We start from the raw sequence: 72,089 nt of genomic DNA on the forward strand, positions 1-72,089 counted from the left end.
TGTGACAGGCGATCTAGTCCTGCGTTCAATCGTCTAGGTTTCACAACAACTTCAAAATCATATACTTGGAATAATAAAATCCATATGCATATGTGCCCCCCCAACACAGGCTTATTAACCAAGTATTTCAGTGCAGAATTATCTGTATACATTTTGAAGTGTCCCCCTAGCAAGTATTGTCAATATTTATGGAGTGCATAAACCATAGCCTGTTCCTCGTGTTCAGTGGTGGATAATTCTTTTCTGCTTTAGATAATCTGTGACTTGCGAATGCTATAGGGTGATCCAAGACTTCTCCACCATCTTGTGTTAATACTACCCCCAGCGCTATACTCGATGCGTTAACATGCACATGAAACTCTTCCTCCCAGTTCAGGAAGACCAGGATTGGCGCAGTGACCATCTTTTCTTTCAATACATCCAGGCTTTTCTTACAGTCATCATTCTAGTAGAACATGACATCTTTTTTCAACAACTTTTCCATCGGCGTGGTGACCTGGGCATAGCTTTTGATGAACTTCCTATAGTACCCTGTATGTCCCAAAGTAGCGCGCAACTGTTTCACACTTCACGACGCTTCCAAATTCAGAATCACCGCAATCTTCGTGGGATCTACCATCAGTCCCTGTCTGCAAACCACATGTCCCAACAGGTTCCCAAAAGGAACGAGGAACATACACTTCTTGAGGTTAAGCGCGATTTGGTATCTTCAGCAAGTATCCAACATCAAGCATAAGCTCGCTACATGGTGCTTAACCAACCCAAATACAATCCAATCATCAAAATAAACCTCCAAGAACTTGTGAATATATTCCTTGGATCCCGTAAGAACCATGCACGAAAATATGGTTGATGCGTTCTTCAACCCAAATGGCATGACAGTGTATTGAAAGCAACCCCACTCAGTCGTGAAGGTTGTCTTGGTCCTATCTTTTGGCACAATTTTAATCTGGTGGTACTCTAAGAACCTGTCAGTGAAATAATATGCTTCCCGCCCACCAACATTGTCCAACACCTCATTTGTGAACGAACTTGGGAATGGATCATGTACACAAGCGTTATTCAATTTTATGAGATCCACGCATATTATTATTTTTTCCTTCTGCTTCTTTTCCTGCACCACCATTGGACTTACCCAATCGGATTCTTCCACTGGCTCAATAATTCCTGCTTCGAGCATTTTGTCTAGTTCTGTGCGTAACTTCTCCTTGTATTTCAGATTTAAGCGGTAATGCCTCTATTTAATTGGCTTCGCATTTGGTTTTAACGTGATCCTCATGATTCCTAAATCTCTGATGGTTCCCTTTAACTCTGTAAACTTGGTCGAGAATAAGTCCTGGTACTCGCGGAGTAACTCAGCAACCTTATCGACCGTCATGTCATCCCAGTTTTCACTGAGCATTGCAAACTTAGGTTCAACATCCATACCAATGTTCACCTACTTCGTTTTCACCGACACGGCTATGTCAGGGTTCTCAATATGTGGTCCTTGAACCTCACGATGGCCTTCTGTTTCTAGAATATTAATTTTCCTTAGATCTTCGTCTTCTTCTTTAGTAAGTACATTATAACATTCTAGCACGGAGCTCAGCTAAGTAGCCCATTCAGGCTGAATCGATTCTACCAGATCCTGTGGTACCCTAAAGATAGCTACTTTTACCTCTTGTAGCACTTCATCAGTGTTGTCCCACCATATATCCTCAAAACTGAAGGTCATCATGAACCCTTCGCACAGGATATCCCATTCACTTGTCCCATGGCGGAGCTCCATCTTTATATACCAATTCCTAGGTATAACATCTAGGGTATGACATAACAGATGCACCCACTAAGGTTGGGGTTTTTCTCCATAGACCTTCGTCCACTTGTCTAGGTGTGCACGCGGATCATCCTGTCCGTCATACTTGTCTATTAGTTGCATCCTAGGCTTCCCAAACTATGTGTGCATCAAAGATCCCTTTGTCCATACCACACCACCTCGCAGGCATAGTGCACAGTACCCAATTCAAGGCCTAGAAATGTTGCGTTTTCGGCACCTCCCTTTCAAGCTTATCTAGGAAAGTATCTACCTCACTTAACCCATCATAAGTAGGCAGATCCCTCACTTTTGTCGATACACAGTGCAGTGATCTTGTCATCATATTATAGTTCAACATGGTTACTTCGTGTAACTGGTTCTGCCATCGCTCTATCTCCTCATCAGAATCTAATGTGCATGAGCTTTCATGCTCCCATGGGATCCATTTGTCCACAATGGGATTTACACAATCTTGCTCTCGCATGGCTATTTTATAGATGCAGTCCAAATCATCGTCACTTTCATAGTCATGCATTGGCTCTGTATAACACAATCCTTCAGCAGGGTCCAAGGGTATGACTATGTGGAGAGACTTCTTCTCAAAAATCATCTTGTGCTTATTCAAATTAATCATCTCGTTCATGTCAGTGGCCCAATCAATTCCTAAGAGCGTGGGGTAGGGATTGTTGTCATCAACAATCTCTATTACTTCAAAGTCTGCTAGCGCACTCGCTCCTTCAATATCCACAGTGATTCCCTGCAATCGCCCCATGGGTATTATTTTCTGTTGGTTCGCCATTCGCAGCTGAATAGGAGACTATTACAGTGTAGGCCTCCCCATGCACTCCCATGTCTGCTTCGGTAGAAGGTTCACGTCCGATCCTAAATACAGAATTACTTGGTCCATCTCATATTATCCAATCTGCACAGTTAACCTCATTTCTCTTCTCATCCTCATCTTATGCTTTCCAATCTTCCGGACTACGTGTGGTTCTCCTAGCATAGTACCAGTGCATCTATTAATGAGTTCTTGTAGTCCCTTTACAACCTTACTATCATGTAGTAGCTTCATGCATGTTTCCAGGAAAGTCGTAAGCCTAGATGGGTCCATTTCCAGATCCAGTCTATCTTTGCTTCCTCAAGTGGAGGCAGTAGTGAAGCTCTTTTTAGCTTCCATGAAGGTTTCCTTAGCGTGCTTCAAATCAAACTCTGATTCTTTCATTGGAGCCTTGCAATCCCAAGTACTATCTTCAGGTTGTTTTCCTTTATCATCTCCCATTGTGATTCCACTTCAGAGCACAATGCTCACAATTGGATCTTCCTCACATAGCTCAAACCTCATCATCTGCAGGTTCTGAGTCAGGGGAGGTGGTAGCACTCCCTTGTCGTGTATCCTAGCTATCAACGTTAGACAATATTCCATCTCATGATCAACAAGGTATAATATAGACATGATGGACACATTGGGTTCATACAATCATGGGCATAATGTCATGGCCCTCCGCAATTGTAGCATATCAGCTGTCCATGACCTCTTCTAGGTCCTCCTCCACCTCGGCCTCATCTGCACCTCTGAAATCTTGTTCACGCCACTCCTGCATTCTAGTCTAGGGGCCGCATTTCGGCCTGAACTCTATAGGTGGGAGCTCTATCCATCATCAACTCATAGCTTCTACAAGTGTGCTCATCATTTCCAACCGATCTACAAAAATTACAGAACAATTGTTGTGAATTTTGAGTATACTTTGTAACAAATGGGAGTTGTCTGTAGTTTGTTTCCCTCCTATTTAATAAATAGCACACCACAAAGTATCCATTGCGCTAGGTCCTGCTTGTGCCTCCGGTCTTAACGACATTGGTCCTCCTCCCGTGAGGTAATTTGTGAACATTGAGCAGTGGTCCTTATCATGACCCTGACCCTTGCATTTTATGCACCACACCTCTTCATGCACTTCTGGTCGGGTTGTCTTGTCCTGTTTCAGACTCTGCATCTCAAGGCATAAGTTTTTCAACTGGGCATGGATCTGCTGAACTCCTAAGTTAGGATCCTACATCGGTGTCTCATGCAGCCTCATCATGATCTCTAAGGCCTCTAGCTAAGTCAACTTTTGTTGCAATAGCGCATTGATTAATTGTGGAGTTAACGATGCTACAAACCATTCACAATGTTGTCCATTTGTCGGATTCATATTAGCTTCGTGAATCGTACACTTCAACCTCTAATCGAACTCCCAAGGAGTTTCTCCTGGTAAATTCTTTGTTTAGCGCTACTTGGATATCCACAATCGCTGCATTTGGATTAGCATTGGAGTGCTTAATATACCAGGTCAGCACGCGATCCTGCAGAGCGCTGACCAGCATCGCTTTCTTTATCTTATCATCTATAACTCCCTGCGCTTCCCATATGTCCGTTTTCATGAACCAAAACTGGTTCGGATCTTCATTTCCTACTCCCTTGAACACAGGCAACTTTATTGTGCTTGCCATATTGACCTGCGGTAGCGGCGGAGGTGGTATGGGTGAAGATGGAGGTGAAGGTGGTGAAGCTGGTGGTGGTGTTCATTAGGGTGCTATGCACAGAATTCTCTCCCTTATCAAATGGATCCTACTTCGCGTAGAGACCTTCATGAGCTCTTCTTCATCCCCTTGCAGAGGTGAAATCAAAGGGCTATTCTCTAGTCCCTTACTTCCTTCATTTTCTGTAGGTGTTTTTGCTTGGCGTAGCTATGAACATCAAGGTAATTGCATAATCATCTTTTCACACAATAGCATTTCAATCCAAGTATTCAAAGACTTTACATACATATCTCGTGGTCCTTTCAGAAAGTGTCGCTCTGCCTCACTATAGCTGACTGAAGTATCTACCGCGAACTTAGTAATGAATCCTCCTATAATCTAATCGAGCCAGTGATCAACAGCACATGTGATCTTATCATCCGATACTTCCATTCTACGCACCAACTCTGGGGTCTGCACAATAGGATTGTCGAGTTTCCACCTTCCTTGGCTATCTGCTAGCTTCACAATCCACTCGTACGGTTTAGTAGGGAAATATGCGAAGAAGATTTTATGGATCTCTGTGTACAAGTAGCAGTCTAACCATTCTTATTTTGTCAGTTGTGGATTCCTATTCTCCTGTGCCACGGACTCGTGAATCCTCCTGTCCAACCAACCTTCAATTTCCTTCTTAGTTGGATTCCAATGAGACGACATCAAACATCTCTATGCAGATTTTGGTCCCGACAACAAAATCATTTATTAGCTTGATGGGGCCTGACCTAAGTTCGGAGTTAATCAGCCATACAAATCCCTACACTACTGGCCCTTTCGGCAACAACCCGCAAAGTGCTGACTGAGGTCTCACCCGAGGCAGTATGGGGGGATGCTGGAACCAAGTTTCCACACTCTTGAGATGTCTGAGGGGTCAATTTAGTCCAACTGTGAATGGCTTCGCGCAGGCCACTTCACGCACTTCCCTCACCTGCGAGGTCTTTGTGATCTGTTATAATCACCTTCGCGCATCCCCAACCAGGGTCTGAGGTGCTTTCACGCTGCTAAGGTAGCAATCTTCACTATTTCCCCATGTTACACCATTGATCTTACGTATCTTCTTATAACTATTAGTTAACTTTGCGTAAACAGATAATTTATCTTACATTCACTTAATCAACGCAATCATATATGTTTGTGCATCATATTTAAAGAACATAAATGTAATTTATAACCAATACATTTAATGTAGAAAACAGTAAATAAATAGACAGGAATGGTATAAAACTTCTCTTTATTAATTCTTCAATCAGTTACAGACTCCACCTACCCTGTGCACTCAGCTACAGGCGTTTGCACACTCAGCTGCGGACTACTAGGCCTCTACACAGTGAGTTGCAGAGCCTTCTCCTACCCTACAACCCAAGACTCAACTCTACACTTAGATAAGACCCAATTCTTCATCCTTCATTCATGACTTCCTTCTATCTTTTTTACAGCTTAGAGTGTCTCTCTATTTATACAATCCCATGGTCTGCGGACCATGGGTAGATCTCTAAAGCTGATATTACATTACAAAAATGAGGACCGACAACCCTATGAATCATTTAAAAGCTCACGCTCTGCGCCCACAAAATGCAAAGTCTTTACATCGGATTTAGTCAAAATCTAGGTTTTAAGCCCCAAAACTTCCCTTGGGGGATCCCACACCCAACATGGATAATCTTTCATGAGGATGAAAAGAAAAATATCATAAAAGATTGAAGTCATGTAAGAGCTAGTGTCCATCCACCCAAAAATAATTGAGCCTTGCAAAGATTCTCATTAGTGAGAGATGGATCCATTGGAAGAAATATAAAGAAGTTTGCAAGAAAGGGTTTAATAAGGAGTAGTGGGGGCATGTTCTAGAGTGGTTGGAAATGTTTCCAATAGCCATTAAAAATTACGTCCAGAGGAAATTACATCCTATAAATATCACCTTTGGTAGATGTTATTTTCAACTAAGCTACATTCATCTAATTTGGGAACAATAATATCAATTTCTAGTTGTCAACCTTCAATCTAAAATCTATAACAATGTAAAGGAGACTTAAGGAAGTCTACAAAATCTTGGGTCTAAGCCTTATTCCCTTCACATGTTTCTTCTTGCCACTAGATTTCTAGACATTGGACGATGAAGGATTTCAATTCCCTAGAAAATCAACCTCCATGTATCAAATGAAAATGACTAAGGGGAGATATTTGGATGCCTACTACTAAATTCCTAACCAAGCTACAATGTTTTTTTGTGACCTCTCAATGGAGGATATTAGTATGTTGATCTAGAGTTGTTTTAAATAGCCATTGAGTTAGGACGACGACCCAACTCATTTCAACTTAGTGAGTGATTGATAGATGTTTATTAAAGATAGTTACTAAATTTTCTATTTCCTAAAATGAACCATGAGCACAATAAAAAGAACCCTAAAAAAACATCCTCTTGTAAAATCTTATAGTGTTTGGAGTTGAGTGTGTGCATGTGAATTTTTCCAATCACATGTTTGACTTACAAGATGTGGATATTGTTGTATTGTTATTGATTTGTTAATTAAAATAGGTGAGATTGTATCCTTTCATGAAAGAAAGAGGTACACATGCATAGGTGCATTAATTCCTTGCTAAATTATTATGTGAGCTTTCCATCTAATTGATGGAGTTTGAACCTATCACTAAATTTGTGTTACTTCATCCATATTGCTTGAGAGGCACAAGATGACGAGCATGTTGGTACTCAAAACTTCTCTTCTAATTCAATTTGAAAATGATGTAAGCTAACTAATTAGCTCTAATTCTTTTTCAAATTTAAAATCACCCATTTGGGAAAGGAGAGAAATAAAGAATTCCTTTTCATCCCTTTATCCACTATCCGACCTAATCAAACTTGTAGGAATGAATAACTAGCCAAACCACATAATTGTGGAGGTGCATAAAATTAATAACTATAAACTCACTCAAAAAATTAAATATATTAATTAGAAAAATGCATATTCTTATTGGTTCCTTTAAGAAGGTTGCATCAATCTTATAGAATGTAAAAATGAGTAGTGCACAAACTACGAAACTATCCTTTTAATAGTCATCTGAATCAAATGCATATGAAAAATTTAACAAAATTATACGTTAGAAAATCAAAGACAATAGTGTAGAGGCATTGTTGATTCCATGTTGTTACCTTCAACATCATTTATACTCAATAAGGTTTTCTAGTTAACCAGTATATTATGAAATGGAGTATAGGTCCTAATGTGTGATCACTAATCTGTTTGTTTATTTTGAACAAGAGAGGTGACCAAAACAACTTTGTTATAATAATTAGCTACTGACCTACAACATAACAACAAATGATTATTTTTTATTCCAAAGGTAAATAGGTTTTATTGAGTAGGAATAAGAAAGAACCATGCAAAAGAAGAAATACCTTTTATTTTCAATGGACAAGGAAAATGTGGCCTTCATTGAGTCACGAAGGAATGATGAAATGGTGATAATGACTCTTATCCAAGCCTTCTAAGGGAAAGTCCTTTGCTATTTTTTTTTTCTCTTTGTCACTATTCGAAGGTTGCAAGCTTCCATAATTGTTTAAAAAATCTTTGAAGGAAAACTATGCTACCGCAATAAAAGTTCAAAAATATTGTCAATTCCCTTGAAAATTAGGCAATGTAACTTTTCGTTCAACTTCTCATATCAAATGGTTACCCATGTCTCTTACTGATAAGATTTTCTCGAGCTTAATAAAAATTGCTTCGAGTTATGAGTGATTGCTCAAGTCCATTATGGGTTTTCTAGAGGAATGTGTCGAGGGTCTTGAAATATGAAAGTTCTTATTATTAAATTTCCTACAACTATGAACCTAACCCAAACTCGCAATTTTCCATTAGATTCAATCTTCATCCATTCTTGCATCATTAATTATTATAGATGGTGGCTTTCAACATAAACATGTGGCTATCAAAGGGACTATGCAAATCACACAAAATCGAAAGGTTGACTTTATATAGTGGAAGAAGACCCACTTTATGATTACTTTTGGGAGACTAATTATTTGTCATAGGTAGCCTTTATCATGGTGATCCAGTGAATTTTTTTCATGTGAACACTTATAAAGTTGTGCGAGTGATTTTCGGTTCATATCCTATACAATATTTTCTACACGAAAAACAAATTAAAAAATAGTTTTGAAGGGAGTTATAAGTGATTTCATCGATAATTCTTGTAGGGTATTGAGAAAAAAACATTTAACACGTAAAATAATTGATGTAGTCTTTATTTAAGTTTGTATTTATTGTTTAATATTGAGAAGCTACATTTAAATCATAATAGGAATGGTCTTCACTTGAATTTAGTTAGCCTACATAAAATGATATAAGTTGTGCTTAGTAGGTGTGTTTCCGGAGTTAAATTTTCTTAAACTCTAAAAAAAAATTACTTTCTTATATATAGTTGTATTTGGGTATAGTTGAATATGATTGTTTCATTGATATCATGGATTATTCGTTTTAGAGAAACTTGCATCCATTAGAGGCCGGATCATAAGTGGATCATAATGGATGATGTAAATGACTTATTAATTAGAAAACATGGACATCTCGTTGAACATGACATTATGCTCCATAAATATTAATGATAAGGGTACTAACCATATTTCATATTCTTTATTTTGTGACGTGTGTGGAAAAGGGATCATTGTTTAAAATATTTAAATATTAACGCGAATACGGGGTTTTCGGTTAATTATTGCATAATTAATAACTTTATAGATTAGATTGAGCAATATATAAACTAATATTGACGTAGAAAATATAGCTGTTGGATTCTACGTTGCCCCGAAGGTTGGATTGTTTTATGATTCCTTTTTAGTTAGGCTATTATAGAACAGATGTTGGTTTACCATTGGAATAGATTGTTGTTTAAGTATGGAAATGAAATTATTTACCTATGCCGTAAGGATTTTTTTTAGAATAATTCTCTTGTGTACCATTTTGCATCATCAAATGAAATGTTAGATAATTGAAGATTTATACGCGGCGAGATTAATAGTTAGTAGTTAAGTTAAAAACTAATAGTTGGAGCACTTAAAAATAATAATAATTAGGATGTCAATAATAATCGTTAGGGCAAAAACTATATATAATATTTTTTTCCTTTTTCTCTCGATTTCATTTTTTTTTTGCGGGATTTGGCTTCTACGACACAATGTCGCCTTTCATTTTTAACTGCAAATCGTGGGATTCTCCGGGAACTGAGTATATTTTTCAATGCGTCTTGCCCGCATAATCCTCTTTAAATAGTAGGGAAGCCCCTTGGTAATCGGAAACATTCATCTTGTTTTGTCTTTCATAATCTTTGTATACCATTTTCAGATTTTTTTGGTTGTGGAATCCATTCTTTAATTGTATAGACCAAACGTTTCATTTGTCGCAATCGAATCATACGAACTTTGTGGAATGCATGAATGTCATACATCCAATGGATGATTTTGCATTCATAGAGGGAAACCTGCCAAATGAATTTGATATTGTTCTGCACTCCTTGGTGTTGAATTGTGTTCACGTTGCGTAAACAAATCCTTTGAAAATCACGTCTCTCCAAGGCACCATGACGAACAATGTCTTTCACTATAATTGGAAGAAAAGGGAGGGGAAAAATCTCAGGAAGGCCTTGGTTTGAATCTATGGAGATGGTGTGGATTTGTTCAATAGGGGAGATGAGATCCAAAAATTCTCGAGCACATGTGTATAATTTTTTTTTTGGGAAGAGAACTGAATTTATTTCATGTTACGTACATACCTATAGGATAATTTTGCATCATCCCACAGAGCCAAACACAAGGTTAGTCTTGAAGTGATATTGTAGATCCAATTTTTCCATTTATAAGCCCAACCTATAAATATGCAACACATTGAGTATAATGCCATGTAAGGAAAAACAAAAGTCATGAATGTTTTTGGGTATGTATTCTTGATCTACATTCATTGCCAAGGCTTCAAAATTTGTATTCTTGCTCTATATTCATTTCCCAGGAAAATTTGGCCATAAGGGACTTATTAAATATTTTCTCAATGGGAACATTTACACCATGAAACTGAAATTCTTGGGTCCATGTAATTGATTTTTGTTTTTCCCAATGCCACAGTATTCACATCATCTCTTATTTTCATGTTTGCCTTCATTTTCTCAATCTTCAACTTGGTATTAGCAATTCCTTTCACCAATGTTTTGTAAATTGGTTTCTCTTAGAAGGCTTCCCTTCTGGATAACTGAAGTGTGGTGTATTCCCTTTTGTATCCTTATCAAGATCAATTTCTAGCTCTAGCTATGTATTTTTTCCTATAATTCTTTCCATTTGGTTGGTTACCATGTTCCTTTGAAGCAAAGTTTTGATGGTTACATAGAATTGCAACCTCCTTGTTTGCACGTTGATATTTGACAATGTTCTCTAAGCAACTGACGCTAGTTATGTCCTCAATAAGTGTTTCCAATGTAATGGATGCATTGTATGTTATGAAGACTTTTGTTGTCATGCATGGCATAATTTCCTTGAGATGGGCATTCAATTTACTCATGTCAAGCTTATCAAACAATTCATCCCCTTCTCTTTCACTAATATTAAAGTCACCAATGGTTGTGAAGACCGTTCATCTACCTCAACTGTATAGAAGTAGAAAATAGAATGCATAACTAAGAATTCAAATTATAGAGAGTTTGGAGGAATTAAAGTCACATTTTCTAATTTCAATGTTAAACAACCCACTGCATCATCCTCGTCATCATCCTTCTCCTCACCAGCCCTCAGAGCAAACCTATCAATCAGGTACATTTCCACTCCAATCTATCATTGTTTCCATGCTCCCTCAACACACTCTCTAACTTTGTATTTTTTCTTTGTTGGAAATATTAATCTCAGCCAGTGCTTTAAACACACTAAAAACCACCATTCTTCCCAAGTAAACTACTGTAGGATTGCGATTTTGTTTGCAGGCAGAAGGACTGCAGTCAAAACAATAGTACATCGCAGACTATTCCACAACACATCACAGAAGTTCAGGCATTTAATGAAGTTTAGTAAATAATTATGGGCAAGCATTCACTCAGCGACTGTTTCCCACACTCCACAACACCTACAAGATCCAAAAACCAATTACTATGTAAAATCGCTCATGTTGTGTATTAGTTATTTGCTTTATCATGTATTAATGTCAAGCTCGTATGTTGAGATAAATATGGATGAAAATCTCATTTGTAATGTTGGGCAAGTTAGAGAGCGAAAGAGGGTAAAAGCCTGTGAGGTAGTGAGGAGAAAATCATGGAGGAAATATTGGTGGGTGCATGAAAACAAGTTTTACAGAGTTTTATGCACACTTACTCCACAACCTTAGTGAAGTGTAAATCACAGTAAGTTTTTTTGTTTTTCAGTTGGAGTTGGAGCCTCCATTTATCACGCGAATGTATTTTCCTATGTTTTAAATACAATAAAAAGTATGTTATGTTGTGATGTGGTCTTAAACATTCATGAGTAAATTATCGAACCCCTTTTTGCTTTTACCCTGTTTTGTCGTGAGTTATTTCCTGTGTTTTTGTTAAGCCTGTGTAGTTATGATTTTCTTACCACAATCGAATTATCAGGTACACTCCTCTCCTCTTCCGTTGCAAAATTTATTTTTTTTAAACGGTATCAGAGTGACTTAAACTCTGTTAGTGTAAAAACAAGTGTTTCTACTAGCAGTTAAAATTTTTGTGAGGGAAGATTGTTTTTTAGCATATTTACCAGTAGGTAGAAAGTTTTTTTTTCACTGAGAAATGGAAACATCAAGAACAAGCTTGACTAATTCTCAGATACCTCAGTTTAATCGGAAAAATTATGATTATTGGGCTATTACAATGAATATGTTTTCCTCTCGAGACATTTGGGATTTGGTGGAGAATGGTTTTCAAGAACCAGCGGATGCAACATAATACAGTGACTTGTCTCAAGTATAAAGGGATTTGTTAAGGGACAACAGGAAGAAGGATTCAAAAGCACTTTCATATATTTTCCAAGCAGCTCATGAATGTATTTTCCCCAGGGTTGCAGTAGCAACAAAGTCCAAGAAATCATGGGACACCCTCAAGACAGCCTACCAAGGCATGGCAAAAGTCAAGACAACAAAACTCCAAATGTTGAGAAGAGACTTTGAAACACTTTGTATGAAAGAGTATGAGAATGTAGACTCATTTTTCACACATGTAATTTAGTTGGTTACTCAAATTAGGTCCCATGGTGAGACACTTGAAGAAAGGAGAATAGTTGAAAAAGTTTTGAGAAGTTTGCCAGCAAGGTTTGATGCCATTGTTGTGGCCATAGAAGAGACAAAGGATCTCTCACAGTTCTCAATGGATGAGCTTCATGCATCACTGATTTCTCATGAACATAGATTGAATAGAGCAACAAGCTCCTCATTGGAGCATGCCTTCAAGACACAAGTTTCATTTGGTCAAGGTAAAGGTAGAGGAAGATCATATGCTAGAGGAAGAGGAAGAAGCCCACACATAGGTGGAAGAAGCAACCCTTCAAGCTCAAGTGGAAGGGGTAGCAATCAAAATCCAAGTCAATGCCCAAGCCAAAACCAAGCACAAGGTCATAGGTATGATAAATCTCAAGTTCATTGTCATTACTGTAATAAATATGGTCATTATGCAAATGAATGTAGAAAGAAGCATTATGACATTAGTAAAAAACCAAGTGTAAATCTCACAGAAGAAAATCAGAACCATGATAGCATAGTTTTAGCTTGTAATGTAGCACAAGAAAAGCATAGTGATGTATGGTATCTAGATTTAGTATATAACAACCACATGTTAGGGAACATAGAAATGTTTTCCAATATAGATGAAAGTGTTAAATTTGAAGTGACATTAGAGACTCATATAAAAGTCTCTGTCATGGGAAAAGCAAGAGTTAATATCCTAACAAATAAGGGGGAGAAGAAGTACATCTCTGATTTTTAATTTGTTCCCTATTTAAAGCATTACATCATAAGCATTGGACAGCTCATGCAAAAGGGATATAATGTCTTTTCCAAAAATGATGAGTGCACAATTTTGGATAAGCCTCGAAGAAGACAACCGATTGCAAACGTTCAGATGACAAAAAATATAATGTTTCCCCTAAAGATAAGACCAAATTTGAAAGAAGAAGGTGCACAAGAACAATTATCAATGACATCACAAGAGGATAGAAGAAACGATGCAACTATCACATAAGTGAACTATCAAGCAGAGGTGAAAGATGAAAATTGGTTATCGCATTTGAGATTTGGACATCTCAACTTTTGAGGTTTGAATTCCTTGCATAGGAAAGCAATGGTGAAGGGATTACCACTCATAGAAAAACTGGACAGCCTATGTGAAGGATGTATCTTGGGCAAAAAACATAGAGAGACATTTCGAGTAGGAAAGTCAGTAAGGGCAAAGGGACATTTCAAGATTGTCCACTCAAATTTATGTGGACCAGTGCAGACACCATCAATTAGTGGCAACCACTATCTATTGACCTTCATAGATGACTACACAAGGAAGACATGGGTCTATCTCCTAAAATAGAAAAGTGCAAGTGTTTGAGCGCTTTTGCCAATACAAGGTTCTTGTTGAGAAGAAAAGCGGGCACTACATCAAAGTCGTCAGGAGTGATAGAGCTGGCGAATACATCTCAAATGATTTCGTTCGATTTTGTAGGGAGCATGGAATTCACAAGCAACTTACAATAAGATATACACCTTAGAAAAATGGTGTGGTAGAAAGGAAGAATAGGACCATTATGGAAATGGCAAGGAGTATTGTGAAGGCAAAGCATTTGCCAAATGATTATTGGGTTGAAGTTGTCACATGTGTGGCATATATCTTGAATAGATGTCCAACCAAAAGTGTCCATAATGTGGTTCCTGAAGAGTCATGGAGTGGAAGAAAGCATAGTGTCACTCACATTAGAGTCTTTGGATGTGTGACATATGCACAAGTCCTGGATAAGTTGAGGAAGAAGTTGGACAACAACTAGGAGAAATGTATATTTGTTGGATGCAGTGATGAATAAAAGGCATACAAACTCTACAATCCATTAACCAAGAAGGTCATAATCAACAAAGATGTGAAATTCATAGAAGAGGAAGCATGGGATGGAATTTTAGAGAAGACGGTCAATGTTAAATCATGTATACCACATGAGTACAAAGAGGAATTGACAGCAACAAGTAATTACTCAACAATGACTCCCTTTTCACCTACTGAAGTGCAACAAAGCAGAACACCATCAATAAATAATAGGACATCGACGCACAATCAAGCAAGTCTTTCTCCAAGCACACTGCAAAGCACAACACCAAGTTACATGTCAAGCCCATCTTCAACAAGCACAAGGAGACCAAAATTCAGAAATTTAAATGAAATTTATGGGCAAGATGTATTTGATAGCAACACTGATCTGAATTCTTTATTTGCATTATTTTGTCATGTAGATGACCCGATCAATTTTGAAGATGCAGTCAAAGAAGAAAAATGGGTTGCAACGATGGAGTAAGAAATAGAAGAAATATAAAAGAATGACACATGGGAGGTAGTGAACGTTCCGATAGGAAAATATGGCATTGAATTGAAGCGGGTCTATAAGACCAAGAGAAATGTCTATGGTAATATTGAAAGGCACAAAGCAAGGCTAGTTTTCAAAGGATAAAAGCAGCAGTATGGAAGAGATTATGCGGAGACATTCGCGTTAGTCGTGAGGATGGAGACAGTGGGTACAGTTGTGGCGATTGGTGCACAACATAAATGGAAAGTGTGTCAATTGGATGTAAAATCGGTGTTCTTGAATGGAGTGTTGAAAGAGGAAGTGTATGTTGTGCAACCACCTGGTTATGACGTAGAAGGCAAAGAAGACAAAGTGTATCGGTTGAAGATCTCTTTATGGGTTGAAGCAAGCACTGCATCCATGGTACAACGGGATAGATTCCTACTTGTTGGACAATGGTTTTGACAAATGTGATAGAGAGCCTATCCTCTACATCAAAGAAAGAGATTGTAAGATTCTTATTGTCGTCTTATATGTAGATGATTTGAATTTTACAAGAAGTGATGATTTCCTCATCGTTGATTTCAAACCAGTCATGAAGAATGAATTTGAAATGAATGATTCGAGGTTGTTATGGTCTTTTTTGGGCATAGAAGTGAAGCAAATAGAAAATGGCATTTTTATCTCTCAAGCAAAGTATGTGGTAGACATTTTGGAGAGGTTTAAAATGCAGAACAACAAGGCCACACCAACTCCAACTGTCATGGGGTTGAATATGAGAAAAGAATATTGTAGCATCAATGTCAATCCAACATTATACAAAAGCATGATAGGTAGTTTGATGTATTTGACCACCACTAGGCCGGCTATAATGTATGCGGTGAGTTTGGTGTTGAGGTTCATGGAGAAAGCTAAGGAAACACATTAGCAAGCAGGGAAAAGGATTCTAAGGTATGTCAATGGGACAAAACAGTATGGCATTTTTTACACCGCAACAGATGACTTCAAGATGGTTGGTTAGACTGATAGTGATTGGGCAGGAAGTGTCGATGACAGAAGGAGCGAAAGCCAAATATGTCGCCGCAACAACAGCAGTAAGCCAGGCAGTTTGGATGAGAAGGATGTTGAGGGATCTTCACCACAACCAAGAGGGAACAACAACTATTTTTTGCGACAACACCTCAACAATTGCATTGTCAAAGAATTATGTTTTTCACAAGAGGACCAAGCATATTGATACTAAATATCATTTTATGAGAGAGTTGATTAATAATGGTTAAATTGTGTTGCAGCACTGCAGGTCACAAGAACAATTTGCTGATATTTTCACAAAGTCATTGCCATGTGAAAGTTTTGTTTATCTGAGAGATCGTTTGGGAATTGTCAATGGCGAAAGTTGTGACTAAGGTGGAGTGTTGGAAATATTAATCTCAACCACTGCATTAAACACACTGACAACCACCATGCTTTCCAAGTAAACTACTGCAAGGTTACGATTTTGTTTGCAGGCAGAAGGACTGAACTTAGAACAGAAGTACAACATGGACCATTCCGCAACACATCACATAATTTATGGCATTTAATGAAGTTTAGTCAATAAGTATTTGAAAATATTCACTCCACGACTATTTCCCACACTTCACAACACCTGCAAGGTTAGAAAACCAATTACTATGTAAAACCGCCCATGATGCGTATTAATTATTTGCTCTACCATGTATTAATGTCAAATTTGTATGTTGAGGTAAATATGGATGAAAGTATCATTTGTAATGTTGAATCTAGAGAGCAAGAGAGGGTAAAAGCTTGTAAGGTAGTGAAGACAAAATCGTGGAGGAAATGTTGGTGGCTGCGTGAAAACTGGTTTTACGGAGTTTTACACACATTTACTCGGCAACCCAACTAGTTTTACTGAGTTTTACACACATTTACTCGGCAACCCAGTGAAGCGGTAGTAAGTCTTTTGTGTTTTTCACTTTGAGTTGCAGCCTCCATTTATCACATGAATGTATTTTCCTATGTTTGAAATATAATACAAAGTATGTTATGTTGCGATGTGGTCTTAAACAATCATGAGTAAATTTACCACCACTGTTTTTGCTTTTACTCTGTTCTGGCATGAGTTATTTCGTGTGTTTTGTTTAAGCCTCTATGTAGTTTTGATTACCTTGCTGCAACCTAAGATTAGTTTTGATTTCCTTGCCACAACCTAATTCTAAGCTACACACCTTTCCTCTGCCCCTACGAAATTTACTTCTCTAACATTCTTAAAAGTATTTCCTTTTTGGTATGTCACTTTGAATCATATCGCTAATGGTTACACAAAATTGCAACCTCCTTGTTTGTACATTGATATTCTCTGAACAAATAACCTGTTACGTCTTGAAGAAGATTTTCCAATGTAATAGATGCATTGTAAGTTCTTAAGACTTTTGTTGGAAGGCCTCGTGTAATTTCCTTAAGATGGGCATTCATCATATTGGTGTCAAGTTGAACAAACATGCCATCCCCTTTTCTTTTTCCCTTTTTAAAGTCACCAATAGCTGTGAAGACTCGTTCATCTACCTCGACTGTGTTGACGTAGAAAATGGAATCCTTACCTAGGAAATCAAATAGCAGAGACTTTGGAGTAATTAATGTCACATTTTCTACTTTCATTATGTAGAAACCCACTCTATCAACGTCATCATCATCCTTCTCCTTTCCAACCCTTATAGAAATCCTATCAATCAAGTACATTTCCACTGCAATCTCTCTAGTGGTCACATCTTTGTAATGCTTGAGAATTCTTTTTTTATGTAGTGGGCTAAGGTAATTTTTCTTTCTCTAACTTCTTATTTTGCCTAGGCTTTTCCACATACAATTACGGTTTGCAACAATTCAATAGCTTACGAGACAAGTATGGCCAATATTGTTCCAACCATACATAGCTCAATCAACATGATATTCTATACTATAAATTAATCAAGAACAAAATCTAAATTCTAGTGATGAACAATGATGTTTGTTTGGAATATTACGTAATCTAGAAATAGGCTTAGTTCCGTTAGTAGTTTGACAATCAGTGGAATTCCCAATGTAGAATCTCGAGGTAATTTTCTGTCTAGGGTTTCTTCTGTATTTTTCTGTTTATAGGGAAAGACAATGGTTTGTTCCACGGAAAATATATCTTTCAAACTGAGACAATTCTAACAAAGGAAGCCATGTAATTCCACAATGCACATCCTTAAATAAATAATTTAAACAATACAATGCAAATCTAACCATTTAGTAATTCAATGGATACAATGGTAATTGGATTCAATCGTTCAGTTCATTTCCCCGAGTCCGAACGTAATTTTAAAACAAAATTTGTACAGAGTTCGACTAACATTCAGCCCTCTTAACTAGAGGTAATCGTCAAGAAGACGACGAGATATGTCTCATATAAATGAACACCACCTATGTTTAGAACTTCTCGATAGGAACTGCAACACTTGTGAAGATTCAGTCTAACTTGCAAGATGCTATCAGGGTTCTGTCCAAAATCTGTCATAAAATTTCCTTTGAAGATTATGTTTTGCTATAGAATTCAACAAGACTTGCTCAATCTGCTCATATAACTTTCTATTTAGCCTCGTTTTTCCTCAGAGCCATCGAATTTGTTGTTGCATTTCTATTTGACACAAAAGAAAAATCAGAAATATCTGTCAATTGCAATTAAATTTCACTTATACAACTACTCAATCTTTTCCGTAATAGGTGAAGGGCTGCATTTAGTTCCCCAACAGTCAAAAGACTATCATTTTCTTAGTCATCAGTGGCCCCAAACGTACTCAATGCTGATAGAACTCTCCAAATAGTTGCTCCTGCATTGAACAAGCAAAATGATTATGCTCCCTTGTCACAAATCCTCTTATGTCGAGGAAAAAATATCTTTAGGATTAGTTCTTTCCAGCCAACTATAACCATAGCAAAAGATTTTACTTTTAGGTTGTATAAAAATTCTTTTATTCATTCCATTCTCTGAAATTTCCTTGGGGCAGTTGCAATCCTCTTCTTTGAAAGGGAGGAACGTGTTAAGACAAAAAAACAAGAAAAGGCATTGTACCAGGTTCTAATAATTTTTTCTCAAGACCTAAATTTAAAGGACTGGTGAAATGTAATAACACTCGAGGAGTATTCGATATTAGGGTGCCTTATGTGACTTTGTAATTTCTTGGTTCTCTTGAAGAAAGAAAGTCAACTATTGCACCCAAAGCACCTGCTTCCAAAAGAGAATTGTCAATCTGACTGTCATTTTTTAGAAGATAACATAGGATTCCTACAGACCTTGCCCTCTCTTCTTCTTGATTTGCATTTGATATTCTGGCCACCAAATCTTTGATGTGGCTTTCTCATATATTTCTTGCAAGTTCATATTCTCCCCCGTATTCTCTTAGACAAGAGAGAATCTTCATCAAAAATAGGCAAACATCAAAATTTGGATCCCACATAAGTGTTATCGGTACTTGGATGACTTCTGAATTTGTCACATGAAACATGACTGTCGAACTCTTAGAGACCAAACTCAAAAGTATCTAAAACAAATAAGTTTCAAAGAAGGCCTTGCCAAAATTAAAGACTCAAAAATTTCAGAAGGCAATTTCCTCAGCTCATGATGGATTTTCCCCCCTCTAGATAATGCTCTGGCTTAATTAGCCAGGGTCTCAACCGCATGCTCTTTCACTCAAGTTTCAATGACCCAGAAAAATGAGGCGGAATAGAAGAGATGTTGCATTTTCTTCAAGAATGTAAACACAATTTTCCTCCAACCTTGAAAAATATTAAAGAGCAGAAAGAGGAATAGAGGTTGATTCTGGATTATTCTCTGATATCATTCGAAGAAGAGGAGGGATGATGCCTCCAATTTCAGCAGCTTTACCACAATCTATATGCTCTGTTTTGAAGAGTTCATTTTCAGAAAATGGTTGTGTTCGCACAGATCCTTGGACAAGCTGGTGGACCAAGGGATCATAATAATGGTTTTCTTCAATTTCTACGATATTGGCATCCACCCCCGATAAGTTCATTAATACCTCTTTTGAATTCTCGGCATGTGGATAGTTGGACATGGAAATCAACAAAGGAATGGAATTTTCAGTCTTCCATGTAACTTGACATAGTTGAGTAGCCTTTGAAATATCTAGTAGCAATGAAACTACTGGTTTCTTTATCTTAGTTTCATCTATTATATGGTTCACTATTGTTTCTATCCCTCGGAATAAGCCTATCAATCAGGTATGTTTCCACTGCAATCTGTCTATTGGTAGCATCCTTTAACTTAAACCGTCTCGTATATGTTGTTCGAATGTTATCTATGTAATCCTAGACAATTATTGCCTTCTGTAGTGGGCTAGGATGATTTTTCTTTCTCGGGCTTCTTGTTTTTCCTACCATTTTCCACATGCAATTAGGGTTTGCAGCAGATCAATAATTCACAAAGACAAGTATCGCCAATATTGGACCAACCATACACAGCTCAATCAACATCATATTGTAAACTATAAATTAATCTAGAGTAGAATATGAATTCGAGTGATGAAAAATGATGCTTTTTGGCAATATTATGTAATGTGAAAACCAACTTACTTCCAATAGCAGTTCGACAACCAATGGAATTCCCAATGTAGAATGTCGAGGTAATTTTCCATCTAGGATTTCTCAGATCCTTTTCAGTTTATAGGGGAAAGACAATGCTTTTTTCCAGGGAAAATATATCTTTAAAACTGAGGCAATTCTAACATAGGAAACCATGTAATTCCCCAATGCACATCCTGAAATAAACAACTTAAACAATATAGTGCAAACCTAACGATTCAGTAATCAGTCGATACAATAGTAAATGGATTTAGTCATTTAGTTCAGTTCCCCCAGTCCCAACATAACCTTTAAACAAATTAAGATAGAGTTCGACTAACACTAAGCCCTCTTAACTGACACATCTGCACTATTTAACTGACACATCTGCACTATTCTATCAACAGCAATTTTGACCAGAACCGCTACAGGTAACTGTCAAGAAGAGGACGTGATCTCTCCCATATAAATTGTTGAAATATAATTTCAACTGCAGCAAAAATTAAACAGTGGCAACAAACTGTTTTTCTTTACCTTTGTGATGCTATGAGATCGCATATCGCAAATCGCATCCTGAGCTTGATTGTTTTTTGTTACGACCTGTGTTTTCTGGCAATTGCGATGTTGCGATGCGATCCGACATATCGCAGATCGCACTAATGTGTGTGTGCTCTTTTTTTTTTTTTCGTTCCACCAAATGCGATTTCGCGATGCGATCAAATCGCAAATCGCAAATCACACCAATATAATAGTGTTTCATTTTTCCTTCCGCAGTTTGTGAGATCCAATTGAAGTCAACGGTTGAGTACAGGCCTGCACCAAATGAATTTGATGTGAAGTAAAAGTTTCTTTTACCGCCAGTTTTGTCAGTAAAACAGTAAATGTAATTTAATGTGGGTTGGTAGGTTTTGGTAAGATTTTAATTTTATTAGTTTTTTATTCTCGGGTGTAGTTTTGGTTTTATGACACAAGTAAAACATATGTAAGGTTAAGTTGTTGTTCGATGTATGTGATGAGTGTGAAAAATATGCACAGCAGTGCGATGTAAAAGAATGGGAGCACGCAACAGCGTATGTAATTCTTCACAGCAGTGTGTTAATTTATAAAGCTGAGACAGAGTATTTCTCAGGAGAGACAGTGAGTGTTTATTGGAAACTGGAACTGAAGTGTTCCTGGTGTAATCCCTCTGTGAGAGAGGAAGAACCATATCTTGTAACAGCAGTTTTTATTAATGAATAGAAATCTGTGGTGTGTGTAAACTCTGTTATGCTCAGAAAACAATTGTAGCTTCCCTGTGTTAAAGATCCTGTGGTAAAAACAGAGTATTACTCTCTATTCAATAATTTTGTTTTTGGAATTTTAGCAGAAAAATTTCCAACAGTGGTATCAGAGCTTGTCCAGGCTCTTTGAAGGTGTCAAAGAAGCTGAAGGAAGGTTTCTTGTTGCAGCAGCTTCTCCAGCAAACTGAAGACTCAGTCAAAAATCCAAGGTATTCCTCAAGCCAGTTATTTAAATACCTGACTGTATATTTGAAGCATAGTTTAGAGTGCAAGAATGGCCAGCACCAGTACCAGCACTAGCATGGGTATTTTTAATACTCAGCTCCCACAGTTTAATGGAAAAAACTATGACTATTGGGCAATAACCATGAGAGCCCTGTTTGCCTCACAAGACTTATGGGAAATAGTTGAAGATGGTTTTAAAGAACCAGCAGATGAAAATGAGTTTAATAATCTAACTCAGGCAGAGAAAGATCTGTTGAAGAGCTACAAGAAGAAGGATTCAAAGGCCCTTGTATTTTTGTATCAAGCAGTGGACCAGAGTGTGTTTCCAAGGATAGCAGTAGCCAAGACATCCAAAGAAGCATGGCAAACTCTCAAGACAGCTTATCAAGGCATGGAGAAAGTGAAGACATCAAAACTACAGTTGCTGAGGAGAGATTTTGAGAATCTGTGCATGAAGGAGTCAGATAATATTGACTCATTCTTCACACATGTGATTGGTCTAGTCACACAAATAAGGACTCATGGAGAAGTTCTTGAAGAAAGGAGGATTGTGGAGAAACTGTTGAGGATCTTACCCTCAAAGTTCGATGTGATTGTCACCACCATAGAAGAGACAAAGGATATCTCAAACTTTTCAGTTGATGAACTTCATGCATCACTGATAACACATGAGCATAGGTTGAGTAGAAACGAAAACTCATCTCTAGAGCAAGCCTTCAAGACCCAGATGTCCTTTGGAAGAGGAAGAGGTCAAGGTAGAGGAAACAAGAGAGGAAGAGGCAGAAGCCAAAACAGAGGTGGAAGGAACAGTCCAGCAAATACTCAAAGAAGAGGCAGCAATCCAAATCAGAACCAAGGCCAATGCAGCAGCCAACAAAGTGGACAACATCATGCTCAAAGTCAAAGGTATGAAAAATCCAATGTCCAATGTTATTATTGTAAAAAATATGGGCATTATGCCAATGAATGTAGGAAGAAACAACATGATATGAACAATAGATCTAGTGCAAATATCACTAGAGAAAATATTAGCCAAGATAATGTATTGTTAGCTTGTAACATGGCTGAAACAAACAGTGAAGACATATGGTTTCTAGATTCTGGTTGCAGCAACCATATGACAGGAAACATAGCCCTGTTTTCTGCTTTAGATCAAAGTGTGAAGTCACAAGTCACACTTGAGACTGATAGTAAAATTTTTGTTATGGGTAAAGGAGAAGTTAAAATATTTACAAAGAAAGGTGAAAAGAAAACCATAGCAGATATCTATTATGTTCTAGGAATGAGATGTAATCTCTTAAGTATTGGACAACTTGTTAAAAAGGGTTAAAATGTTTTCTTTGAGAATGATGTATGCACCATCATGGATAGAGCACCCATCAAACGATGTATTGTTGAAGTAAAGATGACAAGGAACAAAATGTTTCCTCTCAGAATAAGGGCAGATTTGAAAAACAAAGAAGAAATTGCAGCAGTTACCCAAGAGACTTTCCAAAGCCAACCAAAGGATGAAAATTGGTTGTGGCATTTGAGATTTGGACATATCAACTTTGGAGGTCTTAACTTGTTGAGTAGAAAAGTAATGGTAAGAGGATTACCATTAATAGAGAAACCGAACAGCCTTTGTGAAGGTTGTATATTGGGAAAACAACATAGAGAAAGTTTTCCATCAGGGAAAAGCATAAGGGCAAAGACACCCTTAGAGATTGTCCACTCAGACTTATGTGGACCGATGCAAACTCCATCATTAGCAGGCAGCCAATATTTTCTAACATTCATTGATGATTTCACTAGAAAAACTTGGGTTTATTTCCTGAAGAACAAAAGTGAAGTGTTTGAAAAATTTCAAAATTTCAAAGCACTTGTGGAAAATCAAAGTGGGCTGCGTATCAAAGTTTTGAGAAATGATAGAGGAGGTGAGTATATCTCCAAAGAATTCCTATGTTTTTGTAGAGAAAATGGGATACACAAGCAATTCACAGCTATGTACACCCCGCAGCAAAATGGAGTTGCTAAAAGGAAGAATAGGACCATCATGGATATGGCGAGGAGCATGTTGAAGGCAAAGCATTTGCCAAATGATTATTGGGTTGAAGCTGTACATTGTGCAGTATACATTTTGAATAGGTGTCCTACAAAAGCAGTGATGAACAAAGTGCCGAAAGAAGCATGGAGTGGGAGAAAGCAAGGAGTCACTCACATGAAAGTTTTTTGGATGTGTGGCCTATGCACACATTCCAGATCAGCTAAGGAGGAAGTTGGACAACAAAGGGGAGAAATGTATTTTCATTGGATACAGTGAGGAATCCAAAGCTTACAGGTTGTATATCCCATCCACCAAGAAGTTTTTTGTGAGCAGAGACGTTCAGTTCATTGAGGAGGAAGTTTGGGATGGAAGCATAGAGAAAACAATGAATGTTAAAAACTGTTTTTCTCATGATGAAGATGATGAGGAGATGGCTGAAATATATCCCCAAACAGTAGCGCCAACACAAGGACAGTAAGGGACACCCTTGAGGAGAAATGAGAGTGCTTCTCCAGACACACCACAAGGAGGAAATTCAAGTGCTTCTTTAAGCACTTGCACACCAAATGAAAGAGGTAAGAAATTCAGAAATTTAAGTGATATTTATGATGAAGGAATGAACTCTTTATTTGCTTTATATTGTCATGTTGATGACCCTATTCATTTCGAAGATGCAATTAAGGATAAGAAATGGATAGAAGCTATGGATGAGGAGATGAATGCCATAGAAAGAAACAAGACATGGGATTTGGTTGAACTACCAAAAGGTAAAGAAGTCATTGGAGTTAAATGGGTCTATAAGACCAAGAGCAATGCTGAAGGCAAGATAGAAAGGCACAAGGCAAGACTTGTTGTCAAGGGATACAAGTAGCAGTATGGAAGAGACTATGAGGAGACTTTCGCACCGGTTGCTAGAATGGAAACCGTAAGAGTAGTGTTGTCCATAGCAGCACAAAACAAGTGGAAAGTTTACCAAATGGACGTGAAGTCAGCATTCTTGAATGGAGTATTAATGGAAGAGGTTTACATTGAACAACCTCCAGGCTATGAGAAGAAAGGCCAAGAGCACAAAGTGTGCAGATTGAAGAAAGCTCTTTATGGGCTGAAGCAAGCACCAAGAGCATGGTACAGTAGGATAGATTCCTATCTACTGGAAAATGAATTTGCAAAGTGTGAGGGAGAACCCACTGTCTACATCAAAGAAAAGGATGGTAAAATTTTAATTGTAGTGTTGTATGTTGATGATGTGATTTTTACAGGTAATGATGACTACCTCATTAAAAATTTCAAATCAGTCATGAAAGAAGAATTTGAGATGACTGACATGGGTTTGCTGAGATACTTCTTAGGAATAGAAGTAGATCAAAATGAAAATGGAATTTTTATTTCGTAGGAAAAATATGTAAATGAAGTGTTGGGTAGATTTAATATGCAGGACAACAAAGCAACAATCACTCCCACAGTGATGGGATTAAAACTCAGCAAAGAGGACAACAACAAGGATTTTGATCCTAGCGTGTACAAGAGCATAGTTGGCAACCTTATGTATTTAACTGCAACTAGGCCGGATATAATGTTTGCTGTTAGTTTAATTTCCAGATTCATGGAGAGGCCAAAAGAAGCACATTGGCAGGCAGCAAAAAGAATTCTGAGGTATGTTAAAGGTACAAAAGGATTTGGCATTTTATATACTTTTTCAGAAAGTTCAGATTTAGTTGGCTACACCGATAGCGATTGGGCTGGAAGTGTAGATGATCGGAAAAGCACATCCGGTTATCTCTTTCACATGGGTTCAGGAGCAATTTCATGGGCTTCTAAGAAACAGCCCATTGTAGCGTTGTCTACAGTAGAAGCAGAGTACGTGGCAGCTACAACAGCAGCGTGTCAAGCGGTTTGGATGAGAAGGATGCTAAGGAGCCTATGCCAAGAGCAAGCAAAAGCAACGGTTATTTTTTGTGACAATAGCTCAGCTATTGCGTTGTCCAAGAATTATGTGTTTCACAAGCGAACGAAACACATAGACACAAAGTTTCACTACATCAGAGAATTGGTGAACAATGGAGAAATTGTTTTACAACATTGCAGCACTCAAGAACAGGTTGCAGACATTCTGACCAAGCCATTGGGACAGAAAAGCTTTGAGTTTTTGAGGAAATGTCTAGGTATGATTGATAACCCAGCAGTTGAAATTAAAGGGGAGTGTTGAAATATAATTTCAACTGCAGCAAAAATTAAACAGCGGCAGCAAACTGTTTTTCTTTACCTTTGCGATGCGATGAGATCACATATCGCAAATCGCATCCTCAGCTTGATTGTTTTTTGTTACGACCTGTGTTTTCTGGCGATTGTGATGTTGCGATGCGATCCGATCGCATATCGGAGATCGCACTAATGTGTGTGTGCTCAATTTTTTTTTTCGTTCCGCCAAATGCGATTTCGCGATGCGATCAAATCGCAAATCGCACCAATATAATAGTGTTTCATTTTTCCTTCCGCAGTTTGTGATTCTGCGATGTGATCCAATTGAAGTCAACGGTTGAGTACAGGCCTGCACCAAATGAATTTGACATGAAGTAAAAGTTTCTTTTACCGCCAGTTTTGTCAGTAAAACAACAAATGTATTTTACTGTGGGTTGGTAGGTTTTGGTAAGATTTTAATTTTATTAGTTTTTTATTCTCGGCTGTAGTTTTGGTTTTATGACACAAGTAAAACATATGTAAGGTTAAGTTATTGTTCGATGTATGTGATGAGTGTGAAAAATATGCACATCAGTGTGATGTAAAAGAATGGGAGCACGCAGCAGCGTATGTAATTCTTCACAGCAGTGTGTTAATTTATAAAGCTGAGACAGAGTATTTCTCAGGAGAGACAGTGAGTGTTTATTGGAAACTGGAACTGAAGTGTTCTTGGTGTAATCCCTCTCTGAGAGAGGAAGAACCATATCTTATAACAACAGTTTTTATTAATGAATAGAAATCTGTGGTGTGTGTAAACTCTGTTCTGCTCAGAAAACAATTGTAGCTTCCCTGTGTTAAAGATCCTGTGGTAAAAACAGAGTATTACTCTTTGTTCAGTAATCTTGTTTTTGGAATTTTAGCAGAAAAAATTCCAACATAAATGAGCATCCCCTTTGTGCAAAACTTCTCCATAGGACATGCAACACTCATGGATATTTAGTCTAACTTGTAGGATGGTATCATGGTTCTCTTCAAACTCCGTCATAATGTTTCGGCTGAAGATTATGTCCTGCTATAGAATTCAACAAGACTTGCTTGATCTACTCATATGACTCTCTATTTAGCGTCGCTTTGCCTCAGATAATTATCACGATCTCTTTCCAGTCAATTTTCATAAGTATTCAATCAATAGCAGTTACGCTCTACATGTGAATTCTTTTTTTGTGGCCGCATACGTCTTCCAATTTTCTCCAATGGCCTCAAGTACCAAGGCGACTTCCTTAGGGATGAAATTCGCTGAAATCTCAACCTTAAACAATTTGTCTCTTTTTTAAATTCTCCATTTGTTCTATTGTAGGAATAACTGCTCTACATGTGATTTTATTTTTTTTGGCCGTAGATGTCTTCCAATTTTCTCAAAAATTTCAACCCAATGGCCTCAAGTACCAAGGTGACTTCCTTAGGGATGAAATTCGCTCAAATCTCAACCTTAAACAAATTCTCTCTTTCCCAAATTTTCCCTTTGTTCTGTCGTAGGAATCCCGATCTCTAGATGACTATGTCCTACTTCACAAATTTAGGGATCCACTCCTGTTACTTTAGACATAATAGCGGGGCCAAAAACTAGGTCAATCAGCCTAGGGTTTCCATAGAGTATTTTTGTTCATTCATATGCACGATTTTCCGATGGCCAGAAAAAATAAACAAGAGAACACTTCGTTACCACCTGATGGTCATTCTATGCCAGAATAAAAACAGAATTTAGTTGTCCCCTAGGAATTGATATTCCTGTGCCAAAGCTGACATCAACAAACAACAAAATTTCACTATCCTTTTAGATGATTTCTTGTTCCAGAACAGAGTTAAGAAAGATAGAAAATGTGTCAACTAGGGTCGAATCCTTCACCTAAAGGGGTCTTTGTTGGGAAAAATACTAAGGGAATGAATACGTGTTTTAAACTCACTTTAAAATTTTCATTTCATATTCCGATTTCCATAAGATATTGTCATTCATGCAACCAAATTATGTACTCAACCTTAGTAAAGGCAAACATTTTATATCTAGTCAAATAAAGTTGTATATATTTGTATTTAATTAAATAGTAACAGTGAGCAATAAAACACATATAGATCATGAACACACAAGAAACATATTAAGACACATGAACACCAAGATTTTAAGTGGAAACCCAGTGTGGGGGGAAACCACCATTGTCCTCATCTTTGACTTCTTTCTTATTATATAAAGAAAATATTCTTACAATCTTGTACTGGTCCATAATCATTTCAATACATAGTCACCCACCTAGAGAAGGCTATAGGTTCTCCAAAACTCACTCGAAGAGAGATCCAACCCCCTAATATCACTTAGGGTCTCCCACTGGAATGGAGCACCTACAACCTGCACAAATTCTCCAGCGACTATAGAAGGAAGCTTCGACTCACTCACTGAAACCTCCAACCCTTAACACCTGTTGTGGACCACATTTTATAATATTTCATATTGGATCCACTTGACTCAGAACGTAAAAAATGTAGGCCACCTTTCATCATATTTTTTAGCCTAAACCCACTTCCATCATTAAACTCAAACGAAGTAATAATTCTGAAAACAAATACTTAAACAACACTATAACAACATCAAACGAGTCACTAAATCTAAACCATATATTATAACCAACTCAAACCAATCATATGTTGGGTGTGGAGCCTGATTATCTTCTATATTCAAAGGTATCGCCACATAGGACCCCAGTTCGAAATGGGGGTGGCAATGCCGCCCGTAAAATATTCGCTGCAGGGGGGGTCCAGGGGGGGTACAACTGTAAAATTGCCTTGTAAAAGTATAGTAATTTCTAGTCAATCTGGGTCGTTCATTAGGCGGATGATCTAACGGTAGAACTTATGTTTAGTTTAGGTTTTTTTGCCCTAGAAGGCAACCCCTCTCTTTGTATGAGGGTATTGTATTTGAGGCTGTGTGAAAGATGTTATTCTGTGAGCGAGAAAGAGAGAGGTGAGACTGTGAGAGAAAACAGAGGATATTACAGCGGATTTGTTGTAGGTTGTGTCTCTTCATTTTGCTGGATAATAGAAAGGAAGGACTGGCTATTCGGGGTGGACGTAGCCCAAACTGGGTGAACCACGTATATCTGTGTCTCTCTTGTTTTGTGCGTTTTTTGTGTTTATATTTCTGCAATATTTTATGTGTTCCATTGCTCCGTAATATATAATTTTCTAACAATTGGTATCAGAGCCGAAGGTCTATTTGGCTGATAAACTCGCAGGAAAGAAGGGTTCCTGGTTCGAGTGGGAGCAATGGCGGAAGATGGTAAGTTTAGGGTCGAGAAATTTAACGGCAAAAACTTCTCGCTGTGGAAGATGCAGATGGAAGATTATTTGTATCAGAAAGATCTATACCTACCATTTGGCGGAAAATAAAATATGCCGACGGGTATGACAGACGAAGAATGGAACCTTCTCGATAGAAAGGCACTTGGAACAATACGGTTGTGCCTTGTTGCGTCAGTCGCCTTCAAAATTTCGAAGGAAACCACGACAGAGGGTTTGATTCAGACGCTGTCGAAACTATATGAAAAACCCTCGGCCTCAAACAAGGTATTTCTTATGAAACGATTATTTAATATGAAGATGTCGGAAGGTGGATCTGTTGTAGACCATTTAAATGATTTTAATACAGTTACAAGTCAGTTAAGTTCTATAGGGTTAAACTTTGATGATGAAGTTAGAGCTCTGTTATTCTTGTGCTCATTACCAGAAAGTTGGAATGGTTTGGTAATGGCCATTAGTAACTATGTTTTTGGATGTAGTACTTTAAAGTTTGATGATGTTGTCGGTGCTATCCTTAGTGAGGAAATGCGACGGAAAAGCTCCGGTGAGACATCGGGAAATGCTTTGAGTGCAGAGTCTAGAGGAAGAAAAATGGAAAGAGGAAAGAGCTCAGGATATCGCAGTAAATCAAGGAAAGGCAGATCCAAGTCCAGATCAGGGATAGTGTGCTGGAAATGTGGAAAGAAAGGACACCTAAAGAAAGACAGTAGATCTCGGAAGGGAAAAGAAGGAGATGCACAGCAAGAAAACAATCATGAAGCAAATGTGACAGGTGAGGTGTTACAAGATGCTTTGATTCTTTCTTTCGAAAATATTACTGATTCCTGGGTGGTAGATTCAGGGGCTTCATTCCATGCCACACCTGATAAGAAATAATTTCATGATTATGTTCAAGGAGATTTTGGACAAGTTCGTCTGGGTGATGATAAACCCTGTAAAATCGTTGGAATGGGTAACGTTTTTGTAAAACAGCAGAATGGAAACCAATGGCTATTAAAGGAGTTAAGGCATGTTCCAGATCTAAAGAAAAATCTGATTTCAACAGGGCAGTTAGGCGGTGAAGGTTGTGTGACAACTTTCACAGATAAAGCTTGGAAGGTCACCAAAGGAACCCTGGTAATAACAAAAGGCGAAAAGGTTGGTACATTGTATTTATGCAATGGTATTTCTAACTCTATTAATGCTTTAACTTCCAAAGGAGAAGATGCAGCATTATGGCATCATAGGCTCGGACACATGAGTGAAAAGGGGATGAATATTCTTCACTCAAGGATTTTGTTACCAGGTTTGAAGAATGTTGATTTGGACTTCTGTGAGAATTGCATTTATGGAAAACAGAATAGAGTCAGATTTCTCAGAGTTGGGAAAGAAAAGAAGAATGAAAAATTAGAGCTTGTGCATACAAATGTATGGGGACCTGCTCAGGTATCATCTCTCGGTGGTTCTCATTATTATGTTACTTTTATTGATGATGCAACTAGAAAAACTTGGATTTATTGTATTAAGAATAAATCTGATGTATTTGATACTTTCAATAAATGGAAAGCTTTGGTTGAGATTGAGACAGGAAAGAAATTGAAGTGTCTTAGATCAGACAATGGAGGTGAATATTGCAGCAAAGAGTTTGATAGGTACTGTTCAGAGCATGGAATTCGCAGAGAGAAGACAGTTCCAAGAACACCACAAGAAAATGGTGTGTCAAAAAGGATGAACAGAACAATCATGGAGCATGCAAGGTGCATGAGATTGCATGCAGGATTGCCTTTACAGTTTTGGGCAGATGCTGTAGATATTGTTGTTTATCTAATAAACAGAGGGCCTTCAAGTTCCTTGGATGGTGGTGTTCCAGAGGAAGCATGGACAGGTAAAAAGGTAAACTACTCTATTTTAAAGCCTTTTGGTTGTGAGGCCTTTGTCCATATTGATAAAGAAAATAGAACAAGGCTTGAGGCAAAGTCAAAGAAATGTACCTTTATTGGATATGGTGTTAATGATTTTGGTTATCGCTTATATGATTACGAAAATCACAAAATCATTAGGAGCAGAGATGTAATATTCAATGAAAAGGTCTTGTATAAGAATCAGTTGCAGGAAAAGAAACAGGAAAAGAAAAACAAGGAATACGCAGTTCTTGATGAAATCACTAAAAAAGTAAAGGTGCCTGAAAATAATAATAATCAACAACCACAACAACAACAACCACCACAACAACAACAGGCACCCCAAACACCTGAAAGTGGTGTTAGAAGATCTACCAGGATAAGTAGACCCCCTGAACAATACTCTCCTTCATTATATTATTTATTGTTGACTGTGTTACAGGGAAAAGTGTCTATTTAGAACTGCTCTATCCCACTAAGGTGTGAAAGCTTCCTTAGAAACAAACAGAGAAAAACTACTTATGTTTTTCCTTTATGAACTATAGATAGAGAGGAACAGAAAGACCAACCTCTGTCTTGCGCTAATCCTTCGATTCGATCCCTCTCTTCTTTGATAGTCCCCAGCTACCTGCTCCCTTGCACGCCCAGCTTCACAATGTACCTGTAATATCACAGAAGCATAGCACTATACAAAGACATGGATCTATAATCATAAACAATCTAGGATCAGATGTAAATTGACCATACAAATGTAACAAGCATCAATGATACAAAATCATGGAAGAAAACTCAAATAGCTTTTATTGATAAACAAGAAAAGATCCAGGAGGAGTTACAACCGGTTATTCCGACCCAACATCAACCTCCCAGCAAAGAAGCCCCTCTTCACCTCAAACAAAGCTTAGATCACCCAACAATCTGATGTTTGTCTCTAGAAACCAACATCAATTCCTTACAATATGCAAAATTCCAGCCTTTCACTCCTGGATCTATGGGATGAGAGATCTATATATAGATATTTGTAGAGGTGTGAGTGAGCTCTGGGTTTTTGATTAGTGTCTTCTCTCTGATAGTTCTTGATGCCACTTGGAGATCTCATTGATCTCTTACTCATCCTTGGGCGATTCTGAGAGGCAAGTGTCCCAAGAGAAGTTTCTGGAAGATTCCATGATCATCCACCTCGCAAACTGTCTCTGCCACTTGTCTTTTCTCATCCATCACACCCCATAGAAGGGATTTTTGAAATGCAACGCACTTCCCATGTGTACAAGGTGCAACGCATCGCACTCTGGCCATGGAGCAAGTGCAATGATCCAGTTTTGACACGTTCTGAGTAGTTTTTCATGGAGAACTTCTGGGAGAAGCTGTAATCAGTTGACCTTGTTCCTTTAGGGGTTAGAACAACACTTTTAGGGACTTAGGAGCCCTTGGTTTATGGAAATTTCATGCTTGGGGTTGTAGGGCCCAAAAATGTCTATAACAGTTGCCCCCTAAAGCATGAGGTCGTTAATCTTTTGATGTCGGGTGAAATGATTTATTGTGAGGATCCGAAGTTCTTTCAATGCTGGGAGGAAACCCGCAATAAGATACAATACAATACAATACATTATCTTCATAATATTTTCATGATCTGGCTAAGGCGGTCATTCCCATGCTCAGCTTTATAAATTCATTTTCATGTACATAGGACAGACAATCGTCTGAGTGTAGACTGATGATTCTGATAGAGCGATCATCCTTTTGAGTGGAAGATTATCTGTGTAGCAATGATGTACATTTAATGTCTTTATTTCCCTGAATATATATCACAGCCCGGATGGATGAAACTAGATCCAGGGTCTTCAATCTCATCCGATCTTCACTCGAAGTACAAGTCGATCCATGCGAGAAATGTTCTGAAGTCGAACATGGAAAGACATCGCTTGATTACCAGTCAATGATGTAAATTGTTAACAAGCGCAAGAGGAATCACCGATAATGATAATGACCCTCAAGGTACTGGAGTACAATTCACGGGGTGTGAATAAAGGAATTGGCATCGAACACCATGCAAGATCTTTCGGTCGAAGGCCATTGATGTAAACATGTCGCCAGAAGTGAGAAACTTGCCATTGAGGCATGCAAGTTTCAAAGTACTGAATGGGGTGTTCCTAGACCAACTTCTTGGATAATGAGTTGATGTCGACAAGAAGTGATCTGTCACAGGAGGGCCTTAATGAATCCCACATCAATGACACGGAACGGAGCAAATGATTTTAATGGAGGTGAAAACGATCTGGTGATATAAGGTTCAGGGTGGCGGTCATGAAAGAATGGAGTATAATGTATGGTAGTGGGTGAGACACAGGTGAATTCACTGAATGACTTCTCTTGAACATATCGGCGACATTGATTTGATGTATTGGTAGCATTAACCCCAAATGTGGATGGTATGGCGTGACCATGGTGATGTGACCGGTGAATGAAACAACCCAACCCGACTCGGACACGGAGTGGAAGTGTCATGTTCAAGAGCGACTTGCTACCAACAAAGTTTCTTCAAGTTTTCTTCCCAATTTTCCTCAGTCATTGCTGACCAGTACCTCTTTATTTTTGTCAAGCTTGAGGAGGATAACATATGCTTGTTCTATAATTTTCCCTTCGGGCAAACCCATCGCTATGTTTTAACGAGCCTAGCGACAGTGAAACTCGTTCTCGTCTATAGACAAGTTTGTCGCTATTATACTTTTAACGAGTTTAATGACAAAGATAACTTGGTCCTTTTCAATTTTAGAGAGTCTGAAAAGGAACGTAAAGGTAACTCCAAAATTCCTTTTTCGTCATCTAATCCCTTAAGTCCGAAAAAGTATAAAACAATACAGAAGGGATGAATTTTCGATACTTTTAATGAGCCGAACAAAACAAGCGCTCGATCTTTTTGTGTAATAATCCCTCAGGTCCAAAAAGATTAAAATCTAGAGGAGGGATAACACTTCTTGTCTCTTTAATGAGCTGGAGAGGCCAATGGCTCGACAATCTTTTCATATTTTACGAGTCAGTTGAAAAGAGCTTAAAGGAGAGTCGTCTTTTGAGGAACAAGTGATAAAATGGGTAGCAGCTGATTCCAGGTAATTTTCCAATCACGACAGTGTTACAAGGATGGCTAGTGAAATCACTCTTCGCAGCTGTTCCTCAAAATGGGTAAACAATCAAATGGGGGTGAATGATCGGCCAATGAAAAGGTGGAGGTGACGGTGCAAACATGACCAAGGCTTTAATGGTTGAAGTACTACATTCACGATGGTTATCTACCGGGGAATAGTTCATTTTTTAACGAGCTTAAACGCGGGTGGAAACATTTTCTCATGTCTTATGTTTATTTTTTAACGAGCTTGAACTATGTGCTAAAACTGCTCGATGCGGGTTTATTTTTTAACGAGCTTGAACCCTGCAGTAACACTGCTCATGATAAGTTTGCATGGCCCCAGCATAATAATGCAAATCGAGGTGCATGCCCCCCAAGCTTCATTGCATTCAACTCGGTGGTTGGAATGAAGGTTTACCTTTGAGATTTGGAAAGGGGATTTGTTTCATTTTTTAATGAGGTTGACACAGTAAAAGAACTATCCTCATGACTCCTTGTTTCATTTTTTAACAAGGTCAACACGAGATAAGAACCATCCTCGAAATCCACCGTATTTACAGTATTTGATAGAAAATAAAAAGCTGATGGATGATTAAGGTTGCTGGAATAATCTTCGTGGTGATCCGGAAGATGGGAGCGATGGTTGTAATCTTACCATGGTTCCTCTCCTATCATCATTGAAGAGGTGCCATATTCCTTAGACCTATCTATCCAAACACTCGATGAGCGTTGATTTGGGTTTACCCTCCAAGCCAAGAAAATTGATTGCTACAATATTTCTAAAATGGCGATGATCCATGCTGACAAAATGTTTAGGAATCTTCTGAATCCATTAGATATAGAAGATTTCGTATTGTAGGTTTCCACTATGGCCACTTCCGCCAGATTACTCGGATGCGGTAGGGCAAAAGTACCCATTAAGGCAGGGTATTTTAGGAGACCTACTCCGATATTTTGAAGCGAATGATCGCTTCCATGGATCATTGCAATGCTTTCCATAACTTGTGAACAGTTGGGGAGAAATGTTTGTTGGTCGACGATTGTAATTCTTCCTTGAAAGGGAAATGCAATCTTCCTGAAGTAGGTCGACACAACTGCGGCCATGGCATATATCCAGGGCCTTCCGAGTAAGATGTTGTAATCGAGGTTTTCATGGATAACCTCAACATCAATTTCTACTGTTTTGCCCCCTAGTTCAACTTGCAAGTTACTTAAAATCCCGTATGGAGTGTATGATCGTCCATCAAATGCTTTTAACATTGTTGATGATCGTGACAAAGGTGGTGAGCCTAAATTTTTCCAGCAACTCATCGACATAATACATGTAGATGCCCCCTCATCAATAATTGTTCGATGAACAGTTTTGTTGAGGGCTTTCACTTGAATAAGGAAAGCTAGTTGAGCTGGTAACTGAGGGTCATATCCTTTATGATCAAAGGCCACAAGATTGGAATCCATTGGGTCAATCCCACCTATTGCTAATAATAAAGCTTGCTCTTGGGAGGGGCAATTTTGCGGTACCTCAAGTGTCGACATAGCAGACGGCGATTGGGCCAGGTCCTCTACTATATTATAATTCTGTGCTACTTTGGCACGGAGATTAAATGTTGATTTGTGTACTACTCCCTTTGGCGGCTTTATCATTGGTTCAGGAATGATGGGTGACACAACTTCAGTCAAAGTTGTTGTCGAACTACTAGGTTGTTCATTAGCCTTGTTATTCGACAACTGTGGATTCCCGTAATCTTTATTCCTTGTCAAAGCATCATTTTGCTGCTTTGAGATAGACAACATAAGCACTTGGGATCAGGAAGCATTTTTATTAGCAACCAGTTTGGTTCCCGGGCTTGGAAACGGATCAGTCAATACTGCTGAGGTTCTTGAACTCTTAAAGAGTTTCTTAACTTCAACTTTATGTGGACAATCTCTCGTTCGATGATCCTCATCGCATATATGACACCCAGCAGGGGATTTCCTTTTCCCAGAAGGGTTTGCAGAAGGTTTTTTAGGAGATGACTCATCCTGCTTCTTTTTTCTCCCTTTCTTTTTCTTCTTGCCCCCTGGTTGCTTCAATTGTTTGCCCTTGTCGGTTGACACGACATTTACCTCTGAGGCAAGAAGTTCCTCATTTGAATTATGACTAGAAATTTTACAGGCCTTTTTAGATGTAGCCTTTATCGATTTCATGTCTATTGCGCCAATCACGCCATCGCTGGCATGAGAGTCATTGTTTGATTTAGGAGGAGGAGGGACCGAGAATTCCGGTCTAGGAGCGTCAGGTATTTTATCGTAGAGCGTGCCAGACTAAGTGTAAATCGAGTCTAAATATTGTGCACGAGCGATAAATTGCTCTTTTGTGATGACTCCCCCTTTTGCCACATCTTTCGTGATGGAAGGCAATAATGACTTAATAAACCATTAAGCTAAAAGCTGATCAGGAACATATGTTTTTACCATTCTATGATGACGTCGCCACTCATGTATATGATCAGATATGTGAGTGGCCGTCGTTTGCTTGAAATTGGTAAGAAGTTTCGTTCCTGTTTCGCACCTTATCGGTAACTGAAAATGGGTTAAAAAGGTTGTGGCTAGGGTACTGAAGTTGTCAAACGAAGATCTCGGTAACTCGACATACCATTTTGCTGCCGGACCAGTTAACGTCCTCTGGAAAAGGCAAAGCCTAATCGAATCATCATTTAGGGTGTTTGATGAACACCACAGATGAAATGTCATCACATGATTCGACGGGTCTTCACCCAGATTTCCATTAAATTTAGGAATATCTGACGGTAGTTTATGCATAATCGCCGGCCACCAAGGGGCATAAGCAATTGGATCATTCATCAGCCGGTTTAGATCTGGTAATTCTAGAGTTGCTACAAAGGGCAACTGTTGATTCAGGTTAGGCGAAGCATACCCAGGATAAGATGGAATCGCCTGAGCACTGGGTCTTTGCATACCAGCATAATGTATTTGATGCTGGAAACTTTGACAAGATTGATGGGCATAACCATTATAATATGGTTGTTGATAACCACTTTGGAAATGCGATTGCCCATTACTTACAAAGACTTGTTGCTCAGGTCCTTGATATGATTGCTGGAATGGGGGTTGTTGAGATTGAACCAGCCATGGTTGTTGGACCATTTGTTGTTGCCCAATACTGGATGATTGACCAAGATGAGGAGTCATAGTACTTGTTTGAGCCTGAGTCGCTCCAGATAAGGAGGCACTAACCTGAGGTTGTGATTGAGTTGTCGAGACAAGAGGCTGTTGTATTGCAACCTGAGAAACTTGGGGTTGACATACAACAGGTAGCACTTGTACTTGCGATGCAGTCACCACAGCAGGTATAGTGGGAATATTTGACACAGGGTGGACTGGTTGCATTGAATATACAACCCTTGGTTGCTGAGGCAGTATTGGTACCCAACCGCTGGATGTAATTCCAGTTTGACCTGAACTTTGTTGTAAACTCCCATATGGTTGTTCTCCAGGAGGGAACAATGAAAAGGCATACTGCCCCCATATGGTGGCAATCCAGTACTTAAAGGGTATATTGGCCTTTGAAGACACATTGGATCAATTTGTTGAGTTTCAACATAAGAAATACCAGATGATAATCCGAATGAAGAAATAGGAACTGACCATGTTGTCGAAACAGTCCCTGATTGGACTCCGGCTTGTTGTTGATAACTTGCCGGGACAGATGGTATACCATCGAACATCGTTGGAGTAGCAGTAGGAGGTTCTGCTGCTGCTGTGTCAGATGAAACAGTCCTAGATGTCGATGGTTGTTTAGACATATCTAGTCTATCCAAAATATTTCTTAGCGATTCTACAAGAACTTGCGATGAAGGGAGACTAATTTCGAAGACCAACGAGGGAAAGGTGATGATTATTCCGTTTAAAATAAATTTTAGACGCTTTGACACAACTTGTTTTTTCAATTTTTAAGAGTCGAGAAAAAACAAAAGATGACTCTAGTCTCCTTCGATTTTTAATGAGCCTGAAGTGACAAGTGCTCAGATGGACCTTTTCTGTTAAGGAGTCTGAAAAGGAACAAAAGGGACTGCTCTCGAAATCTAGGTAGAGGGATTACCAAACCAATCGCAAAACTGCAGAATAATTTTTACGGTACGACAGTCAATCTTCCCGAATGCTGTGCTCAGTGCATTGCGATCGATAGGGCAGCAGACACGGCTTCCTATGGATAAAAGATTAAGCCTATTGGGGTTTCCCAAAATATACTCGACGGTACGTGGGAGCACAAGTCCGTACTGGCACTTATCGTCTCAAAGTGGAGGAATCACCCAACCATCAGTGAGAACAATAGTTACCAGGCTTTACGACGCCGGAATACATCTCTAGCCTAGACCTCTAAATGTTGTGTGTTAAGTTCCAAAGCGTTGTTAGGTTCATTGAATTTATTTTAAGTTGATCTTGTTTATGAAGTTTGCCTTTCGGGTTCACCACGAGATGTAGATGTAATTCCTAAAATGCAATCTAAGATGATAAATAAACTTTTTATCTCTTTTATGTAATGAAAATCCTAGCTACTAGGGAAAAGAAAGACAGAATCTTTTCACAAAGAGCAAATAGCACACTCTAAATGAACTTTCCTAAATCAAGCCAATCAGACTGTCTATATGCAAATGCACATGCATGTATTTGTTTTCGACTTTCTTAGTATATGGATGCTAAAAAGAAAGTTGATGCACAAATCTGAATTTCTTTTCAAGCGACAAATATAAACAAGCTTCTTTTCGAAATAAAAAATGGAGACGATTACGACACCTTACGATTTTGAAATGAATACTTGTTTTTGACACTAGAAAATTACAAATTCAAACCAAAAGCAATAGTAACAGGATAATCGACCATCAAAAACAATCAAACTTTCTCCTACGATCGAAATCGACACTTGCGACAGATTCAAATCAAAGGACGATAGTACGACTATGCTACTTTTGCAAAGGAGAACTGTAAATGACTCAACAAACACACAAAAACATCTACAGTTCTTTTGTACAAAGGAGGCGGAATAACAACAAAGAAAAGGGGTTTCAAACAGACATATACTGATCACAGGCAGCAAAATTCAGGAATAGAACTGGAAAGAATGAATCACAGAAGCCACAACTGCACAAAGCTAGTCTGATCAGCGCACTTGTAACACAGAGAATCTGAAATGCAGTGTAGGTTGTCCACTCGGGAAGTGCGCTGAAATTCAGAATCTCTGAACAGTACCTGCGCTGGGCCAGAAACGAGACTCTGTTCAGGTTCCGGGTCACAGTTTGCAGTTCAGTTCTTGGTTTTTGGCCGAGTAAAAAGCAATCAGTAATGCAACAATCAGGGGTAGATCTAAGGAGGATCTAAGAGCTATCACAAGGGCAATCAGATAGTTTGTGAATCAGTTGTTTAAATCATAAACAGATCCAGTGGATGGATTGAAGCAGTAGTTATCTACTTTGCATTTGTTATGGCAAATGCAGTTCGAATGCTACTTATAAGTTTATGAAACAAACAACAAAGAATGATAAACAAACAAACTATTTATCTCCCCAGCGGAGTCGCTATTTTGTTACAGGGAAAAGTGTCTATTTAGAACTGATCTACCCCACTAAGGTGTGACAGCTGCCTTAGAAACAAACAGAGAAAAACTGTTTATGTTTTTCCTTTATGAATTATAGATAGAGAGGAACAGAAAGACCAACCTCTGTCTTGCGCTAATCCTTCGATTTGATCCCTCTCTTCTTTGATAGTCCCCAGCTACCTGCTCCCTTGCACGCCCAGCTTCACAAAGTACCTATAAGATCACAGAAGCATAGCACTATACAAAGACATGGATCTATAATCATAAACAATCTAGGATCAGATGTAAATTGACCATACAAATGTAACAAGCATCAATGATACAAAAGCATGGAGGAAAACTCAAATAGCTTTTATTGATAAACGAGAAAAGATCCAGGAGGAGTGACAACCGGTTGTTCCGACCCAGCATCAACCTCCCAGCAAAGAAGCCCCTCTTCACCTCAAACAAAGCTTAGATCACCCAACAATCTAATGTTTGTCTTTAGAAACCAACAACAATTCCTTACAATATGCAAAATTCCAGCCTTTCACCCTTGGATCTCTGGGATGAGAGATCTATATATAGATATTTGCAGAGGTGTGAGTCAAATCTGGGTTTTTTATTAGTGTCTTCTCTCTGATAGTTCTTGATGCCACTTAGAGATCTCATTGATCTCTTACTCATCCTTGGGTGATTCTGAGAGGCAAGTGTCCCAAGAGAAGTTTCTGGAAGATTCCATGATCATCCACCTCGCAAACTGTCTCTGCCACTTGTCTTTTCTCATCCATCGCACCCCACAGAAGGGCTTTTTGAAATTCAATGCACTTCCCGTGTGTATAAGGTGCAATGCATCGCACTCTGGCCATGGAGCAAGTGCAATGATCCAGTTTTGACAAGTTATGAGTAGTTTTTCATGGAGAACTTCTGGGAGAAGCTGTAATCAGTTGACCTTGTTCCTTTAGGGGTTAGGACAACACTTTTAGGGACTTAGGAGCCCTTGGTTTATGGACATTTCATGCTTGGGGTTGTAGGGCCCAAAAATGTCTATAACAGACTGATTCCGGTGAACCCAAATGTTATGAAGAAGCAATGCAGGTTGAAAGCAGGAAGAAGTGGGAGGTAGCCATGGAAGAAGAGATGGACTCCTTAATGCATGACCAGACTTGGGATTTAGTTAGGTTTCCTGTAGGAAAAACTACATTGAAGAATAAATGGGTTTACAGGCTGAAGGAAGAAGATGGAGGAAAACAGAGGTATAAAGCTAGACTTGTGGTGAAGGGGTTTGCACATAAGAAAGGTATTGATTTTGATGAAATATTTTCTCCTGTTGTTAAAATGACTTCAATTAGAACTATTTTAAGTCTTGTAGCAGCTGAAGATTTGCATCTTGAGCAGTTAGATGTAAAGACAGCCTTTCTCCATGGGTATTTTGAGGAAGAGATATATATGCAACAGCCACAAGGATATGAGGTGAAAGGGAAGGAGAAACTAGTGTGCAGGTTGAAGAAGAGCTTGTATGGCTTAAAACAGGATCCAAGGCAGTGGTATCTAAAATTTGACAAGTTTATGTCTGAACAAGGTTATACTAGATGTCACTCTGATCATTGTGTTTATTTGAAAAAGCAAAATGATGGCAGCTATATTATATTGTTATTGTATGTAGATGACATGCTTGTTGCAGGATCTAACATGCAGGAAATAAATGTGCTCAAAAGAAAATTGGCAAATTCATTTGCAATGAAGGATTTGGGAGCTGCAAAACAAATCCTTGGTATGAGAATAACTAGAGACAAGAAAAATCGTAAATTAACATTGTCTCAGAATGAGTACATACAAAAGGTGTTGAAAAGATTTAACATGCACAATGCAAAACCAGTTAGTACACCTTTTGCTAGCCATTTCAAACTTAGCAAGGAAATGTGCCCAAAGACACAAGAAGACATGGATTATATGTCTAAAGTTCCATATGCATCAACAGTTGGAAGCTTAATGTATGTAATGGTCTGCACAAGGCCTGATATTGCACATGCAGTGGGAGTTGTAAGCAGGTACATGAACAATCCAGGAAAGGAACATTGGATGGCAGTGAAATGGATTCTCAGATATTTGAAGGTACCACAAATCAAGCATTATGCTTTGGTGGTTCAAACATCTCCCTACAAGGATATGTTGATGCAGATATGGCAGGTGACAGAGATAACAAGAGGAGCACTACACGATATGTATTTACTGTTGGAGGAACAACTGTCAGTTGGGTTTCAAAAATCCAAAGTGTTGTTGCACTCTAAACAACAGAAGTAGAGTATGTTGCTGCTACAGAGGCTAGTAAAGAAATGATTTGGTTACAAAGGTTTATGGGTGAATTGGTTAAGAAGCATGATATGGGCACATTATACAGTGATAGCCAAAGTGCCATTTATCTTGCAAAGAACTTAGCATTTCATTCCAGGACTAAACACATACAGCTCAAGTACCATTTCATACGATCAGTGTTGGAAGATGGAGAGTTGAAGCTGGAAAAGATACACACTAGCCAGAATCCTGCAGATATGCTAACAAAAGTTGTAAGCAGGGAGAAACTGAGAATATGCTCAGTTTCAGTTGGTCTTCAAGGATGATGATGAAGATGAGAAACAACCAGGTCCAAAGAGGAGCCATTGTCCAGCAAATGGAGCAGCAGTGGAGTTGCTACAATCAGTCTCCAAGTGGGAGATTGTTGGGTGTGGAGCCTGATTATCTTCTATATTCAAAGGTATCGCCACATAGGACCCCAGTGTAAAATATTCGCTACAGGGGGGGTCTAGGGGGGGGGGCGGCTGCGACCTTTGGGAGCCCCCCCTGGCGGGGGGTTTCGGGGGCAGCGCCCCCGAAGCTAAAAACATATATAAAATTGCCTTGTAAAAGTATAGTAATTTCTAGTCAATTTGGGCCGTTCATTAGGCGGATGATCTGATGGTAGAAATTATGTTTAGTTTAGGGTTTTTTGCCCTAGAAGGCAACCCCTGTCTTTTTATGAGGGTATTGTATTTCAGGTTGTGTGATAGATGTGTATTCTGTGAGCGAGAAATAGAGAGGTGAGGCTGTGAGAGAAAACAACGGATATTACAGTAGATTTGTTGTAGGTTGTGTCTCTTCATTTTGTTGGATAATAGAAAGGAAGGACTGGCTGTTCGGGGTGGACGTAGTCCAAACTGGGTGAACCACATATATCTGTGTCTCTCTTGTTTTGTGCGTTTTCTGTGTTTATATTTCTGCAATATTTTATGTGTTCCATTGCTCCGTAATATATAATTTTCTAACATCATAACCAGATCATAGCAATGCACAAACATCAAACCATGCACTATTCATCATCACATAAACACAGTGTTGTGAGTTCAAACGATTAGAATGTATAGGCTATTGCTTTGAATCATACCCGCATATGTACGTAGTTCCCATGAAGAATATCTGTATATAGATCTCCAATCACTCGCTACTGATATTTCTGACAAGATGAATCAATAGGTGAGTCACTAAATAATAAATCACAATAGATACATCAATATAATCTAACTAAAAACCAAATCATAATGTTGCACCATCACGGATCAATATACTAAGTCTCAATAAATGGTTTCAAACACAGATTATCATGATAGAGACATCATCGACAGACAGCAGCAAACAGAACATAATTGATCAAATATCATCAAAAACTCATGCTACAAAACCCTTACATATGTACTTGAATTTCAAAAAGTGTATCAGCGTATGTATGTGCTTCCCATTCACAAGACCCATGTATATATCTGCACAATCTGTAAAAAAAAAAAAAAAAAAACAAACAAACAAACAAGCAAACAAACTTCGCAAAATATACACGTGACTACCTAGAAAAAAATCCGCATATGTATGCGACTAACCTGAGTAAAACTAGCATAGAGATCTGAAATCATTGAATTATACTTCCGTTGCACAACACAACATATGTCAAACCCAAATGTCGACATACACGCTATTACCGTCACACACCATTATACCATTAGCATAGATATATCAAACCATAAAAATATTAAGCAATATGTATTCATTTGAGATCTATGAGATCTTATCCATCTGCATGATCCCTGATGCACACCTATCTCAGATCAAATTATTTATAAAGATCCATCACTTTCACACATAACACTTTGAACTCCATCTCTTTATATAGCATTATCCTCACCCAATACATTAGCTCGATCCCCTAGTAATTCTCTCCACAGCCACGGCGGAGCCCTGATGGTTCATATCTGAAGCTCCCAACCTTGTCTTTCACTCCATCAATAATTTCCCACTTTGTTTCTTCTTTTCATTCAAAGATTCTTTCCCTTTTTTCTTATTTGTTTCTTTTTCTATTTTTATCCAAGATTTCATTCGTAAACTGGAGTAAAATAACAGAGCTCAAACTTTTGGATGACAAGCTGAGTCCCAAGGACTTGCTTCCAATCATGCTAGAAATTCCCTATAAATTGTGGCTTTGTGGCATAGTCTTTGTCCTTCATGACTGTTAACACATTACTAATCTCCTCTTCTCCAGGAGTAAGAACAATTTTCTTAACATTGTGAAGCATCCTGACTCCATGAGATTGGTAAGGGGAACCGGAAATTACTACATTATGCTCCAACATTTCCCACTTTACCTTTTCCTTGACAACCATTTTCAATGCAGATTTTGCTAATGGAGGTTTTGCACTGATGGTTTTGGTGGAAATTCCCAAATATTATCTGTTATATCATGTCGATAATGATAATAAAAAAACGAATATAGTCACATTGCAGACAGAGAGGAAAATTCATTGATGGATTGTGAGGGATGGCATTGCACAGTTGGATGTCACAAGTTTGGAATGGATTGGATTAGAAATAACACTCAGCACTAGAAATCATGTTGAATTGGAAACATTGTGTTGGCGAAGGAAAAATATACAATTCTCATATATAGAAGTTTGAATCTTATTGTTTATTGTTGTGAACATACCAATTGATGAATAACAATTGCTGCTTTATTATATTGCAGGTTGTGAATGAGATAACACATACTAATGTAAAGATTGAGTTGAGACCAAACACAAAAGATAATCCCATGGGGGCTTCACTCAATGAACCTCTGACATATCATTTGTGTTCGTTGCATATTAAACAATGTTCTTAATTTGTCTACATATTGGAGAATACCTCTAAACATCACATTATTTAACCTGTAGGTTTTAACCCCGTACAGAAATTACCTGCATACGCATTCTAAAACATAGAAAATAAACAAAGCGAGAGCATAACACATAAAACACATATACACAGATATCTTTCCCTGGATCCCAAAACCGGGACTATCAGCTTGATTTTTCATTATGTTCCTTTCAATGTTACAATACATATTTATACATGTCGAAGCATCTTATACCATGGATCGAAAACCATCGCATCCAAAACCATGTGCAAAAATTCATGCACAAAACCATAAGTAGGTCCGCCCAACCTAATATAGGGTCCAAAAACAAAATTTTCTGGGGCACTGTCCTGGACCCCATAGACCGGGGTTACCTGCACCTCTCAAACCCCCTATAACTCCCCCCATTATGCAATCAATGCAACAAAGGGGGTGTTCCGCCCCCCTTCTAACCCCTCGGTTAACTACGTGGGCTAGACATGGAAAGAATATAATACAAACCAACATTCTCTCACTTGTTGTTTTCTTTCCATAGGGGGAAACAAGAGAGCTTAGTCATTTATCTAGCCATGTAATGTCCATTGTTTCCCTACACCAAGGGAACTTCTCAAAGCTCATAAATTTTGTCAATGCATCTGCAGTATTCTTCAAAGTGTCCACTTTTACCAAAAACACATTTTTGTCTTCTATCATATCCCTCACAAAGTGATACTAAACATCAATGCCCTTTGTATTTGAATGATATCTAGGGTTCTTTGCCAAGAAAATTTCACTTTGGTTGTCACAGTATATCCTTATAGCTCCCTGTACTAACCCCATACTTGAACACAATCTCTGCCACCAAACTGCTTCCTTTCTTGCATGAGTGTCTACCACGTATTCCACCTCTATAGTTGATAGTGCCACTATAGATTGTTTCTTACTCATCCAACTGACTGCAACTCCAAATAGGTTAAACACATATCCACTTGTAGATATTCTCTGATCAAGATAGCCAACCCAGTCTGCATCAGCAAAGCCACGAATATCCAATAGTTTGTCCAATCCTGGTCTTCCTTGGTAGCACAAACCATAATCACTAGTGCCACACAAATACTTGAAAACCTGCTTCACTACTATCGAGTGCTCCTTCCCTAATTTTGACATAAACCTACTCAATACTCCCACTGCATGTGCAATGTCTAGTCTAGTACAAACCATCGCATACATTAGGCTACCGACTGCACTTACATATGGAACACAGGACATGTCCTCTTCCTCTTCTTGTGTCTTGGGACACTATTCAGCATATAACTTTACACCTACAAGAATAGGAACCTTCATCGATTTACTATCGTACATATTAAACCTCTACAATATTGTCTCGACAAACTTCCTCAGATTTAACCAGAGATTCCCTTTTTTCCAATCTCTTTTAATTTCCATGCCCAAAATATAGTTTCTGGCTCCAAGATCTTTCATGTCGAATTTGGAGGAAAATTGGGTCTTCAAATCCTGGATAATTTCTTTGTCATTTCCAACCAGCAACATATCATCCACATACAAGACCATAAAAATAACACGATCACCAATTAATTTAAAATACACACAATGATCTGCTTTTCTTCTCGTGAAGCCAAGTCCCCATGTAAATGTATCAAATTTTTTATACCACGTCCTTGGCGACTGTTTTAACCCATATTACCAGTTATTTCTTACCCTTCACCGCAAAGCCTTCAGGTTTCTTCATGTAGATCTCCTCTTCCAGATCCTCGTGAAGAAATGTTGTCGTAACATCCATCTGTTCTACCTCAAAATCAAAAGCAACAACAACAAATAAAAGTAATCTAATAGAAGTTACCTTGGCAACAAGAAAAAAAATATCACCAAAATCAATTTGTGGTGCCTTGGAATAACCTTTTGCTAACAGGCGAGCTTTGTATTTCTCCACCTTTCCTTTTGCATTTGTCTTCTTCTTGAACACGCATTTGCTACCAATGGGTTTCCTTCCAGCTAACAACTCCACCAGATACCAAGCCTCATTTTTGTGCAAAGATTGCATTTGATAAACCATGGCCTCTTTTGAGAGTTTACTATCCTTTGAATCTACTGCTTCCTTCATAGTTCTGTGATCATCACCAGTAATAGATAAAGAAAAATTTGAACAGAGACTTCTTCTCAAAAATCATCAGCAGGGTCCAAGGGTATAAAGTTTCCTTTGAAGATTATGTTTTGCTATAGAATTCTACAAGACTTGCTCAATCTACTCATATAACTTTCTATTTAGCCTCATTTTTCCTCAAAGCCATGGAAGTTGTTGCTGCATTTCTATTTGACACAAAAGAAAAATCAGAAATATCTGTCAATTGCAATTAAATTTCACTTATACAACTACTTAATCTTTTTCGTAATAGGTCAACAACTGCATTTAGTTCCCCAACAGTCAAAAGACTATCATTTTCTTAGTCGTTAGTGGCCCCAAACGTACTCAATGCTGATAGAACTCTCCAAATAGTTGCTCCTGCATTGAACAAGCAAAATGATTATGCTCCCTTGTCACAAATCCTCTTATGTCAAGGAAAAAAATCTTTAGGATTAGTTCTTTCCAACCAACTATAACCATAGCAAAAGATTTTACTTTTAGGTTGTATAAAAATGCTTTTATTCATTCCATTCTTTCAAATTTCCTTGGCGCAGTTGCAATCCTCTTCTTTGAAAGGGAGGAACGTGTTAAGACAAAACAAACAAGAAAAGGCATTGTACCAGGTTCTAATAATTTTTTCTCAAGACCTAAATTTAAGGGACGGGTGAAATGTAATAAAACTCGAGGAGTATTCGATATTAGGTTGCCTTATGTGACTTTGTAATTTCTTGGTTCTCTTGAAGAAAGAAAGTAAACTATTTCACCCAAAGCACCTGCTTCCAAAAGAGAATTGTCAATCTGACTGTCATTTTTTAGAAGATAACATAGGATTCCTACAGACCTTGCCATCTCTTCTTCTTGATTTGCATTTGATATTCTGGCCACCAAATCTTTGATGTGGCTCTCTCCTATATTTCTTGCAAGTTCATATTCTCCCCTGTATTCTCTTAGACAAGAGAGAATCTTCATAAAAAATAGGCAGACATCAAAATTTGGATCCCACGTAAGTGTTATCGGTACTTGGATGACTTCTGAATTTGTCACATGAAACATGACTGTCAAACTCTTAGAGACCAAACTCAAAAGTATCTAAAACAAATAGAGTTTCAAAGAAGGCCTTGCCAAAATTAAGGACTCAAAAATTTCAGAAGGCAATTTCCTCAGCTCATGATGGATTTTCACCCCTCTAGATAATGCTCTGGCTTAATTAGCCAGGGTCTCAACCGCATGCTCTTTCACTCAACTTTCAATGACCCAGAAAAATGAGGCAGAATAGAAGAGATGTTGCATTTTCATCAAGAATGTAAACACAATTTTCCTCCATTCTTGAAAAATATTTAAGAGCAGAAAGAGGAATAGAGGTTGATTCTGGATTATTCTCTGATATCATTCGAAGAATAGGAGGGATGATGCCTCCAATTTCAGTAGCTTTACCACAATTTATGTGCTTTGTTTTGAAAAGTTCATTTTCAAAGAATGATTGTGTTTGCACAGATCCTTGGACAAGCTGGTGGGCCAAGGGATCATAATAATGGTTTTCTTCAATTTCTACGATATTTGCATCCACCCCCGATAAGTTCATTAATAACTCTTTTGAATTTTTGACATGTGGATCGTTGGACATGGAAATCAAAAAAGGAATGGAATTTTCAGTCTTCCAAGTAACTTGACATAGTTCTTTGCAATATCTAGTAGCAATGAAACTACTGGTTTCTTTATCTTAGTTTCATCTGTTATATGGTTCACTATTGTTTCTATCCCTCGGAATAAGCCTATCAATCAGGTATGTTTCCACTGCAATCTGTCTATTGGTCACATCCTTTAACTTAAACCGTCTCATATATGTTGTTCGAATGTTATCTATGTAAGCCTAGACAATTATTGCCTTCTGTAGTGGGCTAGGATGATTTTTCTTTCTCGAGCTCCTTATTTTTCCTACCATTTTCCATGTACAATTAGGGTTTGCAGTAGATCAATAATTCACAAAGACAAGTATCGCCAATATTGGACCAACCATACACAGCTCAATCAACATCATATTGTAAAATATAAATTAATCTAGAGTAGAATATGAATTCGAGTGATGAAAAATGATGCTTTTTGGCAATATTATGTAATCTGAAAACCAACTTACTTCCAATAGCAGTTCGACAACCTATGGAATTCCAAATGTAGAATGTCGAGGTAATTTTCCATCTAAGTTTTCTCAGATCCTTTTCAGTTTATAGGGGAAAGACAATGCTTTTTTCCAGGGAAAATATAGCTTTCAAACTAAGGCAATTCTAACATAGGAAACCATGTAATTCCCCAATGCACATCCTGAAATAAACAACTTAAACAATATAGTGCAAACCTAATGATTCAGTAATCAGTCGATACAATAGTAAATGGATTCAATCATTTAGTTCAGTTCCCCCTGTCCCAACATAACCTTTAAACAAATTAAGATAGAGTTCGACTAACACTAAGCCCTCTTAACTGACACATCTGCACTATTCTATCAAAAGCAACTTTGACCAGAACCGCTATGTTGAATACTAATTTCAACTGCAACACTATTAAACAGTGTATTGTTTTGGAAAACCACCGTCAACTCCTAGCACTACCTTTCAACGAACACTGGTAATTTTCAGATGGCAGCGATGACAGTTATCAACCGCCACGTGTCCTGAGTAGTTTTGGAAAAACCATTTCCCCGGCGCGTAAACTTCAACAGAAAAGGTCGCATGATATCACCAATAGCCATCCGATTAAAGTGGACCAGATCTACAGTTTTGGTAGCGGCAGCATGTTGTTTGTTTACTGCAATGTACATTGAAGTACGCTGATTGAAAAGCCGTATCCAGTTCGCTGACTGTACCTTCGTTCCGGAAATTAATATAACACCATGCTGAAGTAATTAAGGAAATTTACTGTGGTTGGTAGATTTTAGGTGAAGTCTTTAATTTTATTTTTATTCACGGGACATGTAATATGTAATGTTTTTTTTGTTTTGATTTAGTTACATATGCAATGTAATACGCACAACAGTGCGAAGAAGGAGGGAACAGGGCAGCATGGAATCACAATTTTTATTGTGGAGAATATGTAAAATGTAATGTACAGCAGCATGAGTGTAAGGAGTAAAAATTTTACACACAGCAGTGTAAAATTTGAAAGTAGAAACATAGTGTTTCAGCAGTGTTAGTTTTTTGGAGAAACAGAGTAAATTCTTGTTGGAACTAAAGTGTTTTGGGTGTAATCCCTCTGATAGAGGAAGATTTCTTTTATGTAACAGTTCTTTTCTATTAATGAATACAATTTATATTATGGGTGTTAATCTCTGTTCTCTGGAAACAAATTTTTAGTTTCCATGTGTTAAAACAGAGCATTATCCTCTGTTCATTTTGTTTGGAATGATCAGAATTTCCCAACATGGTATCAGAGCTTGTTCGGGATCTTTGAAGGTGTCAAAGAAGCTGAAGGAAGGATTTCTTGCCGCAGCAACTTCTCCAATAGAGTGAAGACTCAGTCAAGAAAGAATCCAAGGTATTTCTCAAGCTAGTTTTTGTGTTACTGTTGAGGACAGTCAGTTATTTTAAATACACAGTCAAGTATTTTGAAGCATAGTTAAGAGTGCAAGAATGGCTGGAGCCAGCACTAGCATGGGTATCTGTAATACTCAGCTCCCATAATTTAATGGAAAAAGCTATGATTATTGGGCAATAACTGTGAAAGCTTTGCTTGCTTCCCAAGACTTATGAGAATTTTTTGAGGATGGTTTTGAAGAACCAGCGGATGAAGATGAGTTTAATAACTTAACTCAGACAGAGAAAGATCTATTGAAGAACTATAAGAAGAAAGATTCTAAAGCCCTCTACTTTTTGTTTCAAGCAGTGCATGAGAGTGTGTTTCCAAGGATAGCGGCAGCCAAGACATCCAAAGAAGCATGGAAAACTCTCAAGATAGCCTATCAAAGCATGGAGAAAGTGAAGACAACAAAACTACAATTGCCGAGGAGAGATTTTCAGAATCTCTGCATGAAGGAGTCAGATAATATTGACTCATTCTTCACACATGTGATTGGTCTGGTCACACAGATAAGGTCTCATGGAGAAATTCTTGAAGAAAGGAGGATTGTGGAGAAACTATTGAGGATCCTACCCTCAAGGTTCGATGTGATTGTCACCACCATAGAGGAGAAAAAGGATCTCACAAACTTCTCATTTGATGAACTACATGCATCACTGATGACACATGAGCAGAGATTGAGTAGAAATGAAAACTCATCTCTAGAGCATGCCTTTAAGACCCATATGTTCTTTGGAAGAGGAAGAGGTCAAGGCAGAGGAAACAAGAGAGAAAGAGGCAGAAGCCAAAACAGAGGTGGAAGAAACAGTCCAGCAAATGCTCAAGGAAGAGGCAGCAATCCAAATCAGAACCAAGGCTAAGGCAGCAACCATAAAGTGGAAAGCATCATGCTCAAGGACAAAGGTATGATAAATCCAATGTCCAATGTCACTATTGTAAAAAATATGGGCATTATGCAAATGAATGTAGGAAGAAGCAGCATGATATGAGTAATAGAACTAGTGCAAATTTCACTAGAGAAAATATCAGCCAAGATAATTTGTTTTTAGCCTGTAATATCGCTGAAGAAAAGAGTGAAGATGTATGGTTCCTGGACTCTGGTTGCAGTAACCATATGACAGGAAACATAGCCCTGTTTTCTATGTTAGATCAGAGTGTGAATTCACAAGTCACACTAGGGACTGATAGTAAAGTTTCCATTATTGGAAAAGGAGAAGTAAAAGTCTTAACAAAGAGAGGTGAAAAGAAAACCACATCAGATGTTTTTTATGTTCCTGGAATGAAATGTAACCTCTTAAGTATTGGATAGCTTATTCAAAAGGGGTACAATGTTTTCTTTGTGGATGATGTATGCACCATCGTGGATAAAACACCCAGCAAATAATGTATTGCTGAAGTGAAGATGACAAGGAATAGGATGTTCCCTTTCAGAATGAAAGCAGATTTAAAAAATAAAGAAGTAATAGTAGTAGTGACACAAGAGGCTTTCCAAAGCAAACCAAAGGATGAAAATTGGTTGTTGGCACTTGAGATTTGGACATCTCAACTTTGGAGGACTTAACTTGTTGAATAGAAAAGGAATGGTAAGAGGATTACCATTGATAGAGAAACCAAACAGCCTTTGTGAAGGTTGTATCTTGGGGAAACAACACAGAGAAAGTTTTCCATATGGGAAAAGCATATGGGAAAAAGCACCCTTAGAGATTGTCCACTCAGATTTATGTGGACCAATGCAAACTCCATCACTTGCAGGCAACCACTATATACTAACATTTATTGATGATTTTACTAGAAAAACTTGGGTTTATTTCCTTAACAACAAAAGTGAAGTGTTTAAAAGATTTTACAATTTCAAAGCACTTGTAGAAAACCAAATTGGGCTGCATATCAAAGTTCTAAGAACTGATAGAGGAGGTGAGTATATCTCCAAATAATTTCTACGTTTTTGTAGAGAAAATGGAATTCATAAGCAGTTTACCACTAGGTACACTCCGCAGCAAAATGGAGTTGCCGAAAGGAAGAATAGGACAATCACGGATATGGCGAGGAGTATGCTAAAGGCAAAGAATTTGCCAAATGATTATTGAGTTGAAGTTGTACACTATGCAGCGTACATTTTAAATAGATGCCCTACAAAAGTAGTTATGAATAGAGTGCCGAAAGAAGCATGGAGTGGGACAAAGCAAGGAGTCACCCACATGAAAGTTTTTGGATGTGTGGCTTATGCACACATTCTAAATCAACTAAGGAAGAAGCTGGATAGCAAAGGGGAGAAATGTATTTTCATTGGATACAGTGAGGAATCCAAAGCTTATAGGTTGTATAACCCATCCACCAAGAAGCTTATTGTGAGTAGAGATGTTCAGTTCATTGAGGATGAAGCTTGGGATGGAAGCATAGAGAAAACAGTTAATGTTAAAAACTCTTTGTCACATGATGAAAATCATGAGAAGATGGCTGAAATGCATCCCCAAACAGCAGCACCAACACAAGGGCAGCAAGGGACACCCTTGAGGAGAAATGAAAGTTCTTCTCCAAGCACATCACAAGGAGGAAATTCAAGTGCTTCTTCAAGCACTTGTACACCAAATGAAAGAGGTAAGAAGTTCAGAAATTTAAGTGACATTTATGAACAAGAGGCAGCAAATGAAGGTATGAACTCTTTGTTTGCTTTATATTGTCATGTTGATGACCCTGTCCATTTCGAAGAGGCAATTAAGGATAGGGAATGGATAGAAGCTACGGATGAGGAGATCAATGCCATAGAAAGAAACAAGACATGGGATTTAGTTGAACTACCGAAAGGAAAGGATGTCATTGGAGTTAAATGGGTCTACAAGACCAAGAGAAATGCTGAAGGCAAAATAGAAAGGCACAAGGCAAGACTGGTTGTCAAAGGATATAAGCAGAACTATGGGAGAGACTATGAGGAAACTTTTGCACCAGTTGCTAGAATGGAAACCATGAGAGCAGCGCTGTCCATAGCAGCACAAAACAAGTGGAAAGTTTACCAAATGGACATGAAGTCAACGTTCCTAAATAGAGTGTTAATGGAAGAGGTTTACATTGAACAACCTCTAGGCTATGAAAAGAAAGGCCAAGAGCACAAAGTGTGCAGATTGAAGAAAGCTCTTCATGGGCTGAAGCAAGCACCAAGAACGTGGTACAGTAGGATAGATTCCTATCTACTGGAAAATGGATTTGAAAAGTGTGAGGGAGAACCCACTCTCTACATCAAAGAAAAGGATGGTAAATTACTAATTGTTGTGCTATATGTTGATGATGTTATTTTCACAAGTAATGATGATTATCTTATTGAAAATTTCAAAACAGTGATGAAAAAAGAATTTGAAATGACTAACATGGGTTTGTTAAGATACTTCTTAGGAATAGAAGTAGAATAAAATGGAAATGAGATTTTTATCTCACAAGTGAAATATGTTAATGAAGTGTTGGAAAGATTTAACATGCAGGAGAGTAAGGCAGCAATCACTCCCACAGTGATGGGATTAAAACTCAGCAAAGACGACAATAATAGGGAATTTGATCCTAGTTTGTACATGAGCATAGTTGGCAGCCTCATGTATTTGACTGCAACTAGGCCGAATATAATGTATGCTATTAGTTTAATTTCCAGATTCATGGAGAGGCCAAAAGAAGCACATTTGCAGGTAGAAAAAAGGATTTTGAGATGATCAGAAAAGCACATCCGGTTATGTTTTTCACATGGGTTCAGGAGCCATTTCATGGGTTTCTAAAAAACATCTTATTGTAGCATTGTCTACAGCAGAAGCAGAATATGTGGCAGCTACAACAGCAGCATGTCAAGCAGTTTGGATGAGAAGGATGTTAAGGAGTTTATGCCAAGAGCAAACAAAAGGAACTGCCATTTTTTTGACAATAGTTGAGCTATTGCATTATCCAATAATGTTGTGTTTCATAAGAGAACGAAACACATTGACACAAAGTTTCATTACATCAGGGAATTGGTAAACAATGGAGAAATTGTTTTAAAACACTACAGAACTCAGGATCAGGTTGTAGATATTCTGACCAAACCATTGGGGCAGAAAAGTTTTGAGTTTTTGAGGAAATGTCTGGGTATGACTGATAATCCAGCAGTTGAAATTAAAGGGGAGTGTTGAAATACAAATTTCAACTATAACACTATTAAATAGCGTATTGTTTTGGAAAACTGTCGTCAGCTCCCCGCACCGCCTTTCAACGAACACCGGTAATTTTCGGAGGGCAGCGATCACAGTTATCAGCTGCCACGTGTCCTGAGTAGTTTTGGAAAAACCATTTCCCCGGCGCGTAAACTTCAGCAGAAAAGGCCGCGCGATATTACCAACAATCGTCCGATTAAAGTGGACTAGATCTACAGTTTTGGTAGCGGCAACATGTTGTTTGTTTACTGCAATGTACATTGAAGTACGCTGATTGAAAAGCCGTATCCAGTTCGCTGATTGTACCTTCGTTCCGGAAATTAATATAGCACCATGTTGAAGTAATTAAGGAAATTTACTGTGGTTGGTAGATTTTAGGTGAAGTCTTTAATTTTATTTTTATTCACGGGACATGTAATATGTAATTTCTTTTTTCTGTTTTTGTTACATATGAAATGTAATACGCACAACAGTGCGAAGAAGGAGGGAACAGGGCAGCGTGGAATCACAATTTTTATTGTGGAGAATATGTAAAATGTAATGTGCAGCAGCGTGAGTGTAAGGAGTAAAAATTTTACACACAGCAGTGTAAAATTTGAAAGCAGAAACAGAGTGTTTCAGCAGTGTTAGTTTTTGGAGAAACAGAGTAAATTCTTGTTGGAACTGAAGCGTTCTGGTTGTAATCCCTCTGATAGAGGAAGATTTCTTTTATGTAACAGTTGTTTTCTATTAATGAATACAAGTTATTTAATGGGTGTGAATCTCTGTTCTCTGGAAACAAATTTTTAGCTTCCCTGTGTTAAAAAAGAGCATTATTCTCTCTTCATTTTGTTTGGAATTATCAGAAATTCCGAACACGCTACAGGTAACAGTCAAGAAGAGGACGTGATCTGTCACATCTAAATGAGCATCCCCTTTATGCAAAAATTCTCCATAGGACATGCAACACTCGTGAATATTTAGTCTAACTTGTAGGATGGTATCATGGTTCTGTTCAAACTCCGTCATAATGTTTCGGCTGAAGATTATGTCCTGCTATAGAATTCAACAAGACTTGCTTGATCTACTCGTATGACTCTCTATTTAGCTTCGATTTGCCTCAAATATTTATCACGATCTCTTTCCAGTCAATTTTCATAAGTATTCAATCAATAATAGTTACGCTCTACATGTGAATTCTTTTTTTGTGGCCGCATATGTCTTCAAATTTTCTCCAATGGTCTAAAGTACCAAGGCGACTTCCTTAGGGATGAAATTCGTTGAAATCTCGACCTTAAACAATTTTTCTCTTTTTTAAATTCTCCCTTTGTTCTATCGTAGGAATAACTGCTCTACATGTGATTTTATTTTTTTTGTGGCCGCAGATGTCTTCCAATTTTCTCAAAAATTTCAACCCAATGGCCTCAAGTACCAAGGTGACTTCCTTAGGGATGAAATTCACTCAAATATCAACCTTAGACAAATTCTCTCTTTCCCAAAGTTTCCCTTTGTTCTGTCGTAGGAATCCCGATCTCTAGATGACTATGTCCTACTTCACAAATTGAGGGATCCACTCCTGTTACTTTAGACATAATAGCAGGGCCAAAAACTAGGTCGATCTACCTAGGGTTTCCATAGAGGATTTTTGTTCATTCATATGCACGATTTTCTGATGGCCAGAAAAAATAAACAAGAGAACACTTCGTTACCACCAGATGGTCGTTCTATGCCAGAATAAAGACAGAATTTAGTTGTCCCATAGGAATTGATATTCCTGTGCCAAAGCTGACATTAACAAACAACAAAATTTCACTATCATTTTAGATGATTTCTTGTTCCAGAATAGAGTGAAGAAAGATAGAAAATGTGTCAACTAGGGTGGAATCCTTCACCTAAAGGGGTCTTTGTTGGGAAAAATACTAAGGGAATGAATACGTGTTTTAAACTCACTTTAAAATTTTCATTTCATATTCTGATTTCCATAAGCTATTGTCATTCATGCAACCAAAGTATGTACTCAAACTTAGTAAAGAAAAAGATTGTATATCTAGTCAAATAAAGTTGTATATATTTGTATTTAATTAAATAGTAACAATGAGCAGTAAAACACATATAGATCATGAACACACAAGAAACATATTAAGACACCTGAACACCAAGATTTTAAGTGGAAACCCAGTGTGGGGGAAAACCGCCATTGTCCTCATCTTTGACTTCTTTCTTATTATATAAAGAAAATATTCTTACAATCTTGTATTGGCCCAGAATCATTTCAATACATAGTCACCCACCTGGAGAAGGCTACAGGTTCTCCAACGCTCACTCGAAGAGAGATCCAACCCCCTAATATCACTTAGGGTCTCCTAATGGAATGGAGCACCTACACCCTGCACAAATTCTCCAGCGACTACTAGAAGGAAGCTTCGACTCCCTCACTGAAACCTCCAACCCTCAACACCTCTTGTGGACCACATTTTATAATATTTCAGATTGGATCGACTTGACTCAGAACATCAAACTTGTAGGCCACCTTTCATCATATTTTTTAGCCTAAACCCACTTCCATCTTTAAATTCAAACCAAGTAATAATTTTGAAAACAAATACTTAAACAACACTATAACATCATCAAACGAGTCACTAAATCTAAACCATATATTGTAACCAACTAAAACCAATCATAACTAGATCATAGAAATGCACAAACATCAAACCATGCACTATTCATCATCACATAAACATAGTGTTGTCAGTGCAAAACATTAGAATGTATAGGCTATTGCTTTGAATCATACCCGCATATGTACGTAGTTCCCATGAAGAATATCTGTATATAGATCTCCAATCACTTGCTACTGATATTTCTGACAAGATGAATCACTAGGTGAGTCACTAAATACTAAATCACAATAGATACATCAATATTAGCTAACTAAAAACCAAATCATAATGTTGCACGATCACAGATCAATATACCAAGTCTCAATAAACAGTTTCAAACACAGATTATCATGATAGAGACATCATCGACAGACAATAGCAAACATAACATAATTGATCAAATATCATCAAGAACTCATGCTACAAAACCCTAACATATGTACTTGAATTTCAAAAAGTGTATCAGCGTATGTATGAGCTTCCCATTCACGAGACCCATGTATATATCTGCACAATCTGTTAAAAAAACAAAAAAAAAAACAAAAAAAAAAATCCAAACAAACAAACAAACAAACAAACAAACAAACAAACAAACTCCCCAAAATATACACGCGACTACCTAGAAGAAAATCTGCATATGTATGCGACTAACCTGAGTAAAACTAGCATAGAGATCTGAAATCATTGAATTATACTTCCGTTGCACAACACAACATATGTCAAACCCAAATGTCGACATACACACTATTACCATCACACATCATTATACCATTAGCATAGATATATCAAACCATAAAAATATTAAGAAATATGTATTCATTTGAGATCTATGAGATCTTATCCATCTCCATGATCCCTCATGCACACCTATCTCAGATCAAATTATTTATAAAAATCCATCACTTGCACACATAACACTTTGAACTCCATCTCCTTATATAGCATTATCCTCACCCAATACATTAGGTCGATCCCTTAGTAATTCTCTCCATAGCCGCGGCGGAGCCCTGGTGGTTCATATCTGAAGCTCCCAACCTTGTCTTTCACTCCATCAATAATTTCCCACTTCGTTTCTTCTTTTCATTCAAAGATTCTTTTCCTCTTTTCTTATTTGTTTCTTCTTCTATTTTTATCCGAGATTTCATTCGTAAACTAGAGTAAAATAACAGAGCTCAAACTTTTGGATGACAAGGTGAGTCTCAAGGACTTGCTTCCAATCATGCTAGAAATTCGCTATAAATTGTGGCTTTGTGACATAGTCTTTGTCCTTCATGACTGTTAACACATTGCTAATCTCCACTTCTCCAGGAGTAAGAACAATTTTCTTAAAATTGTGAAGCATCCTGACTCCATGAGATTGGTAAGGGGGACCGGAAATTACTACGTTATGCTCCAACGTTTCCCACTTTACCTTTTCCTTGACAACCATTTTCAATGCAGATTTTGCTAATGGAGGTTTTGCACTAATGGTTTTGGTGGAAATTCCCAAATATTATGTGTTATATCATGTCGATAATGATAATAAAAAAACCAATATAGTCACATTGTAGACAGAGAGGAAAATTCATTGATGGATTGTGAGGGATGGCATTGCACAGTTGGATGTGACAAGTTTGGAATGGATTGGATTAGAAATAACACTCAGCACTAGAAATCATGTTGAATTGGAAACATTGTGTTGGCGAAGGAAAAATATAAAATTCTCATATATATAAGTTTGTATCTTATTGTTTATTGTTGTGAACATACCAATTTATGAATAACAATTGTTGCTTTATTATATTGCAGGTTGTGTATGAGATAACACATACTAATGTAAAGATTGAATTGAGACCAAACACAAAAGATAATCCCACGGGGGCTTCACTCAATGAACCTCTGATATATCATGTGTGTTCATTGCATATTAACCAATGCTCTTAATTTGTCTACATATTGGAGAATACCTCCAAACATCACGTTATTTAACCTGTAGGTTTTAATCCCATACAGAAATTACCTGCATACGAATTCTAAAACACATAAAATAAACAATGCGAGAGCGTAACACATAAAACACATATACACAGATATTTTCCCATGGATCCCAAAACCGGGACTACCAGCTTGATTTTTCATTATGTTCCTTTCAATGTTACAATACATATTTATATATGACGAAGCATCTTATACCATGGACCAAAAACCATCGAGTCCAAAACCATGTGCAAAAAATCATGCACAAAACCATAAGTAGGTCCACCCAACCTAATATAGGGTCCAAAAACAAAAATTTCTGGGGCGTTGTCCCGGACCCCATAGAGTGGGGTTACCTGCACCTCTCAAACCCCATATGACTCCCCCCATTACGCAATCAATGCAACAAAGGGGGTGCTCCACCCCCCTTCTAACCCCTCGGTTAACTATATGGGCTAGATGTGGAAAGAATATAATACAAACCAACATTCTCTCACTTGTTGTTTTCTTTCCATAGGGGGCAACAAGAGAGCTTAGTCATTTATCCAACCCTGCAATGCCCATTGTTTCCCTACACCAAGTGAACTTCTCAGAGCTCACAGATTTTTTCAATGCATCTGTAGTATTGTTCAAAGTGTCCACCTTTACCAAAAACACATTTTTGTCTTCTATCATATCCCTCACAAAGTGATACTAAACATCAATGTGCTTTGTATTTGAATGATATGCATGGTTCTTTGCCAATAAAATTTCAATTTGGTTGTCACATTATATCCTTATAGCTCCCTGTACTAACCCCATACTTGAACACAATCTCTGCCACCAAACTGCTTCCTTGCTTGCATGAGTGGCTGCCATGTATTCCACCTCTGTAGTTGATAGTGCCACTACAGATTGTTTCTTACTCATCCAACTGACTGCAACTCCAAATAGGTTAAACACATATCCACTTGTAGATCTTCTCTGATCGAAATAGCCAGCCCAGTCTGCATCAGCAAAGCCATGAATATCCAATAGTTTGTCCAATCTTGGTCTTCCTTGGTAGCACAAACCATAATCACTAGTGCCACACAAATAATTGAAAACCCGCTTCACTGCTATCCAGTGCTCCTTCCCTAGTTTTGACATAAAGCTACTCAATACTTCCACTGCATGTGCAATGTCTGGTCTAGTACAAACCATTGCATACATTAGGCTATCGACTGCACTTACATCTGGAACACGGGACATGTCCTCTTACTCTTCTTGTGTCTTGGGACACTATTCAACATATAACTTTACACCTACAGGAATAGTAACCATCACCAATTTACTATCGTACATATTAAACCTGTGCAATATTGTCTCGACAAACTTCCTCAGGTTTAAGCAGATCTTCCTCTTTATACGATCTCTTTTAATTTCCATGCCCAAAATATAGTTTGCAGCACCAAGATCTTTCATGTCAAATTTGGAGGAAAAATGGGTCTTCAAATCTTGGATAATTTCTTTGTCATTTCCAACCAGCAACATATCATCCACATACAAGACCATAAAAATAACACGGTCACCAATTAATTTAAAATACACACAATGATCTGCTTTTCTTCTCGTGAAGCCAAGTCCCCATATAAATGTATCAAATTTCTGATACCACATCCTTGGCAACTGTTTTAACCCATATAGAGACTTCTTTAACTTGCATACTAGTTATTTCTTACCCTTCACCACAAAGCCTTCAGGTTTATTCATGTAGATCTCCTCTTTGAGATCCTCGTGAAGAAATGTTGTCGTAACATCCATATGTTCTACTTCAAAATCAAAAGAAACAACAACAAATAAAAGTAATCTAATAGAAGTTACCTTGGCAACAGGACAAAAAATATCACCAAAATCAATTTGCGGCGCCTCGGAATAACCTTTTGCTAACAACCGAGATTTTTATTTCTCCTCCTTTCCTTTTGCATTTTTCTTCTTCTTGAACACGCATTTGCTACCAATGGGTTTCCTTCTAGCTAACAACTCCACTAGATCCCAAGCCTCATATTTGTGCAAAGATGCCATTTCATAAACCATGGCCTCTTTTGGGAGTTTACTATCCTCTGAATCTACTGCTTCCTTCATAGTTCTGTGATCATCATCAGTAATAGATAAAGCAAAATTTGAACATAAAGCAGATGGACTATACCTTTATGGTTGCCTTCTTTCTTGAACTGGTCTTCTCAAACCCGAAGTTTGTGGCTCTTCATCTTTTGATTCCTCCGCTACTGTAGAGTCTGATTCTTCCTCAGTTAGCTCAAAGTCTATCTTCTCAGGTTCCTTTGGTTGGACTTCATGTTTAATAACATCTTTCACCTCTTTGAACACCACATATTGGTTGTACACAACCTTCCTTGTTACTAGGTTCCAAAGCTTATAACCCTTTATACCATCCTTATACCCAATAAAGATGCACTTTTCAGATTTATTATCCAACTTGATTTTTTTCTCCTTTGGAACATGTACATATGCATCACATCCAAATACCTTTAGACGTGAAAGAGAGGGTTTCTTATGACTCCATGTCTCTTGTGGAGTCTTATCCTCCAACACTGATGAAGGTGATCTATTGACCAGGTAACATGTTGTCTCCACCGCCTCTGCCCAGAATTATTGTTCTAACCCGTTACCACTGAGCATACTTCTTTCCCTTTCCATCAACGTCTTGTTCATTCTTTCTACAACTCCATTTTTCTGAGGTGTGTATGGAGTATTCCTCTGCCATTCTATACTACACTTCTTACAGAATTCCTCAAATTCCTTACTGCAAAACTCTCCACCGTTATTTGTCCTCAACACCTTTATCCTCTTCTTTGTCTGGTTCTCCACCAGAGCCTTAAATTCTTTAAACCTCTCAAAGACTTCAGATTTCTTCTTAAGGAAATATACCCATGTATTCCTTGAGAAGTCATCTATAAATGATACATAGTACACAAACTTACCCAGTGATGGAATCTTCATAGCTCCAAACACATCACTGTGCACAAGCTCTAATATATTTTTTGCCCTCTTACCACCAAAGGGGAAACTCACCTGATTCTGCTTCCCATATACACAATTTTCACAGAAATCAAAATACAGAGAGCTATTACTCATACCTTATACCATACCTTTACCATGAAGTATTTGAAGTCCCTTATCTCCAATATGTCAAATCCTTTGATGCCACAGCATGGTCTCCTCTCCAGAGACCCCTAGATTTTCTACTCCACTTTCAGGAACCACAGAAACTGTTGCACCCATCAACAACAGTGCTACCTTGTAACTTGTACAGAGTTCCAATCCGAACTCCCCACATCAATACCAGTGCTCCCCGAACCATCTTGTAGGTATCCTTCTCGAACACTAATTTTACACCTGCATCATCTAGCACGCTTATAGAAATTAGATTTCCAGCCAATGCAGGAATATGGAGAACACCTGGAAGTGTTCTAACCCTTCCAACTTGCAACTTCAAATTTACTTTTTCGTGACCAGTTATTCTAGCTTTCCTATCATCCCCTCAGAAGACATCACCACCATCATATTTCTCATACTCGCAGAACCACTCTCTATCGGGAGTGAAGTGAAAGGATGCACCTAACTCAATCAACCATGCTTCATGATCTACATGTGTACTTGAAGAATCCAAGTACACGTCCCCACCTTCATCTGAGGTGGTTTTTGTCTCTGCAGAAGGAGCATCATCAGATCCCCTTCCTTTATCAAGAGCTTTAGATTTACAGTACCTTTTGTAGTGTCCTTCCTTTCCACATTTTCAGCACACCACCTTTACAGGTTTTCCTGGAGATTTAGATCTACCTCTAGATTTAGATCTCCCACTCGATGAGTTATTTTTGTTTCTATTCTGGGACCATCCTCATACAGACAAGGCATCACCATTCTGGCTCTCCATATTTTTCCGTCTCATCTCCTCCATCAACAAGGATGAAACTATTTCATCAAACTACAAGATAGTTGCATTACTACCTATTGCAATAACCAGACTATCCCATGGATTTGGTAGAGAACGCAACAGACTAATGCACTTATCTTCATCTAAAATTTTAATATCAACAGATAATAAATGACTTACAATAGTATTAAATGCGTTCACATGTTCTATCATCGAGTCTCCATCTTTCATCCTCAGGTTATATAGCCTTTTCCATAGGAACAGTTTATTCACCAGAGACTTAGATTAGTAGAAAGTCCATAACTTGTCCCAGAAAGCCTTTTCTATAGCTTCCCCTCATACATTTAGAAATACTGAATCCTAGACACACAATCGTATTGTGCTCTTAGCCTTCCTATCCAACTTCTTCCATTCTTCATCGGACACTCTTGTTGGTTTAGTACCCAGGTCTACCGCGGTCCACTTATCTTTATCCACCAACAAATCCTCCATCTTGAGTTTCCATAACTTAAAACTTTGACCATTAAATTTCTCGATCACTATATTTCCACTACTCGCCATCTTCTTTCACCACTAGAATCGATCCCATAGATCTCCCAATGAACAGGGCTATCACAGGCCCGAGCGAAACCCCTCAGCAACAAAGGCATCCCCTGAAGCCAAAACAGCTCCAATACCAAATTTAGGTTTTAACCCCGTATAGAAATTACCTGCATATGAATTCTAAAACACAGAAAATAAACAATGCGAGAGCATAACACATAAAACACATATACATGGAGATTTCCCCTGGATCCCAAAACCGGGACTACCAGCTTGATTTTTCATTATGTTCCTTTCAATGTTACAATACATATTTATACATGCCGAAGCATCCAATACCATGGACTGAAAACCATCGCATCCAAAACCATGTGCGAAAAATCATGCACAAAACCATAGATAGGTCCGCCAAACCTAATATAGGGTCCCAAAAAAAAATTCTAGGGCACTGCCCTGCACCCCTCAAACTCCCTGTGACTCCCCCACTATGTAATCGACGCAACGAAGGGGGGTTCCACCCCCCTTCTAACCCCCCGGTTAACTACGTGGGCTAGACTTAGAAAGAATATAAAACAACACAACATAACCCCCTGCCAATATGAACCCAATACAGCTTCCTAATTTAAAAACCCCTACTTTCTCTAGATATTATAGGTATCCATTTTTCCATTAACATTTTTTATACCCCTTTATATATTTTCATTACATTTGAGCTCAATTTTTATACCTGCGAATATAAAAATACTTTACCCCCTATTATATGTTCAATATATTATGTCATTTTTCATCAATATATATTCCCCAATATGAATGCACATGGCAACGTATTTCTCCCCCATGGAAGCCCTCGTGGATAATCCACACAAGAGGAAAACCTCATATTCTTTCTAGGCTCATAAATCTAGAGCTGTTTTTGGAATTTGCATTGATTCGGTTAAACTGAAAGCACACATTTTCAAATCACACGAGGATATTCTACACTAATGTTTTCCTCAATCTAATACTAACAATTTTATATTCCTTTTTGTATAATTTAATTTCTATGGAGTGGGTATATATTGGAAAGAGAAACTCTCTTATTTTAATTTGATTTTCCAATATTTATTCTTATTTTAAAGTTTATTTCAAGTTTCAGCTATAACTAAGCTCTACCAAGTTATTCCCGAGCCCAAGTCACCTGATTTTGATAGTGATATGTAAAACGTTTGAGAATGATGTAATTAGGCCTCATGTACTTACTTCACATGAGTATGAATAATGATAATCCACCTTTTAGTAATTACATTAATATACTAGTCCTTTAGTCTAGTTATATTATATGACTAGTTATATTGTTTGGTGTACATAACATTGCTACACATGTTTCCACAATTTTATTGCCATATGTGTTGTTGACTATAATTATTATATTCTTGGTGGGTTACTTCTAAATGAATAATTTCTTGGGGAAGGCATCCCCATCTCCTTTTAATTTCATGGTTTAAAAATATCATGCATACAAAAAGACACAATGAATTGTGTTGGGTGTTATTTTTAAGGTTATCGGAAATCTGAAAGATGATGAAATAAAGTCTTAAGAATGAAAACAAAAGGATTATTTTAGGAGGTCAGTAAAAATTGCAAGGCTACATAACAACAAGAATGAGTTTTAAATATGTGCAAGGATTAGTTTTGTCAGTTGATGTCATTGTTTTGAGGGCATTTTTAGAAACATGGTGCACTATGGACGTCCTCATTTTGATTCATAGAAGATCGGGCCAACTCTATGTTGTTGCTTGACTTACATTGCGAACCGTCCTCGGAATGGGGAGAAATGACCAAGGGTCTCCTATGGAGTTATTTCTAAGAACAAATTATTTTGAGGGATAATAGGAAACCCCATAGAAGACCATTTCATTACAAAAAACATGTAACTCATTTTTGGAATCTATGAAATATAGTCACATGCATAGACAATCTTAGATTGATGAGTCTAAAATTTAGATTTCTAAGATAAAACTTTAGCTTGGTCCTTACACATGATAATTGGAGTATTATAACTGAGCCTGTATTATTTTGGGTTGGAATATGCATTCCAAGATTTTTTAGGACAAGCTAGACAAACTGGGAACAACCAGTTTTAGGAATCAATCACATCCCCGAGTTCCCCCCACCATAAGTAATTTGTAAGGACACAATTTTTTCAGAAAGATAAATTATAAGGTTGGTGAGAAGAGATTGAGTTTTCTATGGTTGCCTCTTCTTGCAATTGAGGATGGCAAACAAAATCTTGCAAAGCTATCAGATTCCAATTGTAGGATGACGTTGTGCATACTACAATATTGTTCGCACATATGCATTCGTCTTTCAGTTCACTGATTTTTTGTATTTTTCTGTTTTGATTTGTATTTTACTTAGATAGCGGAGAAATAAAGTTGTTAATCTTTTGTATGCTTTTACAATGTTTTGAATTGTTGAATTGGTTTTCAGTATTAAGCGCATCTTTGATTTTTGCTCCAAATGGTGCAAGTAACACTTTCATTGTCAATGCTACTCTTTCCTATACTACTACGTTACGACGTTTCCTTTGCAACATTTGATACAATTGCTAGTATTATGAAATTCATAAAATTAAGAAGTTAAATAGTTGTAATTTGGTTATAAAAAATAATTAATAATATATTTTACTGAAAACATAAAATTATATATAAAAAAAAATAATCACAATTTATATAATAAAATTGGTTTAATTTTCATGGTGTCTATAAGCCCATTAGATAAGTTACCATGGGATAGGGTGTTTTAGCTAATTAAACTACTGTTATGAAAAAGAAAACTGAATCTTAAACTAGTGTTATGAGGAAGGAGACTCAATCTTATGTAATAGAAAAATGAATAAGTTTTGCATTAAAAAAAAGAATGCCACATGTTATCATTTATTCCAATATCTTTTCCGATTTATTTCCTCTATAATGATGAATGGATCATAACTTTGCCACACGTGTAATAAAAGTTAATCATCACAAAGATGCGGAGTGTAATTATTATAAATAACATATATGTGGTGTAATGCTTATAAATACCATATTAAATATTTTGAAGATAATAGGCAAAGAATAATATTGTGAAATAACTATAAGTTTGCAAGTGAGTAACACATTTAATAGGTTCCATAAACTTCTAGTCACATCTCATGACCTATGTAATAAAGATTTTTTGGAACTTGAAGAGATGGAGAACATAAAAGGGATGGGAAAAATAGTACATTTGTGAATAAATATAGTTTCTATTTGATAATTTATTATATTTCTACGCACTTTTTAGTCGCATTACATTCCTAATTGAATGTGTCGAAGGAAATTAAAGGAAGGATGTGAAGCTTAGTGTGATAAATATGGAGTTTAAAATCGTAATTCAATTTAAAAGAAAATAAAAAAAAATTGATTTATGTAAAAATTATAGGGTAAAATTAGCTTTATAATAAAGTTTGATAAAATATAAGAAGTTGATATTTAAAAAAGAATTTTTCAAAATTGTTATTTTGTTCAATATTAATAAATATATTTATCTTTTATGTGGTTCACAGACTTCACTTCAGATATCTGTGATTTCTATTTGTATTAGGAAGATCCATGTGAAGGAATCACTTCCTCCACCACGAAGCGTGACTTTGAGAGTGTCATGAGAATTGAACACGACCTCTCAATAGAAAATAAGCTTTAACGATGAGGACTCTACCAATTAAACTAACCCTTGAGATTTTTCAATATTAATCAAATACATGATGATTTATGTCATTTTTTTTTTTAGAATAATCGACTACTTTGTAATATCATGTTTTTTTCCTTAAATCCTTTTAGATATAGATATTGAAATTTGGAAAAAGAAATTAATAACATAATTGAAATTCATAACATAAACTATAAGGTAATAATAATGTATATTATATTTAAGTTAATTGAAAAAAAAAACAATGTTTATTTTATTTTTCAAATTTATAAATAATAACAATGAAATATACAAATAAATAATATATTATTTGTTGTAAATTAATGTGAGTTTTCGACCAAAATTATTTCATTTAATTTTTAGTTTATATATATATATATATATATATATATATATATAGATAGATAGATAGATAGATAGATAGATAGATAGATAGATAGATAGATAGATGAGATTGGGTACCAAAATAATAAGAAATAAACCTAAGTTTTCTAGTTGAAATTGTATATATATAAAGTAGGAATCATCACCCTTAATCAAGTTTCTGAAATTCATCCTCCTTTGGGCCCTTAAAATTGTATGTCCTCCAGTGACTTTCAATTTGAAGGGGAAGCAACAAATGCCTAGGACCAATACATCCGAGCTCTAAAATTCTCCAATATCGGTCTCTCAGACTCAAATGATCAATTAATTTAGTCCCCCAACCAAAATGGAAGGCATTCTCCAAATTTCGGTTATCTATCTCAATTTCATGGCCAAACAAATCCTCCAAAATATATTATGGAAACTTAGTTGTACCCCAAAAGCTATGTTACTCAAGTGGTTAAGGGGAAAAAATTCCTAACTGCGATATTCTCCAAAGAAAATCCTTTCAAGTTCCTAGTATTTTCCCCATGTGTTGGAAGGATTCAAAGTCTATTTCCCACCTATTCATTACTTTCCCATTTACTCATGAGGTATGGGTTCACATCAAAATGTTTTACAATTTATCTATTAGTTGGGGGGTAGAGGATATAAACCACTATTTATAATGATGGATATCTCACCAACTACCATAAAATATTAAGAATATTCATTTGTAAATATATTCGGAAATATGGTTCGAAAGAAATAGAATAAATTCTGAAACTAGGATCCCAAACTCCACTAAAGTATCCTCTTTTAGCTTGTCCATTACTTCTTCATTTCCTTGGTCTTCCAGAAATGGCTCTACATCTTCTCCAAATTCATAGGATATCTAAAATGATATACCATGATCCTTTTTTATGGTGCAATGCAAGGCTCCCCTTCTAAGGCGTAGGGGGGATACCTTACATTGTTTCTTATTTTTAACAAACATTGGGCATGCATCAAACAACTATGTTGAACTCTTTTATCTTTATATTATTCCTATTTTGGCACAAACCCATGATTTTTCATCAATTCACATATATGGAGACTCTCAAGTTGTCATCAAGTGGATGAAAGGAACAATACATATCAAAATATGTTCATTACTTCCTTTTTTTTCTAAATCTCATATCTATAAGAACAAGAATTAGGAGGAAGACAGGTTATCCAAAAATGGATTAGATTTAGACTGAGGATCATGCACGACCCTTGAAATTAAAAAAGGCCATTGGACACAATTTATTTTTGGCCCTTGGGATTGACTGATTGTTATGATGTGCCAACATATCCCATATATGTTAGAAAATGTATTGGGATATGATCATGCCTAATGGTCGATATAGTGAAGCAATCACTGTTTTTTGTGTTAATTTTCCAGTTTTGTGACAAATTCCAAGCATGGGATGAGATTCCTCTTTTTGAGAGGACCAATTTTGACTACTGAAGTGCTCAATTTGGACAAGGGAAAGTGTATTTTTGAATTAAAGCTCACATGTCCACATTTGACCAGGTGAGCCTTAAAGCAAATTGGACACCCGTGGAAGGCTATAAATACAAGTAACCTAAAGCTCATTTGGACATTATTGTGGACTATTCTTTTATTCTCTTCTTTGGTTTAGCTTGCAGAGGTCTAAGGAAAGTTATCAGAGATTGGATGGCATGGATTCGAAATTACAGGGTTTAAAGCTTGCTTCTCTGTTTTTAGAATTTTGGGTCACCACCAAAGACATGTCATGGAGAAATTTTGAATACAATCATAGGCACATCATGGAGAAATTATGACTGCATTGTTTTAGTTGCATGCATGGCACATCTTCCCTACGACTAAAACCAAAAGATTGATTTTTTTAGTTGATCAAAGATTTCACTAGTTGATCGCAGAGTTTGGCAGTTGACCTCAGTCAGTAATAGTTGATCATAGGCTTCTAAATTAGGGTTTTGGATTATTGGCATGGTTGGGTTCATGTCATGGATATTACGTAGTTGATTTTTTTAAATAGGTTTATGATGCAAGATATGGATCATTGTACTCTATCTTTTTTGAATCATTCAATGACAATCTAATAAGAAGAATAATTTGGAAGGTTTTTCCCCAGAGTGGGTTTTTCCTTAGTCTCCGACCAATTCTGTTGTCTCTATGTGTGAACGATTTTTTCTATTGTTCTTTTAGGTTCCGCTGCATTGATGATGATATTGTTCTTTCTACATAGTTGCATATGTTGTTGAGTAATGATGTAAATTTTAATAATTATATGATGTTATTGGGTGAATTTAAATATTGAAATAATGAAATGAAATTATCAAACTAAAGAAAAATATAGCCCTAAGAGAAATTAACATGGTATCAAAGTTGGGCTGAAGAAAAGTCACTGAAGATCACCCCTATGAAGACACCACTAATGGAACTAAAAGAATATGCTGGAGACCTAAAATAATGTTAGGGTTTGAAGGTAACCCTGTGTTATTTGTGCATTAGGGTTTTATGGGTATTATGAACTTAGGGGTTGGAAGAAACCCTGGTTTCGGGTAAATATTTGACATATGCAATCTAGAAAACTTAGCATGATCAATGTAAAGATGTTCAAGCACTTGTGACAGATTTGATGAAGCCCTAGATGGGATAGTCTCAATTAGGACTTGGTTATTGATGACATTGATGAATATCTTGAAAGAAATAATGTTATGTGGATGATGGATAGTCATGTCCCTTGAAGGTTGGTTTAAGAGAGAGATGATCACCTCCCATTGAAGATAAGTACTTCCTCAATTTATGTTACTCCTTTATGTATGTACTTTTGTTTATATCATTGATCATACTTCCTTCATGTGTATTTGAGTATTTGGATACCTCTAACCCCTTGATGAGATGTGATAAGCGGATCCTTCTTGAGGATCATCTAAGATGTAGAAAAACATGGCTAGTGTAGGAAGAGAAGAGATAGAGTTGGAAAAAAAAGATATATATATATATATATATCTATATATATATATATATATATATATATATATATATATATATATATATATATATATATATATATATATAAGGAAGGAAAGGAGGCATTTGATGAAAAATATGACAAATTTCTCCAGCTTCCATTATCAAGGTGCATAGGTATATGAATACTAAAAGGTATATATGATACATTGTTACAATGTTATGTTTCAGTTGCAACATTGGATGACTAAGTGAGCCCTAAGGTATGATGAATATCACCTTCACAAATGGCTCATGTAGGCATATGAAAGTAAGTTTGATTCATGGTACTTATGATGAGATGGTGCACTTGCGATTAGACAAGTATCTTACGTTCTATTAAGTCATGGTTAATCTACATAGCAACATTGATTTTTGATATATTGGTATACTTGATATTTGGCTCATGCATGAATATGAAATTAAGTATGATCCATGGTACTTATGATTAAATGGCGCACTTGGTATTGGAAAAATATCTTACATTCTATTAAGTCATGGTAAATCTACATAGAAACATGTATTTATAATATATTTGTATACTTGATACTTGGCAAAGCATCTCACATCTTAGACATGTTGGATATCCTAGATACATTGATATTTATACTATTGACATTATTTGTGGTAATCATGATAACCATGATCATAGAAGTGTAACAATAAGATTATTCATAAAGATATCCTTGTTGACCTTGGCTTAGTAGTTATAACATATGGTAGAATTGAATTCCCTAACTGGATGGATTGAGTTATGTGATAAAGAAGTGATGTTGTGATCATGATTCTTGAAATATACTCCTATTAGCTATT

General features: G+C 37.4%; 2 pseudogenes; both read right to left on the reverse strand.

Annotated features, from left to right (window-relative positions):
- Positions 1–10,310: 10,310 nt before the first annotated feature.
- LOC149147929 (DNA topoisomerase 1 beta pseudogene) lies at positions 10,311–10,506 on the reverse strand (annotated as a pseudogene).
- Positions 10,507–10,623: 117 nt separating this feature from the next.
- LOC149147930 (DNA topoisomerase 1 alpha pseudogene) lies at positions 10,624–20,282 on the reverse strand (annotated as a pseudogene).
- Between the last annotated feature and the right edge of the window lie 51,807 nt (positions 20,283–72,089).

This window comes from Pinus tabuliformis, chromosome 9, assembly GCF_031772625.1.
Source record: "Pinus tabuliformis cultivar Carrire ecotype Pingquan chromosome 9, CPIR1, whole genome shotgun sequence".
Lineage (NCBI taxonomy): Eukaryota > Viridiplantae > Streptophyta > Pinopsida > Pinales > Pinaceae > Pinus > Pinus tabuliformis.